Source organism: Rattus norvegicus, chromosome 19 (genome assembly GCF_036323735.1).
Source record: "Rattus norvegicus strain BN/NHsdMcwi chromosome 19, GRCr8, whole genome shotgun sequence".
NCBI classification, from domain to species: Eukaryota; Metazoa; Chordata; class Mammalia; order Rodentia; family Muridae; genus Rattus; species Rattus norvegicus.
In genome coordinates this window covers 51,191,626-51,262,767 of record NC_086037.1, presented here as the reverse complement: position 1 = coordinate 51,262,767, position 71,142 = coordinate 51,191,626, and the positions used below count along the sequence as shown (strand labels likewise).

At 46.4% G+C, this 71,142-nt stretch overlaps 2 protein-coding genes across 6 annotated transcripts; both read right to left on the bottom strand.

Annotated features, from left to right (window-relative positions):
- Positions 1 to 8,358: 8,358 nt before the first annotated feature.
- On the bottom strand, positions 8,359 to 8,998 carry LOC100360573 (ribosomal protein S12-like). The gene is made up of 2 exons (NM_001408967.1): positions 8,786 to 8,998; positions 8,359 to 8,649 (listed from the first exon to the last, which is right to left on the bottom strand). Exons 1-2 carry the CDS (start codon positions 8,914 to 8,916, stop codon positions 8,382 to 8,384), a joined length of 399 nt encoding a protein of 132 aa, NP_001395896.1. The 5' UTR covers positions 8,917 to 8,998; the 3' UTR covers positions 8,359 to 8,381.
- A 10,730-nt stretch (positions 8,999 to 19,728) lies between these two features.
- On the bottom strand, positions 19,729 to 31,020 carry Zfp90 (zinc finger protein 90). 5 transcript variants are annotated; one of them, NM_001025765.2, is made up of 5 exons: positions 30,771 to 30,874; positions 30,487 to 30,553; positions 27,034 to 27,160; positions 26,621 to 26,716; positions 19,729 to 21,546 (listed from the first exon to the last, which is right to left on the bottom strand). In NM_001025765.2, exons 2-5 carry the CDS (start codon positions 30,517 to 30,519, stop codon positions 19,901 to 19,903), a joined length of 1,902 nt encoding a protein of 633 aa, NP_001020936.1. In that variant the 5' UTR covers positions 30,520 to 30,553; positions 30,771 to 30,874; the 3' UTR covers positions 19,729 to 19,900. The 5 variants fall into 5 exon arrangements, with proteins under 5 accessions (NP_001020936.1, XP_006255628.1, XP_063134265.1 ...); XM_063278197.1 differs by lacking the exon at positions 19,729 to 21,546 and adding an exon at positions 21,559 to 26,465 and having other exon boundaries at positions 30,771 to 31,007; XM_006255566.5 differs by lacking the exon at positions 30,487 to 30,553 and having other exon boundaries at positions 30,771 to 30,969.
- Positions 31,021 to 71,142: the final 40,122 nt, after the last annotated feature.

Sequence of the window (71,142 nt, the reverse complement as noted above, 5' to 3'; positions counted from 1 at the left end):
TGTTGGGATCGAAATGTTACTCAAATACAACACTCGAAGTCAGGGTTGTGTAGGATGCCTGTGATTCCAGCACTCGAACCAGGCTGGGGGTGCAAGAACAGACCTAAAACTATTCTTGGGACAAAGAGACTGTTCACTCAGCATTAGCCACTATAGTCTGTGATTGGAAAAGAAATGTTCTAGTGGTAAAACCCGGAGTATATTACACTGACCCCAAAGGGCAATCAATGTTTTGCATCTTTTTTTCTGATAAAGTAATTGAGTAGGACTTATGTCATAGAACAATGATGTGGGCGCCAGCTTTAGCTTGGTCTAGAAGTTTCTGTGTGATCTTTCAAAATTTCCTTGATGTCTCTGAGCCACTATTTCTTCACATGGAGAACTGAGGTTACTACCAGGTATTAAATAGTATAAGATTAACGTGGGGGCTAGAGATGGCTGCTCTTCAGAGGACCTGAGTTTGGTTTTTAGTACCAAGAGTTCGAAGAATTCTATCCACCTGTAACTCCAGCTTCGGGAGGATCTTCTGGCCTCTGTGGGCACTGTACTGACATGGCATATACTCACGCTTACACATAAATAAAAATAAAATTTAAAACAATTCAAAACTGGGTCTCAATTCTGACCTTGCCACTTAACTTCCCCCAAATCCTTCAGTAAATTTTTTAGCCCCTCTGAGCAAACCAGGGACAGCCACACTCACTCATTAGTCTGCTCTGAGAGAGAATACGAGGACATGACACCTGGGAAACGGCGCAGGAGCCTGGCACTGGGTCTCTATTGCTGTTATTAACGTCATCAATCCTTACCCAGAATTGAACTATGGGGAAATTATAAACTCCCGGGGGCTGCGTGTGATTATTGAGGCTAAGAGTTTGAGCTCTTAAATACAGGAGTCTGTGGCAAGTCAAGATGAAACAACAGACAACGGAGGGGATTTGGGGAAAGGTATAAAGAAGCTACGTGACTCCAAGTTGGGTCCTCAGTTTCTCAAAGTAGGCTGACTCCTCACCTAAAGAGTTTTTAAAAATAGAAGTTCTGGGTTGGGGATTTAGCTCAGTGGTAGAGCGCTTGCCTAGGAAGCGCAAGGCCCTGGGTTCGGTCCCCAGCTCCGAGAAAAAAAAAAAACAAAACAAAACTAAAAATAGAAGTTCTGGTATGCTGGTGGTCTTAGGAATGAAGAGTAATCAGTGTACAAAGGTATGTAGGAATAAGGTGCAGATAGCTTGGGAAAGCGATTTCTTTTTGTAAAAAGAACGAATCACCATCCAAACCAACCACGCATACGGGGCAGGAAGTTTACTTGGATTTCATTCTAACTGACTCTGACTTTTTTCTTCTCCCTTTGCCTGGGGTCTGACCTCACACTCTTTTGTGACTAGTTTTAAAAGAATCGGTGTAAAGGAAATGAAGAAAATGGGGAAGGGCCAATCAGTCTAGGCCGTTAAGCTCTGGGGATTCAGAACCATCTTTGTATAAACAAAAGTATTACCTGGCAAGGGAGATCAGACATTTCAAGTTGGGAGATTAAAGTGAGAGAGATTATGGACTATTGGTCCTTGGTTGGCTAGCTACCTATGATAGAAACAAACAAACAAACAAACAAACAAACAAACAAACAAACAAACCCAATGTCTCACAGTCCAAAATGGAGCCCTGGAATCTGTTTTGTTTTATTTATTGCACGTGTATGAGTGTTTGGCTGCATGTATGTACCCTTGGAGGTCAGAAGGAGACATCAGAGACCCTGGAACTGGAGTTACAGGTGGTTGTGAGCCACCATGTGGAGGTGTCATCCTCTGCCAAGCCACAAGTGTGCCTGTTGCTGGGCCAGCGCTCCCGCCCCATTACTTCTGAGAGTCATCACAATGCTGCCATGCGTTCAGGTGTCTGTGTGCTTATCACTCCTCTTAGCTATCAACGAGTGGAACTGCTGGGACATCTGGTCTCTTGATGGTTGACCATGTGGGGAGATGCTGGGCTGCTCTCAAAGCTGCGCGGCCATCGGATGTCCGGGTCTGTGCATGGAGGTTCTTTCAGAACAGTTCTGTAAACAGAAACTCAGCAGCGATCATCCTCCCAAGCCCTTTCAGACAGGACAATGAGGGCGAAGAGGGGACATGGCTTCTCAGAAGACACCAGTCAAAATGGTGGGTCCAGGAGGCAATGGAGCAATGGGCGGAGAGAAGGAGCGTGCTGGCCAAAACTTTGTCATGTAGCTCCTGAAGATGGAAGCTTCTAGCGTTGGCAGCAGAGACATTAAAGTCACTTTTTTAAAAACATGGTGACAGCCAGAGCCAAGTTCTTACTAATTAATGATGGTCAAAGTGCTCTGAGGAGCCGGAGTGCTCTGGAAACCCCAGCCATGAATTATTCAGGGTCAAGTCTTCTCAGCTGGAGAGGAGGAAGTTGCCCAGGAAGACAGAAAAGCTAAGCCTCACTTATCCCTCCCCGAATGTACATGAACCAGCCTGACTGAGCCCAACACTCTGATCCAGAAGATGGCTAGACACGAGCTTTCATTTCTGTTTTTTTAAAAGATTTATTTATTCTATATAAGTACACTATAGCTGTCTTCAGACACACCAGAAGAGGGCATCAGATCCCATTACAGATGGTTGTGAGCCACCATGTGGTTGCTGGGATTTGAACTCAGGACCCGTGGAAGAGCAGTCAGTGCTCTTAACCGCTGAGCCATCTCTCCAGCTCTCATTTCTGTTTTAAAATCATGTTTATTTGTTTATTGAGACAGGGGCTCACTGGGCAGCTCTGGCTTTTCCTGAAACTCACTGCATCGACTTAACTGACCTTGAACTCACAGAGATCCTCCTACATCTACCTCCTGAGTTCTGGAATTAGAGATATGCACCACCACACCCAACTATTTATGTTTGACGTGTGTGTGTGTGTGTGTGTGTGTGTGTGTGTGTGTGCATGTGTGCCTGTTTACATGTGATAGTACATGTGTGCCCTTGTTTGTATGTGGTCAGAGGACAACTTGTAGGACTTGGTTCTCTCCTTCCATCACGTGGGTCCCGGGCATTAAACTCGGGTCTCTGTCTCAGCATCCAGTATCATTATGTACTGAGCCAAGAATTCATTTCTTCATGTCATAGTAAGCAGCTGCTCGGGAGAATCTGATGCCTGGGTCCTGTTACCATCCAACCTGGTGGCAGGACCTAGCTAAGCTGCTTTCAGGGGCCGTGAGGACCACCAGGGGATGGGCTGGACTCAGTTGTCGAACTGTATGATTAGCACACAGGAGCTCTGGGTTTGACTCCCCAGCACTACATCAGCGTAGCATGGCGCTCGTCTTAGAGTTTCTGTTGCTGTGGACAGACACCACGGCCATTGCAGCCATAAAGGAAAACATTTACCTGGGGCTGGCTTACAGTTTCAGAGGCTCAATCTGTTGTTGTCACGGCAGAAAACATGGCAGCATCCACGGTGCAGGAGGAGCCGAGACTTCTACATCCAGATCAGCAAGCAGCAGGAAGAGATATTGAGCCACTAGGCCTGCTTTGAGCTGCTGAGACCTCAAAGGTCACTCTCACTGGCACACTTCCTCCAAAAGCCACACCTACTTCAACAAGGCCACACCTCCTAATAGTGTCACTCCCTGAGGTCTCTGGGGACCATTTTCATTCAAACTACCACAGCGGTGCACTCTGATTCTAACACTTGGAAGGCGGGGCAGGCGGATGGGCAATTGAAGGTCCTCTTTGGACTATACAGCGAATTTGAGGCCAGCCTGGCATCCACCATACTACTCAGCACTACCATGCAAAACAGAAGCATCCACAGATAAAACCCAGACAAATAAGGCAGTTCTGTGCACCCTGAGTTGGAGCCCTGGGCCATTTTCTCGTGTTACAATATGTTATTATTCTTATGACTATCTTTAACGGCAGAAACCATTTCGACGACCGGAATGTATTAAGAACAGGTGTTGCCTCAAAATGTTAAGCTAACTGCTATTTGAGCTAGCAATGCCACTCCTAAATATACACCTGAAAGAAATGATTTATGTCTACATAGAAATTTCTACATGAAGGTGTATAGGAGCTCTATTCATGACAGATTAAAAAGTAAAAGACCTGTCCCACCAAAAGCTTGGGGTACTCTGTGGAGACGGGTGGGGAGGAGATGGGGAAAAGTGCCGTCCTCTGCCTGCTGCTTGCCTTAGCACTCCTGTGGTCATGCGCACATGGTCGTGCCAACAAGGTCAGTCAACATTCCAGCAGCCAGCACTGATTGCTCTTGGTGGACTGGTGTTTTTCAAAGGAGGGGTCATGAAGATGGGAGGACATGTTAAGCGTGGGTATGATTCAGAAATGTTGTGTACGTGCAGGAAACTGCCAAGGACTAAATACAAAGTACTTTTAGAAGTAGAAGGTCACAATACCATTAATGGATATATGCATAAATAAAGTGTGGCCTTGGGTTGGGGATTTAGCTTAGTGGTAGAGCGCTTGCCTAGCAAGCGCCAAGGCCCTGGGTTCGGTCCCCAACTCCGAAAAAAAAAAAAAAAAAGAAAAAAAAGAGTGTGGCCTAGTCATACAAGGAAATATTATTCAAAATTTTGGAAGGGTAGTGTCTCTATGTGCTACAGGATGGATGGGCCTTGAAGCCATTACACTGAGTGAAAGAACCTGCTGTATGCTGTGTGCTATGTGCTATGTACTGTGTAGTGTGTGTGCTGTGTGCACTGTGGGTGCTATGTGCTGGGTGCTGTGTGTGCTGTGGCTTTTACTTGTTGAAATGTTCAGAATAAGAAAGTCTGTTGAGGACTGGAGAGATGGCTCAGTGGTTAAGGGCACTGACTGCTCTTCCAGAGGTCCTGAGTTCAAATCCCAGCAACCATGTGATGGCTCACAACCATCTGTAATGGGATCCAACGCCCTCTTCTAGTGTGTCTGAGGAGAACCACAGTGTACTCATATAAAAAAAGAAAAAGAAAAAAGGAAGTTTGTTGAGCTAGAAAGTGGATGAGCTGAGGGGATTTAGGACCAGAGCATTTCTTCTAGGGATGGTGAAAATGTGCCAGAATTGCTCACCGTGGAGACATACAACTCCATGGACACACAGCGGCTTGTGCGTTGTGTCAGCTACATGAACTGTAAAGTCCCAGAATAAAAACAAAACAACATGCTGAGGATGGCAGCACCTGCTTTGTGGCCCAGCTTCCAGGGGGATCAGACAGAATGACCACAAGTTCAAGGTCATACATGCATATGTGTGTGGAGGTCAGAAGATAACTTTGGGGAGTGGCTTCTTTCCTTTTGCTGTGTGGGTTCTGGGGATAGAATCCAGGTCAAGTGTGGTAGTGGGTGCTTTACCTGATGAGCTATCTCACTGGCTCACAACTTTAATCCTTTGTGTACTTACTGTCTGTGGCTTTTGAAACAGGGTCTCTTGTACCTCACGCTGGCCGTGAACTGTCTATGTTGCTGAGGGTGGCCTTGAACTGTCTATGTTGCTGAGGGTGATCGATCCTCCTGCCTGTATCTTCCGAGGATCCCACAAAACTGGGATTACAGGTTTGTACCAGTATGCCTGGTATATGCAGTAGTGGGGATCAAACTCAGAGCGCTGTTCGTACGAGGAAAACACTCTACTTTCTGAGCCACCCCACCCTCCACCCCCAGCCGTGTGGTTGCTTGTGTGCTCCAAGAGCAGAGCTGAGTTCTTACAACAGAGATACCCAGCCTGCAGGACCTAAAACACTTATGGTGCAGATCCGTACAGTAGAATTTTGTTGATTCTGAACCAAACGTATGTTGACTTAGACCAACAAGCTGTACAACTGAATGAAAGAAGTAAATGTGGTACTTGTTCCCATGTAGGAATTACCTTGGGGCTAGAGAGATGGCTTAGTGGTCAAGAGCACTGGTTGCTGGTGCAGGTGCATCAGGCAGGTCATAACCGCCTGTAACTACCGTTCCAAGAGATCCCATGCCCTCTTCCGGCCTCTGTGGGAACCAAATGCACACAGTGCATACGCATATACTCAGGCGCACACACATATACATAAATAAAAGGAGGGAGGGAGGGAGGAAGGGGGAGAAAGTGAGGGAAGCAAATCTATACCAAAATTGATGCTTGAGATAAACACTGGGTTTGGTTTTGTTGTTTTTATCGAGAAGTTCAGGCTCTGAGTCTGTCACTCAGCCCACAAGCCTTTGGCACTCGAGGGCCTAGGTCTGCCAACACTAAGTAGGAACTTCTCTCTAATCGTGATTTCTATTTGAGTAGAGCAAAGGAAGCCAGCCAGCTGTAGGGGGATGCCTACAGGTCAAATGGCTTCAACAGAAATTTCCAGTTCTGGAGGCTGGGAGGCTCCAGCTCAGTAAGGCAGGTTTTATTCTCTGTATTCCCTGGTCTTTGCTCGGTACAAAGTCAGTGAGCTGTGGCATTTCTCCTGCTCCTCCTTATCCTCCTCTTGTATGTGCTTGCGTGTGTGTGTGTGTGTGTGTGTGTGTGTGTGTGTGTGTGTGTGTGTGCACGTGCACGCGCGTGCGCATGTGTATGTGGTAGTGCGTGAAGACCTGAGATGAATGTTGTGTGTCCTTAATCACTCTCCATGTTATTTTTTGAGACAGGGTCTCTTGCTCAACCTAGAGCTAACCAATTTGGCTAAGATGGCTGGCCGGCAAGCCCTAAGAGTCTCCCTGTCCTGTCAGTGCTGGGACTGCTGTGCCTGGCTTTCATATAGGCTCTACGGAGGAACTTCGAGTCCTCATGCTCCCTTGGCAAGTGTAGGAGGAATGGTGAGGCCACCTCTGCATAAACACTGGGGGTGGGGGGCGGTGCACAGCCACAAAGGTATCTCCTGCAGGACCCAATTGAGGACTGCCTGAAAGACCAAGCGTTTCTTCTGATGCAGAAAATGCAGTCCATTGGGAACTGCTGTTTAGAAGAGATTCTTTCTTGGGACCGATGGGGTGTGGGTGGAGGGTGTTAAGGGAGCTCGCAGCAGCGTTCGGAAGAGCTTGCTGCTGCTGCAGTTCTCACCTGCTCCTGGAGTCTGTGCTGGTCTGCACCACCTCACCTCCACCCCCATGGACAAGCAGGGTTATACGGCCAGAGGTCCAGGGCACAGGCAGCAGGCAAGCACTTCGCCCACCGAGCTGCCCTCTCAGCCCCTGACTTCCTCTTCTTCTAAAGGTACAGATTCACAGCCAAGGTATGGTGGTGCACACCTGTAATCCCAAAACCTGGGGAGAGAGATGGGCCAACCTGAAGTTCTAGGACAGTCCGGCTACGTGCAGCTTTATGGCAGATAAACAAAAGGCACTAATGCTCTCACGTTCCCACTCTCATGACTTCAGTCTAAGTGTTCAACCTCCCAAAGGTTCTGTTTCCCAAAAGTCACCGAATTTATTCCACCTCTGATGGGTACCTTTCGTAGGGATGCAAACATTCATTGCAGAAGATATAACTACCAGGAGACCCACCAGGAGAAATTTGTAAGCCGGCTGCTTCAGGAAGAAACTGGCCCTGACGTATGGCGATGGGACAGATTCAGAACAACCTCAGTCTAGGTTACTGGGGCAGGAGTTAGGCACTGCTGAGCATTATTACACGCCTTTAGCATTGTCAGTTCTGTGTGGAGCTTTCGTTAAGTCTCTATTGTAAACACCCTTTTAATGCTTTCTGGGAATGACTAAGCTGTCAAGAGCTGGCTCTTTGACAGGCCCTTCCCTGTGTGCCAGGCGGCCTTGGTCAGCTGTTACCCTAAGCAGCCCCTCCCTCGGTCCCCGGCTGGACTATGTGCATTGCTTTGGGGATTTGCTTTATCGGTACTCTGAGGACTCTTCTGCAGTGGCCAAGGTTTTCTATCCCCACAGCTGAACATTTCTAAGCCCTGACTCAGGAAGCAGCACTCTATGAAAGCGAACAACTCTTCTGTGTGTATGTGTGCGTGTGTGTGTGTGCGTGTGTGTGTGTGTGTGTGTGTGTGTGTGTGTGTGTGTGTGAGTGAGTGTGGTTAGCCTCCACTACATAACGACTTTGAGGACATCCTGGGCTACATAAGCTCTATCTGTAGAAAAAAGATCAATCAAACAATAATAAGGTAAGCTTTGGTGACCTTGATTGTTCTTTGGCTCATTCGGATTAGAGGGAAGAACTCCCATCCCAAACCCCACTTCCATTTCCCCGTTTCCCACCTTCACCCCTGTCCCGCGGAAGGACAGATTGCTGCAGGTCATTCCCTTCATTTGCACGAAAGGCTGTGATTGGCACAAATACAGTTCTGCGTTTGCATGAAGGGCTGCACCATGACTGGTACAGGCATCCTTGCCACTGCCTACTTGGTTATAGAACCAAACTTTTCATCTCACTTTTTTTTTTTTTAAATGAGCCAAAATTTTATTTATTCATTTCTTGCATTTGAAGTACTCCTCGATGACATCCTTGGCCTGAGATTCTTTGCCATAGTCCTTAACTACAACGCAACTGCAACCAACCACTTTCCGTGGCTTCCCCTCTCGATCGATTTTACAGAGGCCTACCCATTCCCCTAGTTTCTTGTTGTCATCAACCTTTATCAGGTTGATCTGGTGCTCGGCACAGAGCGCCTCCACCAGCTTGACATACATGGGCTCATCACAGTTGGATGCAAGCACGCAGAGATGGGCTTGGCGCCTTTTCCTATGTTTCCTGCTGGACGGATGACACTCAGAACTTTTGTGCTAACAGCATGAACTTCACGCTTTCGTCCCTTGGCTGCAGTTTTTGTTCCGGCTGCAACACCCCACAGTATTGAGACTGAGACACGTACTTGTCTAAGGCTTTGGCAGCTTCGCGTATGCCACGTGCTAGGCCATTGTGGATGAGGGCGGTCTTCAGCACCTCTTGTAGAGCAGTGTTGACGTCCATTACACCTCCAGCAGCTATGCCTTCCTCGGCCATGGCGGTGGATTACGGGTGACGCCGAATCTTGAACGCACCCGAGCTTCCGCCTCCGCGGAACTTGGCGGCGGCAGGGGAAAAAGCTTCATCTCACTTTTAAGGTCAGCTGGGAGACACCCTTCTCTGCTGCTCTCTGGACAACAAGGGTGAACAAATGGTTTCTCCTGAATGGCCTTTTCTTTCTTTTTCCTTCCTTCTTTCCTTTCCTTCCTTCCTTTTCTTTCCTTTTCCTTCTTTCCTTTTCCTTCCTCCCTCCCTTCCTTCCTTCCTCCTTCTTGAGGCAGGTTCTCTCTACATAGCTCTGACTCATCTGGAGATTATGTAGACCTGGCTGGCATTGAACTCACAGAAGTTCCCTTGCCTCCTGAGCACCAAGACTAAATTTATTTGCTCAGCTTTGATTTCTCACAGGTACAGTGGGGTGAGCAAGAGAAGACAGCAAAGCAATCGAGGCAGCAACAGCAATGGTAAGAGGAAATCCAGAGTTTCCAGGAGAGGAGCAGACACAGCCAAGATGATAAAAGACCCTGGAAAGAGAGAAGAGGTTATCAAAGGCTGAAGATGGGGGACTGCCGGCCCTGACTGCTGGAAGAGTTCCTGGAAGCTGCTAAGCCTTAAGAGTTGACAGCCCTGGGCTGGAGAAATGGCTCAGCGGTTGAGATCACTGACTGCTCTTCCAGAGGTCCTGAGTTCAATTCCCGGCAACCACATGGTGGCTCACAACCATCTGTAATGGGATCTGGTGCCCTCTTCTGGTGTGTCTGAAGATAGCTACAGTGTACTCATATAAATAAAAATTAATACAAAAAATTAAAAAAAAAAGAGTTGACAGCCCTTACAACCATAGCAGTCCTTTCACCATAGCAGGGAATACGATGTAAAGGGATATAGCTGAGGTTTGAGAGCTCCAACACTAGGTGATTGTCGCTGCTGCTGCTGGGAGTCTGAGATTACACTGGCTGCTGCTGAGTGCTGGGCTACTGGCAAAGCCCAGAGAAATAAAGCCTCTGGGGTGAGTCCCTACAGTCATAGGTCTGTGGGCCCTAAAGCTTGGAGCCATAAGCTTTTAGTTCTTAGGACATAAAGCTATAAGGTTCTGAGTCTGTCAGCCCGGCTCACAAGCCTTTGGCACTCAAGGGCCCAGGTCTATCAATACTAAGATACCTCTCTCTAACTATGATTTCTATTTGAGAAGACCAAGGGACCCTCCCTAGCACCTGACTAGATTCCTCTTAAAAAGTAATTTATGACTGGTAAGGTGGCCTACGGTGTAAAGGTGCTTGCCCCCAAGCGTAATAACCTGAGTTCATTCTCTAGGATACACACGGTAGTTGGAGAATACCTATTCCTGCAGGTTTTCTCCTGACCTCCATACCTCCACAGTAAGTATGTGTGCTGATATGAAATAAATATAAAAACTTTAAAATAAAATCATATTATCATGAAGGAACACCATCCATTTCACACAGCCATATAAAAACTCAAAGATACCCATACATACATGGCAGACGCAGTAAAGGGGGAGCTAGGGCTGCAAAGAAATGCATGCCACAGTGACCCCCCAGGTGGTCCCCAGGACCTGGGAGGCTGAAGCAAGAGGATTGCCACAAATTTTGAGGCTGCCTTGGGCTACACAGTGACTTTGAGGCCAGAGTCAGTGAATTGTCAACTGACATAATGAATTCCACCTTCCGTACCAGTCCCAAGATGGCCACACCCTAGATAAATAACAGTGACTAGTCTTAGCGCTAGTTTCTGGCCAAGAATTTTACCAGTGAGAAGGGGTGTGGGGCCCAGCAGAACCAGCCTGGGAAGAAATCAGTCAGTTATTCTCAAAAAGTGGCATGGGTTGGTGGTTTGCTCAGCCCTCTGCCAGACTGAGGAAGGTCAAGACAAAGAACTGTCAGAACTCAAACTTGTGAATGCCCCTGGGTCCTGTCGGTTGGTAGGAGAATCGAAACTCATTTCTCTAAAATAATACCTGTGACTCTAAGCCATGTCATTAAAAAAAAAAATCCCCTTTAATCCTAATAAGCTAGAGAAGTGAGTTGAACAGTGTGTGTCATTCTTTGACCTCTTTATGAAGACTCGCACTCCTGTTGTAAATTCTTATTGAATACTTCCTGTAAGTACCGGGGACCTAGCCATGAACAAAGCATGCAGAACTCCATCCTCACGAGGGATGGGAGTGGTGGGAGCAGACGTCAGAAAGTAATTTGACAAACTAGAAGTCACTGTGTTTGTTGGTGGTGGCCCGGGAAGAGGATGAGACGGAGACTCTGCTATGAAGAACAGTTTTGTGGAGGAACAGCAAGCTTTGAAAGCTCACTGGGTGGAGTTGGGTGTGGTGGCTTTTTCATATAATTTCAGTGCTTGAGAGGCTGAAGCAAGAGGATCACTTTGAGTTCAAGGCCAGCCTGGGCTACAAAGAGAGACTGTAAAAAAAAAAAAAGTGTGGAGGTGAGAATATGTATGGTGTGTTTAAAATTAGGGAGGGAAGCTAGCCCAGCTCTCGTGGCTCTTCGCAGACATTTTAAAAAGGATTTTGGGGGACAGTGAAATGGCTCAGCAGGTAAAGTGCCTGCCACCAAGCTGGACAACTAGAACACATTCCCAGAACCCACATGGTGGAAGGAGAGAACTGACTCTGACCTCCACATGTGCCTTTCCTCCCCCAAAATAATATAAGAAATATTTCAAGGACTTTAGAATTTACTCCAAGTGTCAGACAGAACTGACTCCACCATTCTTAATTCTATGACTTCAGGCAAGTTATTTAACTCCTCTGGGTCTCAGTTTATCTACCTGTGAAGTGGGGTTCATGTTAATTTATTCACCGTGATAAAATCATTCCTAATAATTGTGTGTATTCGCACCCTGTGAATGTGGGCCAGACTTGGTGGTTCACTTTAATTAATACAGTGAAGGCTGGCTTGCTCGTTTTCTTCTGATGCTGTAACCAACTGCTACAGGCATGATGGCTGAAGATAATACAGGTTGGGGATCACATGTCTAAGTGGGTCTTCCGGAGCAGCAGTGAGGGATCAGCAGGGCTCCTCCCTCCCTTCCTCCCTCCCTCCCTCCTTTTCCCTCCTTTCTCCCTCCCTTCTCCCTCCATTCCTCCCTTCCTCCCTCCCTCCCTTCCTTCCTTCCTCTCTTCATCACCCTTCCTCCCCTCCCTCCCTTCTTTCTCCCTCCATTCCTCCCTTCTTTCCTTCCTTCCTCCCTTCTTTCCTTCCTTCCTTCCTTCCTTCCTTCCTTCCTCTCTCCCTCCCTCTCTTCATCTCCCTCTTTCCCTCTCCCTCTCTCCCTCTCTCTGTCCCTCCCTCTGTCCCTCCCTCCCTTTTTCCCTTTCAAGTCTTGTACATTCTGGGCACACACTCTATTCCTGATGTCTCCAGATGTGTGACTTTGTTCCTTCTAGAAACTGCAGGGAAGAATCCGTTTCCTTGGCTTGTCCAGCTAATCTGGACTGCCTACACGACTCAGTCCACTGTCCCTTCCTCCATCTTCTCAGTGCTTTGCTCCAACTTCCCTTTGCATCATCATGGCTGTCCTTCTCATTCTCCTGCCCCACCCCTAGAAGGATCCTCATGAAGGCACTGGACTCACTTGTGCAGCCTACATCGAGCTTCCCATCTGAAAACCTTTTGCTCAGCAACACACACACACACACACACCCAACACACACACACACACACACACACACACACACACACACGCACCACAAGTTCACTTTACAAGTCGTGCCGTTAAGTCAGGCACTTCTTTGATGGGGGGGATGTGCGTGGGAAGTTCTGCCGGACACAGATAGGCCCATCCCACTTATAACCAGGCAATGAAAAGACAGCAGCTTTTCTCTTGGGTGTCTGCATGTTTCTAGCTCACCATTCTGAGGAAAGCCAGCTGCCACAGCAAGAGGCAGCTGCGTTCAGGGACCCATTTGGCTAAGAACTGAAGCTTCTCACCAACAGCCAGTCACACTGTCTGCCAACAAGCATGAATGAGTAAACCCCGAAATGTGACATGTCAGAAGGTGGCAATATTTTGTATGTTTTTTTTTCCTGTTCTGACATAGGGTCTCACTATATCAACTTGATTAACCGTGAACTCACAGAGATCCACCTGTCTCTGGCTCCTAAGTGCTAAAAGGTGAGTGCCATTATGCCTGGTAAAGGTGATAATTTTTAGGGGGAGAAATCAGTGTTGAAGGGAACAGTAGAGGTGTGCTTTGCTGAAAGACTGGTATTTGACCAAAGTCTTGAAGATGAGGGAGAAAACCATTCATTTTAAGGGGAAGAATGTTTCTGGTGTAGAAAACCAAGCGCTAAGGACCTGTGGCAGGAGTGCGCCTTGCTCTTTTTTTCCTTATCAGGGCCGAAGGAGATTTGCTGGGTGCCTGGTCTCTTCCTCTCTGGCGTGGGATGGAAAAATGGAAACTGCTGAGGGTGGTTGATCTCATGAGAGTGAAAGGAATTCCAGCATCATATATAGGAGGGAAGGAATATAAGAAGGAAAAACTCAAACCAAAACAAATAAAATCCCTGAGGATGCTAGACGAGTTCATGCAACTCGCCTCTGCGGGAGGCTCCGGAACCCTCAGTAGTGCGCTAGCGCCCCCTGGTGGTCACTGAAGCCAGGAGTGGTTGCTGTCGGTCAGCACCTCCAAAATTGTACCCTGTTCACTTGCCGTCCACATGAGTAATTACTCGTTTATTTAAGTTTTGTTTGTTTGTTTTGTTTGAGCCAAGCCCACGTAGCCCAGGCTGGCCTCAAGCTAATCATGCAGTTTAGAATGACTAAACCTCCTATTTCAACCTCTGCAGCCCTGGAATTATAGGTGTGTCCCTCCGCACTTGTCCTAACCCTGGGGACTTTAAAAAGCACTTTGATGTTCGTGGCCCAGTGCAGAGTACTTTACTGGTACTCTCATTCAATCCTCTTAATTTGCCCTATTAGGTAGGGCTGTGGCGACTCCAGTACGAAGGTGGGAGACAATAGCACAGCTAGTCAGTGTCTTAACTTCAGGCCCATCTGCTAAATGACAAATCAATGGCAAGAAGCATCTACAGGTGCCAACCAGAGCCACATGCCATGCCCCTGTGAGCCCCACATGCAGCATTAATATCCCATTCAACAGCAGAGGAAGTTGATGCACTGAGAACGTAGGAGTTTGCCTCAGATCATTCAGAGTATTTATTGAGCAAGAACTGGGAATGTTGGGCGCTGGAGAGATGGCTCAGCAGCTAAGAGTATTGGTTACACTTTCTGTGGATGGAGGTTCCGTTCAGCACCCACATGGGGGCTCACAACTACCTGCAACCCTAGAAGAGGGTGATTAGACGCCTGCTTTTAGTCTGTGCAGGCGCGGGTGCCCAAATGTTTCGCAGACGTATGTGGAGACCAAGCACCCATGTACGTAAAAAACCCGACAGTGAAAGAGAACTGGGAAAGTGCTGAGCAGCCTGGGGCTTGTCCACTTCTGTTCATAAACGCTAACTAAGTGCACACCTAGGAGCTGCTGAACCGGGTGTGCCGCTCAGTGTGAGGCTTGGAGCAGAAAAGGGAGAAAGAAACGATGCCATTAACTGCAAAAACCACGAGAACCTCATCTATTCACAAGTGAATTCCTGAAAATAAGGTCCTTAAGGAGCATGGAGTGGCTCAAAATCAGCCCTAAATGGAAGTAAATGTGAACAGTTGACCCCTTCCAGGGAAAGGAAGGAGACAGCTTAAGTGAGCACAGTTTTCATGGAGACTCAACAGTGGTAGCAAACTGTTAAGCCTCAGTTTAAGGCTCGGGTGAATACATCACTTTCAAGGAAAGTGAGGGTGCTGCCGTTCTCCTGAGATATTCAGCAAAGCTACTTGTAGCTTTGGGGAGGTGTACTGAAATCCCTACATGTGGAGAGAGACTGGCAACTCAGTCTGACTTTGAGGGGATGCCCAGGAACGGCCCTTGCTCCAGGCCTCTGGCGTAAACTGTCCAGCACATTCCTAGGTGTGGCTCGGAGTGCTTGGTGCCAGACACCACACTGGCCAGGCTGTTCCCTCCCTCTGACTCAGGTCTTTAGGAAGTCCCAGGGTTGAACCCTGCAGATCACTCTCAGAGACTCACTCTGCCCTTATGTGGGAGAAAACACAGGGAGAAGCTACTACCCAGGAGGCCCTGTGTGACTGGGGTCTTTGAGAATGAGTGCTGTACTGCGTCTGAGATTACTCAGCACTGATGGAGCTCCGTCACTCTCTCCCTCCCCCAGCATGTACCACCACACCCAGCTTTCATAGTTAACTCAGCTTTTGATTACTAATGCCTGAGATAACCAGCATCAAGGGAGAAAAGCTGATTTCTGCTCAGTTCCAGAGGTTTCAGTCGTGGCTTCTTGGTCTGTTGCTTTGGGCAGGTGCCTGTCACAGAGGAAGGCTGATGATGGCTAGGAAGACAGGATGGGCTGGGGTTCTTTGAAGGGCATATGCCCAGTGTTCTATTTCCTCCATGAAGTTCTGCCACCGAAAGTTCCAGCCATGTTATAGCAATAGTCAAACAAGATATAAGAGAAAAAGCACAGAGAAATGAACGTGAGGTCTCATTCTCTCAATAATTATCCTTACTGTTTGAACTGTAGCGTTGGAAGCGTTGTTTGGATGTGTTTGAAGAAAGAAAAAAAAATAAAAAATATCTGGGAAAACTGGGTAAGAGTCTAAGTAAACTAAATGAGGTGATAGGTCACAACAAAAACAATACCCTGTGTCTTAGTTAGGGTTTTACTGCTGTGAACAGACACCATAACCAAGGCAAGTCTTATAAGGACACCATTTAACTGGGACTGGCTTACAAGTTCAGAGGTTCAATATCATCAAGCAGCATCCAGGCAGGCATGGTGCAGGAGGAGCTGAGAGTTCTACATCTTCAGCCGAAGGAAGCCAGGAACAGACTGGGCATCCTCAGACAGCTAGAAGGAAGCTCTCCAAGCCCACCCCCACAGTGACACACTTCTCCAACAAGGCCACACCTTCTCAATAGTGCCACTCCCTGGGACGAGCATATACAACAACCATACCCCGTGACTGGAGTTTTTTAATTGATTTTTGTTGTTTGGGTTTTTCTTGTTTTTTGTTTTTATTTGTTTGGATTTTTGAGACAAGGCTTTTCTGTAGAGCCCTGGCTGTCCTGGAACTAGCTTCGTAGACCAGTCTGGCCTTGAACTCACAGAGATCTGATTGACTCTGCCTCTCAGGTGCTGGGATTAAAGGTGTGAGCCTAGTCGACACCTCTGTCTCCTGCGTGGGGTACGTGTCGGCCCGGAGATCCCCATAATAGATCTCCGTAATAAACTTTGCCTTTGCTTATTAAAAAAAAAAAAAAGATAAAGGTGTGAGCCACCATGCCCAGCCTCACAGTAGTTACTTTTAAATAATTGCTATTGTTTCACTTTGTATTTTGAGGCAGGGTCTCACTCTGGCCTAGGCTAACCTGGAAGTCATTTGTAGTCTAGGATGGCCTCTAGCTCATAGTTATTCCCTATTCAGCCTCTGGATTAGTAGGATTATAGGCCTGCACTCGGTGATAATTTTCATTATTTCTTAGTTAACATACCAAGTCTTGAGATAGGGTCTCATATAGCCTAGGCAGGCTTTGAACTTGCTACAGAGCCAAGGTTGACCTTGGACTCCCCATCTTCCAGTTTCCACCTCCCAAGGGCTGGGATTACAGGTGTTCCCAACTCCCAAATACAAAGAGTTTTGTGTTTTATTTTTAATTTTAAGTGTATGAGTGTTTTGCCTTCATGTGTCTGTGCACCACTTGTATACATGGTGTCTACAAGACAAGAAGAGGGTGTCAGATGCCATCTCCTGGAACTGGAGTTAGAGATGGCTGTGAGCCACCACCATAGCGGTGCTAGGAATAAAATCTGGGTCCTCTGGAAGATCAGCCCATAATCTCAATTGCTAAGCTATCTTTCCAGCCCAGCACAGAGGCTAGATTTGTGATTCCTGGACCAGTGATATTAGCATCACCTGGGAACTTTAAAAAAAGATTGTGTGTTGGGTTGGGGATTTAGCTCAATGGTAGAGCACTTGCCTAGCAAGCGCAAGGCCCTGGGTTCGATCCCCAGCTCCGAAAAAAAGAAAAAAGGAAAAAATAAAGATTGTGTGTCTATGTGTGTGTGTGTTAGAGAGAGAGAGAAAAAGAGAGAGACAGAGACTGGGTGTGGGCTTCAAGGTTTCAAAAGCCTGAACCAGGCCCAGTCTCCCCACCTCTCCCAGATAAGATGTAAGGTCTCAGCTATTCCAACACTGTAGCTGCTTGCCTGCCTGCTGCCATGTTTCCCAATGCTCATGAGCTAAACCCTTGAATCTGTAAGAAAGCCCCAATTAAATGCTTCCTTTTGTAAGTTGTATTGGTCATGGTATCTCTTCATAGAAATAGAATAGTAATGAAGACATTGGACAGAGGGATCTCCCAGCACCTCTATGCAGCTGTGAGGGTAAGCAAAACAGTAGAATGAAACTTAGAAAGATCTTTCATTCAGTAAATACCAATACACAGTATTGATTAATACCTTACCTGGCTGGGAACAGGGCAGTTAACCCCTTTTGTTTATTTGTTTTATGTATATGAGCACTCTGCCTTCAGACACCCCAGAAGAGGGCATCAGATCCCATTACAGATGGCCGTGAGGCACCATGTGGTTTCTGGGAGTTGAACTCAGGACGTCTGGAAGAGCAGCCAGTTCTCTTAACTGCTGAGCCATTTCTCCAGCCTCTAACCTCTCTCTCTTGATGTGCTATCCTTTTAGTTAATTTTAGTTAAAGTCTGAAAACTAAAAAAGATATACTGACTCGCAGAAAGTTATCTTTTGAAAGAACACATGCATTTCGCATAGACCTGCAAGACTGGCTATTCGTAAATGTGTGGTACATATGGCTGCTGGTATTGGGAAAGCTTCTGTCCAATGGCTGTGTGAAGGCCAGACTCTTCCACGTAATAACTGGTGCTATCTTTCTGATCTTTTGGAATTACTTTCATAAGCTTCAATTACATCCGGCTCTTCTCATGACTATAATTCATGCTATTTCATATAAATAGTCCACATAAGGGTCTCCACCAAGTCAGCAGAAAGTTCCTGCCAGGAGTCCTGTTGAATAGGAGAGCATCTGAATACAGTTACCCAGTCACTCCATTAGACAGCACCAGCATGGTCTTGGCATTACACGCTAAGCATACAGGGTTTCTTTGAATGACTACATTCTGGGAAGTGCCTATCTGCTGTAGAATGTCTTATTTATCTTGACTCGTGGGTAACAGAATTATTGGGGAACACATTACATTTCAGCTCCCATGAATATTTATTTATCCCCGTTAAAACACCCCCCCCAAAAACCCCAAGACATGAATTCTTGGGAGCTACCTCAATAAAGGTAATAAAGGTTAATAGATCTTGTCATCCAGTATGCAAAAAAGCTAATAGGAAAAGCTTCACCAATTAGCCCCACTCACAACAATCAACATCGCTTCCTGAAACTCATCAAAAGAAGGTGGAGGACTTTGGTATAATGTGTGAAAGGGATCAACGTTCACAGTTACTCCAAATTCATTTGCACTGTTGTTAAATGAGCCAAAAAAAAAAAAAAAGTTCTGGATGGGCACTTCAAAGCACTGAGGACACTTTTCTCATGGTTTGCTAACTGAAGAGCAACTGAGCTAAAATGGGTTTTGAAACGGCAGTGTATTTTCTTTGCACACGAAGAGAGGCAAAACATGCTGTTTCTGTAAATGGAGTCAGAGAGAGAGTTTATGGCTGTGGGTAATTAGGTTTATACTTCTCCACAGTAAAATTAACTTGGCACAGAGAGAGAGAGAGAGAGAGAGAGAGAGAGAGAGAGAGAGAGAGAGAGAGAGAGAGACAGAGACAGAGACAGAGACACAGAGACACACAGAGAGACACACAGAGAGACAGACAGAGAGACAGACAGAGAGGGAGGGGGAGGGAAGGAGGGAGGAAGGCAGGGAGGCAGAGAGTCAGAGAGACCTCAAAAAAGGCAGAAAGAGAAGGGAGATGGGGAAGCACCGAAGAGGAGGGCTTTGAGCAAACTCTTCATGCAGTGCCATGAGAAGCCAATGAAATGACACATGGGCCAAAAGTATAATTACAGTTGGGAACCGTGTGTGTGTGTGTGTGTGTGTGTGTGTGTGTGTGTGTGTGTGTGTGTGTGTGTGTCTGAGTGATCTGTCCCATCATTTCCAGTTTCTGCCAATGTTTTGTTTTGTAAGCTTCTACTAAGTGGCCTTACACTTGTGACAAATTTCCATATTGTTGCCTATGATGTCTTTTAGGTTCTCCACAATGTCACATGTTTGGGAATCTAAATTAAATTTTACTTTAAAGGCCTCTGAACTCCAAATTGCCCTTTCTGTAGCCATGGTATGAGGCCAATGAACCAGAAAAGCAGCTTTTCCATTCAGCCTAGCTATTATAGGTTAGAGTCTACTATTGCAGCCATCTCTACAGTTAGGTGGTTGGGCCAGTTGTTCTAATTCCCTGAGTGTTGACTTTCTGGGAAACAAACTGATTTCTACAGTTTCAAGCATCACACAAGAGTTCCAGTCAAGTGAAACTGTTGTCAGTGTTTAAAATGGGCTTTGGCCATACTATGAGGTGTCTTCCTTTCTTTTAAGGTTGTGAGCAATAGGATTTACGTATCAAGCTGTCAAAACTTAGTGATTCTACACACATATATTCAAAAGCGAGGTCACATCATTTCCAAGCAAATACATATGTAGTATGTAGTTCTACAAGAGGCCTGTAATCAGGTATGAAAGAATGGCTTTTATTAAAAAAAAAAAAGTCCGTCTAGTGGCACCGTTTTCTCCATACACAGTGTATAAACACATAATTACATTCTCAGACTTTCTCAGAAACTGGGTTGGAACCAGATTTTAGACAGTGTTTCCTACCCATCCTGTCGTTTTTTTGCTCTCCTACAGTTTATTTCGTGAATGAATTCTGTGGTGTTTAGTAAGGGCTGAGCTCCTGCTGAAGTTTTTCCCACATTCCTTACAAGCATAGGGCTTTTCTCCAGTATGAATTCTCTGATGATCATGCAGATTGGTTTTCTTTCTAAAGGCACGGCCACATTCATTACATTCATACGGTTTCTCTCCAGTATGAGTTCTTTCATGCTGAATAAGGGATGAACTTTGACTGAAGGCTTTCCCGCAGTCAATACATTCATATGGTTTCTCTCCAGTGTGGGTTCTCTCATGTTGCGTCAGTGACGAGAGTCGACTGAAGGCTTCTCCACACTCATTACATTCATAGGGTTTTTCTCCAGTATGAATTCTATGATGCTCTATAAAACTCGTACTCCTTTTAAAAGCTTTCCCGCATACGTTGCATTGATAGGGTTTCTCTCGGGGATGAGACAGGGACTGCTGACGAAGGGCCTGTTCAGAGTCATAGGAATTCTCTCCAGCATGGATCCTCTGATGCTCAGTGAAGTCTGTGATGTGACTGAAGTCTTTCCCACAGTCAATACAATGGTATGACTTTACGTCAGTGAGCACACTTTCACCTTGAGTGAGAGGAATGTTAGGCTCAAAAGCTATGCTGAAGTTGTTACTTTGGTAAGGTTTGCTTCTCTTATGAATCCTCATATGCTTATAAAGGGATGGGCTCTGACCAAACGCCCTCCCACATATGCTACATTCAAAAGGCTTCTCTCCTGTATGAGTCCTCTCATGTTGAACAAGGGAAGAACATCTACTAAAGGCTTTCCCACATTCCTTACATTGGAAGGGTTTCTCTCCGCTATGTGTGACCTCATGTTGAGTAAGGGACGTACTGTGCCTGAATGACCTCCCACAGAGGTTACACCGATAGGGTTTTTCTCCAGTATGGATTCTCTGGTGCTGAACAAGAGATGAACTGCGCTGGAAGGCTTTTCCACAGAGACTACACTGATAGGGTTTCTCCCCTGTATGTGCATTTTCATGCTGACCAAGGGATGAGCTGTGCCTGAAGGCCTTTCCACACACATTACACTCGAAGGGTTTCTCCCCAGTGTGAATTCTCTGATGCTCAGTAAGCTGTGTTCTCCACAGGAAAGTTTTCCCACAGTCAGTGCACTCATGATGTTTCCTTCCAGAAGGAACTCCTTGATCCGTACCATTGGAATAAGCATCGTCTTTATGAATTTTCTCATGTTTATTGAGTGATGATCTATGAATAAATGACTTCCTACATTTATCACACTTGTAAGGCTTCTTTTTAGCAGGGATACCACTCTGAGTAACTAATTCAGAATTGTATTCCAAATTATTTCCAAATGTCTTACATTCGCTGGGCCTTATGCTTGAAGAAACGTCCAATTGTGGAACCAAGTCTGTGCTCAAACCTGAGTCCTCACCAAACTTATTTTGCTCAGCTATTTTCTCCAGAGCGGTTATTTTCTTCTGGGAAGATGCCTCTGGCCCAAGATGTCTTCTCCAACTCTCCTGGTGCCTCTGGGTATTGACACCCCAGATATCTCCGAATGTGGCGTGCGACCAAACATTTGCACTGTGGGATACTTCAGATACGCCCTGCTGGGAACTCCACGATTTGATGTCAGGCCTGGTCTTCCAGTCTGAAAGAAATATAAAGTGCACAGGTTCCCACATCCTTGCAGTTCAAACAACATGCTACAGCAGGGGATATAAATGAGATATAAATCATGCACGGCTGTCTTTTTAAATCAGTTCCTTAGTCTGTGCAGATACCTTAAATTGCAGGAAAGAAAGAGTGAGGCACCAGAGTGTCTGTCATGTCAGACAGTGAGGAGCGCCCACGTAAGCGGGTGAGTCTGATAGGAAATGAATGCACAAAGGAGCCTAAATGTGCAAGGCACAGATGTGAACAGAACAGAACCATGTTCTACCTCGCAGGGTTCCATGCGTCCTGGCTATTTTATGGGACATAACAGAAATCTGCCTTCCTAATACATCCATTTTATCATTTCTTTAAAAAGGATTTTGTAATTCCTTTACAAAAGGAATTGGTTACTATTAGATAGCAGGTTTCTAAATACTGCAGAGAAAATCTTCAGCTAAGGGTCTTCTGAAAAGATTCTTTGACATGTCTGGAGGCCACACACTACTAAAACTGAGAAAAAGTAATGTTTCAGAAAGCAAGTTATTTTCAGTCTGTGTTTCAGTCTGTGTGAGCTCTGATTCTATAGCCACCTTCTTTCTTCTATGTATGTGTTTTTTAAATGTGTGTGATATACGTTTGTAATTTTAAAATAACATTTATTGCCAAATAAGCCTTTAATCCCAATACCTGGGAGCAGAGTTTGAGGTCAGCCTGGTCCACACAGAAGTTCCAATAAAACTGTATTTATATTCTCTCTTTCTCTCTCTCTCTCCTCTCTCTCTCTCTCTCTCTCTCTCTCTCTCTCTCTCTCCTCTCTCTCTCTCTCTCTCTCTCTCTCTCTCTCTCTCTCTCTCTCTCTCTCTGTGTGTGTGTGTGTGTGTGCATGTGCATGCACGTGTACATCCAAGCATCAGGGCATGTGTGTAGAAGTCAGACAAGAAGTTGAAGGAGTAAATTCTCTCCTACCATGTGGCCATCTGATTTGGCAACAAGTGTCTTACCCACTGAACCATCTCGCTGGCCTAGTATTTGAAACAGGGCCCTCGCTGAACCTGGGCGCTCACTGATTCAGCCACACCAGCCAGCCAAGGAGTTCCAGGAATCCATCTGCTTGTTCCTTCCCACCTCCTACCAGTGCTGGGGTTACAGATCTCTGGTGTTTCATGGGTGTTGGGGATCTAGACCCAGAGTCTCATGTTTGAAAGCAGGCACTTTACTAAAATACCTTTTTAAAGTTTCATTTTATTTTATGTGTTCTATTTTATGAGTGTTTGCCTGCAGGCATGTATGTGCACCATGTGTGTCTGGTGCCCAGTGAGGTCACAAGAGGACATCAGATACTCTATAGCTGGAATTAGAGTGGTGAGCCACCATGTGTGTGCTGGGAACTGAACCTGGGTCCTCTGCAAGAGCAAATCTCTAACTGCGAGCCCCTTCTCCCTGCACCCCCATTACCTCTCTTGATCAAGGATTTATTTCAGTCAATATATGTATCCCTAGGTCTGTTTTATACCATAGAATATTAATATTAGATAACATTAATTTTTAGGTTCCAAGACTAGTAATCTTTAGGACTGAAGAGTAGACTCTGTTTTAAAAGCGTGTGTTTCGGGCTGGAGAGATGGCTCAGTGGTTAAGAGCACTGACTGCTCTTCCCGAGGTCCTGAGTTCAAATCCCAGCAACCACATGGTGGCTCACAACCATCTGTAGTGGGATCCGGTGCCCTCTTCTGATGTGTCTGAAGACAGCGACAGTGTATTCATACATAAAATAAATAAGTCTTAAAAAAAAAAAAAGCGTGTGTTTCTTGGAAATTATTCTTTTTTTTTTTTTTTCTTTTTTCCGGAGCTGGGGACCGAACCCAGGGCCTTGCGCTTCCTGGGCAAGCGCTCAACCACTGAGCTAAATCCCCAACCCCATGTGTTTCTTTTGTAGAAGACCAGATTTGATTCCCAGCACCCACATGGAAACTCATAACCATCTGTAACTTCAGTCTCAAGAGAATCCAATGCCCTCTTCTGAGCTCTGTGGGCATAGGCATTGCATATGGTACAGGCAAGACATTTGCGTGTGTGTGTGTGTGTAAAATAAATAGATCTAAAAAAAAAAATGGTTACCTTAAAAAAAAAAAAACCAAAAACAAAAACACGCAAGGGAGACACCAGGCATGCTTGGTTATGCCTATAACCCCAGTACCCGGGAAACTGAGAATAGATCATGAGTTTGAGGCCAATCTGGATACATGTAGGGAGATGCTCTCTAAAAAAACAAAAACAAAATAAAAATACTGAGGAGTATGGGTGGGAAGGGTGAATGCATTTGTCAGACCACAGTATTAAACATGTAAGTGTACATTTTAGTGTATACAACATTTACACTAAAAAAAGAAATATTATAGGGCAGGTAATAGAACAAGTTAGTAGAAGGCTTGTTTAGCATCCCAAGGTCCTGACTTTGATCCCTGCTACCAAATTGAGTGTGATGGTGCATCCTGCATTCCTAAAACTCAGGTGGTAGAGGCAGAAGGTTCAGAAGTTCAAATCACGGAAGAAACAAGTGCAGCTGGAAAGGTGGTCCAGGGGTTAAGATCACTCATTATTGAAGAGAGAGTACAAGAGATGGATCCCGTCACTCACTCACACAATAAGCAGGGGGAGCCCCACACAATATCTGTAATTTGAGCTCCAAGGGATGCAATGCCGTCTTCTTCTACCACACACACACACACACACACACACACACACACACACACACACACACACACACAAATAAAATAGATCTTATAAACTCAAACAACAACAAAAATCAAACATGTTCCCCCAAAACCCAAAACAAACAACAAGGGCACAAACGGCAAAACTAAAAAGATAAACTGAGGGCTGGAGAGATGGCTCAGCGGTTAAGAGCACCCGACTGCTCTTCCAGAGGTTATGAGTTCAATTCCCAGCAACCACATGGTGGCTCACAACCATCTGTAAAGAGATCCGATGCCCTCTTCTGGTGTATCTGAAGACAGCTACAGTGTGTACTTATATATAATAAATAAATAAATCTTTAAAAAAAAAAAAGATCTTCAAAGTTTAAAAAAAAAAAAGATAAACTGAGGTACTAGAGAGGTGGTTTAGCAGTTAAGAACGCTGGCTGTGCTTCAGGACCTAGGTTTGGTTCTCGGCACCAACTTGGAGGCTCCCAACTGTTAATTCCAGTCCCAGGGGATCCGGAGCCTTCTTCTGGTCTCTGCGAACTGCACACACGCACATGCAAACAAAACACCCATGTCCATGAGAGCAAGTGAGCGGGGCTGGAGAGGTGGCTCAGTGGTTAAGATCATGCACTGCTCTTGCAGAGGACCCAAGCTCAGTCCCCAGCACCCACACTGGGTAGCTAACAAGCTGTTAACACTAACTCCAGAGGACCTAATGCCCTCTTCTGGCTTCGTCGGCTCTGGCATACACGAACATATACCTTGCCTATGTATAATTAAAAATCTCTTAAAAGACCCAGAATAAACATGCCCTGAGATTTAAGGAATAATTAATAGGTTAATTAATTAAAAAGTTGAACCCTGGGGGCTGGGGATTTAGCTCAGTGGTAGAGTGCTTACCTAGGAAGCGCAAGGCCCTGGGTTCGGTCCCCAGCTCCGAAAAAAAGAACCAAAAAAAAAAAAAAAAAAAGTTGAACCCTGGACTCAGGATATAGTTTGTTGATACAGCATTTAAAAAAAAATAAATAAAATGGGAAAAGCCCTAGATTTTATTTTCAGAATTTAAGGAAAACAAACCACACCAAAACACGGAGGTCTAATTCATGATATTCGTGCCTATGTTTTCAACTTCCTTGAGAATGCACTAAAAAGGTGGTTCTGACGTGGACAGATGCAGAGGTAAGCAGCTAAGCAAGTATCACACTCAAAATCTGTGATCATCTACGTGGCAGCTTTATGACAATTACTGTACAATTTCCCCAGGTTTTCCATATGTTTGACATCCTTATAATCAAATGTTGGGAGAGGAAGCAACATTTAAAGAAGTCCAATACTCAAACTCCTAAGTTTGTGACAAGAATCAATCCTAAACTCATAATGTGAGTCATACACAGTAGCACTCACTTGGAATCTCAGCACTTGAGAGCTGGGACTCTGGGGCTTCTGGGGATGGGAATGGTAATATAGTCTGGGCCATACAGCAGGACACTTGAGAGAGAAAGAGAGAGAGAGAGAGAGAGAGAGAGAGAGAGAGAGAGAGAGAGAGAGAGAGAGAGATAGAGATAGAGAGAGAGAGAGATGGGGGTGGGGTGGGGGAAGTAAAACTCCCAAGGGCAGAGAATGCTACATTTTCTTTTTCGACTTCTTCTCAGTGGGACTTTAATAAAGGGTTAGTTTTGTCTCTTTTTCCATTAGCAAAGGCCTAAAACAGACCTCTTGTCAAACAGTGTGTACTGTACAGATTTACTGGGGAGTGTATGTTTACCAAATACAATGTACTAGCTTAGTCAGAAGCCTCATCACAAACTGAGCTCTCTCTGTGAGTTGAAATGAAAACATAATCTCTGAAGGCCTTGCTTTTTCAGAATTCTGACATGCTTCTTTTTAAATAGTGACATCAGTGTTGAGTCCTTGGGACTGTGTGCTTGGAACAGTGTCCTGAGGCTTAGACCAAGGTTTGCCTTGTACCAGCCACTCTCTGTGTTCTGTCTTTACTTTCTTTTGAACCAGGTCTCACTGTGTAGCCGTGGTTGGCCTAGAACCCACAGAGAGCCATCTGCCTCTGCCTTCTGGGTACTGGCATTAAGGGATATGGTGGGGTCAACTTCTCTCTGACGACAGTATGAAGCTGGGTGCGGCAGTACATGTCTGTAACTTCGGCACTCGGCTACGTTTCCCCCTAAGACTCAGCTACAGCAGGAACACCTGACTGGAGAAGAGAGACAGGCAGTGTCACCCAGGAATGGCCCCGACTTCCTTTTCAGGTCGGACGGCTCCTATGCCTTCTGTTAGAAGTGCCTCTCCATAGCCGTGGCCCTGTCTGTCTACTCTGATAGACATGAGCAGAATTCTTAACTCATTTACCTGGACAGAAAGGCCTTTGGAGTTCTCTCTCTGATATCCATGGCTCTTCTCCTTGCTCCAGTTTGAAGATCACCTCTGGCTTGGAGACTTGATACCCTGCTCATGGGTAAACACACAAGATTTGGGTGTTTGAGCAAGTAGACAAAGGGCCCTCCTATAAGTCAGTACTAGTCCTTGATCCTCAGGAACTCTGAAGAAAAGAAAAGGTGCAACTTAAGGAGACACACTAGCAAAGCCCCCTTTCCTAGTTCTATAACATAAGGATCTTCCATGCTCAAAGCCCAGGAAAGCTGGCTCCCCAAAACATAGGCCCCAACCAAGCCTCGGGCTTCCTTCTGTCTAGGCTGCGTGCACCAAACCTTAGAAGGAAACTCAGGAGTATGTGAGTCACTGAGGGGGTGGCCCCTCCTTACCGAGCGAAACCAGGTGGCTATAGTTCTCCAGCATGACGTCCCTATATAAGCTCCTCTGGGCGGGGCCCACATGGCGCCATTCTTCCTGGGTGAAGTTCACAGCCACATCTTTGAATGTCACTGACTCCTGTGGGATCACAGTCCTGCTCAAGTAGGGGTCAACACCACAAATGCTCCTCCTCTCGAAGTGCTGGCAACAACAGACTTGGGGATCTTGTGTTTGCTGCTCCAAGGGGAAGTCTATCCCACAACCCTGCATATACTATTTCATCTCTTTCCCTTTCCCACCTCTTCTCCCGGCGTCTCATGTAGCCTGGGCTGGCCTTTGATTCAATAGGTGGTTGAAGGAGACTGAATTGCTAGTGCTTTGCCTTTACTTTCATGGGCTGGGACTGCAGGCCTATGCTGTCCTGCCCAGTTCACCTCTCTTTCACCTGCTGTCTTCCTTCCAAACCAAGCCTGTTATACAGCTGCTCATTCCCTGTTCATTCCCGATGCTTTCTTCCCTTGCTTTGTTACAAACTCAAACATGAGTGAAAGTGACAGGCGTCGCCATCCTACCCCACCCCACTTCCCGTTTTTTTTTTTTTTTTTGAGACAAAGCTTCTCTGTTGCAGCCTTAGCTGTCCTAGGACCCACTCTCTAACCAAACTCACAGAACTCCATCAGCCTCTGCCTGCCAAGTGATGACACTAAAGGCCTGTGCCACCACTGCCAATCCTTCCTATCCCCCTTTACTCCCCTGATCCAATCATTCTCAACAGTTGGTATACATCCCTAGGAGCTCCCCGTTCATGGTTTACACGCATCCTACACGCATGCCTTATGAACCGTTACACATATTGCTCTACAAATTGCTTTTATGTATTTACTAATTTTTAAAATATCTATTTATTATTCATTTATGTGTGCATCTGAGAGTACGTGTGTGTGCTATATTCATGCAGGGAGGGACCCATGCCGGTCAGGAGAGCACATCAGGTCCCCTGGAACTGTGCTACAGGCAGTTGTGAGCAATTCTGTGGGTTTTGGAAACTGAACCTGGGTCTTCTGCAAGGGCAGTAAGAGCTCCTAACTGATGAACTGTGTCTCCAGCCCCTATTCATTTACTGAGTTTTGAGACAGGTTCTCCTGTATCCCAGGCTGATCTCAAACTCACTATGTAATTGAGGTTGAACCTCCGATCTGTCTGCTTCTGCTTCCCAACAGCAGGGTTACAGGCATGCACCACAGCGTCTGGTTTCTGTGGCACTGGGTGGGAAGCATTCTATTGGTTGAGGCCATCTCCAGCTCTACAATTTGATTTTCACATTAGACAGAAACACAAGGCATACAGAAGGAAGAAAACTTTAAGAGAAGGTGATTCAGTAGCCTGGAGAGAGTAGTAGGAGATAGAGAGCTGAAATAATCTAGATCTTCCTCTTCCTCCTCCTCTTCCCCCTCTTCCTCTCCTTCCTCCTCTTCTTCCTCCTCCTCCTTTCCTCCTCCCCACCTATGTGGGCCTTTGCAAACAACACAGCCAGGCAGCAGATTGCTAATCCACAAAAGGCAAAAGAAGGCAGTTTGGCTTCCGTCACATGGACTCCTTGCCTTACTAACTTGACTCTCTTGCATCTTCTTGCTTTGGACATCCAAATGCCCTGTCTTCCTTCAGCTCTACAGAAAACACTCCTAGCCACCATACCAGAACGTGCTCAATGTTCTTTCCCAAGTGTGACTTCTCTAGTTCTCCCTAGTTGTTTTTTTTTTTTTTTTCTTTTTTTTTTTTGGAGCTGGGGACCGAACCCAGGGACTTGCGCTTGCTAGGCAAGTGCTCTACCACTGAGCTAAATCCCCAACCCTCCTAGTTTATAAAGCAATTGAAACCCAGGGTTTCATGCATTCTAGGCAGTGACTCTATGGACTGAGTTTCATTTCTGCACCCTATAAACTGATCTTTTTTTTTTTTTTCTTTTTTTCGGAGCTGGGGACCGAACCCAGGGCCTTGCGCTTGCTAGGCAAGCGCTCTACCACTGAGCTAAATCCCCAACCCCCCTATAAACTGATCTTAAAAGACATTGCTAGTATTTTTATCCAGATCAAACTTGATTATATGATACATGTAGCGACTACAATTTGTAGCTTACTGTTAATCTTAAAAGTATTTTGTTATACTATGCATCTCAGTGTGGGTATTGTGCAAACCTTTTTCCCTCACAAAGACAGACAGCCCTATAAAGGCATATTATGTTATATTCCCAAAGCCCCCCCCCCTTGTAACAATTTGCCAATCTTGTCAGATTATAGAATCAAGCTTCAATTAACTGACTGAGTTCAGTCACCACCTATGTGAGGGATAAAAGACAGAAGCCACCTTGGCAAATTGTGCTTTTTAGGTCTGTTTGGGTTCAGGGGCACCATTTTTACAAGAGTCACTGCCCTGCCAGGCTTCCTTCAACTCGGTGTGATCCTTTGTTCCTCAATTCTTTTGAGATTTTTTTTCTCTGTTTCTAACAATTATGGTCACGTGAAAGCAGGTGTCCAAGTAAGTCAGAGTCATCAGGTCCCCCCTGCACCTGGATTACAAGGTGGCTGTGAGTTTCCTGCTATGAGGATTAGGAACTGAACTAATTCTGCAAGAGCAGCATGTAAAAGTTTACAGTCTGCACTCTTAACTGGAAACCCATCTCTCCAGCCCATCCTTATTATTTTCCAGGAGGTGCTGGGAATTGAACCTAGGACCTCACACGTGCTAGGCAAGTGATCTACCACTGAGCTATATTCCTAGTTCTTACCCTTAATTCTAAAGAGGATTAGGATTATGTTTTCATCAATGTAATATGGACAACCTCATTGTTTTTATGTCCAGAAAAATGCCCCTTTTGCTACAAGAATAAAATGGGTTGACAAATCTGTCTCTTATTAATTAAGTTGAAGCCGGGACCTGGGGATGTGCACTATTAAACATCTGTCAAAGAAAAAAGAAAACGAATGGGGCGGGGGTTGGGGGAGCAAAAGCTTGGAGCTAGTTTGTCCAGATTTGGCGGTGATGGTGGTCTCAGACTCAGAGCCCAACCTTCAACGGTTTCTTTCTCTAATAGGTCTCTTCTGCCCCCTGCTGTCTCTTTAAGGCCTTTGGATGAGAAGCAGGGGCTTCTTACCTCACTTTTCTATCTTGTCACCCTATTCTCCATTCCTCACTGAAGAGTTCCAAGAACTGTACACTGCAATACAGGCTCAGTGTGGACAATCCCAAATCGGTTAATTTCTTTCACAAGATCGCATTTCCCTAGTCTCCATCCTTTCAGGAATCCCGCTCCGCCCAGGTCTGGGCACTTTGAGAGGGGATTTCTTTAGAGGAGGAGACTCAAAGCGATCCAGACTAAGAATCTCTATACCAATAATTGTTCGGTTCACACTCCCAGGGCCTCGCAGGGTGGGATGCTCCGGGCGGTGGGGGAAGGCTCGGCTCACCTGGGGCGTGGCCGTCGGAGGTCTCGGGGCCATTCCTGCCTCAGTGAGTGCTGGCTATGGTCCAGGGCTGAGGAGAGAGGACAGGATCCACTCACCGGGCTACCCCGAGGCCCCACCCCTCCAGCTCTGTAGCCACTTCGGCCGAAACGTGGGGAGGAGCCCCGCCTTCTCCTGCGGCTCTCCCCAAGGCCAAATGAAAGGCCCCACAGCTTCGGGACAGTCCCTCCGGCCACGCCCAGTCAGCCCACAGGATGGTCGGCGAGGCGGGGAGGACAGCCTCCTACCCACGGCACTCGAAATCTGGCTCCGGGGCTTCGGAATCCGCGACCTCAGGTCCGTCCCTCTAGCGCCCGCTGCAGTTTCTTGTTCTCGGCGGTGCAGCTCTGCAACAACAGGGCCGGACAATGGCCACAGCGGCGGGCGCAGAGCCACAAGTGCGACTGCGCACACTGATCCTCGCGCCTGCCCATCTGCGGGCCCAGAAACTACGATTCCCAGCTATCCTCGCGTGCCCGCCCTGCAGAGGTGCCCCGCCTCCTAGTGAGGGCTGTGGTAAGAACACAAGAAGGCTGACTGGTTGGTTAGGTTCAAAGTTTTTGTTTGGTATGTGTATGCTTTCTGGAGCTGCTAGAAATTCTCTCCACCCCTCCCCCCACTCCCTCTCTCTGTGTAACCCTAGATGTCCGAGAACTCACTCTGTAAACCAGTCTAGGCTCAAACTCAGAGATCCACCTACCTCTACCTCCCAAGTGCTGGGGTTAAAGGCCAGTGGCACCACCTCCCAGACCCTCTCCCCACTTTTTTCAAATATCTTGGTTGAGATATAATTTATAGACTACAATATCACAAAGCTGAGCTCTTATTGTAAGACACAAACCTGTAATCAATCCTCCAGCACACAAGAGGCTAAGGATCCGGAGTTCAAAGTTATCCTAAACTGTGGTTCAAGACCAGCTTGGGCTACAAGAAAGAGACCTGGGCTTACAAGCCAAAGTAAATACACAATGCATGCGTGAATGGATAAAGTGTATCATTCAATGGACTTTAGTACACGCACAGAGTTGCACAACCATCACTCTAGTCTCCTCTTTGAACATTTTTATCAGCCACAAAAGAAAACTCATGTACTTTAAAAAACTACCCCCTACTCCTATCTCTGCCTCCTCTCAATCCTGGGCAACCACTGACCTGTGTTGTCTCTGTAACAACTCTGCCTCTTCTGGGTATTTTGTAAGATCAGGCAATACGAAGCTTTATGAATGGGCTTCTTTCAGTTATCATAGTGGTTCTGAGTTCATTCACATTACAGTAAACCCTATTCCATTCTTTTTTAATGCTGAATGAAGGATTTGATTGCCTGAGCAATTCATTCATCAGTTGGTGGCATTTGAGTTGTTTATACTGTGGGATTTTATGCTTTTATCTTCAAAGCAACATATTACAGTGGATATGTGTGTACACACTTTTATGGGGGTGCTGTTTCATTGATCTGGGGTAGATGCAGAGAAGTAGAATTATAGAGATTTGGTAGCACAATGTTTAGCATTTCAAGAAACTGTGAATTTGTTTTCTGAAGTGGCTGTATCACTCCTCTCTTCTCTCTCTCTCTCTCTCTCTCTCTCTCTCTCTTACTAACAGCATATAGATTCCAACATTCCTACCCACACCTGTTACTATTCGTCATTTATTACAGCAGTATGTGGGTTTTGCTGGGATGAGGGGGCGGAGAAAGTATAAGTAACAACAAGCCCCTTTGAGACTATGTAAATATTTTCCACACTAAACAACAGTGGCAGATAAATAAAGCAGAAAACAGAAGTTTAAGAAATCCTAGCTGATTCCTAAAATAGAACTTTCAATAAGAAGTACAAACACAGGGTAAGGCTCGGAGAAAGTATAAGTAACAACAAGCCCCTTTGAGACTATGTAAATATTTTCCACACTAAACAACAGTGGCAGATAAATAAAGCAGAAAACAGAAGTTTAAGAAATCCTAGCTGATTCCTAAAATAGAACTTTCAATAAGAAGTACAAACACAGGGTAAGGCTCGGCACCAGGGACTACAGCTCGTTCCCTAGTGCTGGCAGCAACGCGGTCCACGGATAAGGGCCAGAGTACCTCCTAGGGAGTGACCTACGACGTTCAGAAGTGACCTGAGATGGAGAATGTGAACAGACCTCTGCACTCAAAAGCAAAACAAGAGTGCAATGAGGCAGAGCGGAGTCCTACCACCTCAGTAATGCACTTGGCAAGCGGAGGCAGGAGTATCAGAAGTTCAAGGGGACCAGCTCTGCTTAGTTAACCGAGACCCTGTATCAAAACCAGCCAATGAACCAACCAAAAACCTCACAAAAGCAAAACAAACAAAACAGAGGGTTCAAACAATGCAAAAATGTTTTGCCCGTATAAAATGTAAGAAAAAACAATGTAAAACGTATTTGCCCATGCCTTTCATTTCAGCAGTGGGAGTGGTGGGTGGTGGGTGGTGGGTGGTGGGTGCAGAGGCAGGCTGATCTCTGTGACTCTTTCTCCTTTGTCTCTCTCTGTCTCTCTCTCTCTTTGTGTGTGTGTGTGTGTGTGTGTGTGTGTGTGTGTGTGCATGTCTGTGAGTGTGTGTGTGCATGTCTGTGAGTGTGTGTGCATGTCTGTGAGTGTGTGTGTGTGTGTGTGTGTGTGTGTGTGTGTGTTGGGGAGAGGGAAATTAGGCAACCCTTGGGAGCTGGTTGTCTCTTTCCACCTTCCTCCGTTTGAATTCAGGTCTTCAGGTTTTCACTGCAAGTGAAAACCCCTCCAGCCATCTCTCAGGCTCTATGAAGTTATTCACACTCATTGCTTATAAGATCATGGGAGTTGGGGGTGGGGTTCAGTTTGTCCATTTCAAAGACCATTATTTATAAAACCTGAAGTTGCCATAGGAGAGGGGCCACCTAGAGCCTTCAGTAGGCAAAGAGCTGCAGTAAGGCATGCAACGGAAATCCAAGCTCAGAAGAATCTATTGACTCTCTCCTAGTTCTCTAAACTGTCCACCACAAGGACTGGGGCATGTCAGAGGTCGAGGTGTAATTAGTTCCAGGTTGCGGTTGGCTGCTCAGGTGATTGTCCCCACAGAGGCCGTTTGACCTGGGATAAGCTTGTGAGCAGTGACTCACTGGGTCACCAGGCACATTGCATGCCCCTTTCTCATGGTCTAGGTGTGGACCTGCAAAGCCAGGATCCTAGGATGCTCCTAGCTACAGGGTCCTCCAAGGGTAAGTGTGGCTCTGCCCTGGTCCCTGGGCAGCGGTTACTGTTTGGTGCCAAACGCCAAGATTTAAGAAGCTGATCGAGGAGAGCGTGTGTCCTCAGCAAGTTCAGAACTGCACACTCACAGCGCTACCAGACTTCTAACCAATCAAAACCTCTTAGAGCTGTCTCTCTGACGCCTCCGCATCTGCTTCAGACTCCTGGGTTTTGAGATGGAAAAGACAGAACATGCTAGGGACATGGAGGAAGGGCCCCAGGCCTCAGTGCCCTCCCCCACTCCCTCCTGGTGCCCTAAGAGGCAGATACTGGACACAGTGTGACCTTTTCCAAGCTAGAAACCTATTAACAACGCCAGATGCCTTACTCCACACCGCTGTAAGATAACAGGCAGGACATTAGGCCCTCTCTTGCATACTGGATCAGCAGTGGGCTCAGCCTTCTAACTGAGATATCCCCTGTAACATAGGAGAATCCAAGAAAACTAGTGAGAGGCGATGGGTCCTGGTGAACGCACCTGGGCTCTGTTACAAAAACCTGTGAACAGGAAACCTCAGTCCCTGACCGTTTTCCCCGCACTCAGCAAGACAGCAAATCAAGAGCATACTTCTGGGCGCTGCTTGGAGTCTGCATAACTTTAGCTTTCCTCGTCTGAGGCCGAATTGACAATGAGATTCCATTCTAGGTTGCTGGGGTGGAGGTGGGCACGTCCCCCACGCTTTCGCCTTCTCCCCCGTAGTTCAAACTAGCTTGAACTCATAATAACTGTCCTCAACCTCGTGGCAACACTGCTGCTTCAACTTTGAGAGCGGTGGGATTACAGGAGCCACTATACCTGGCTCCATTAAGACCGTGTCTGGACACCTGAGGCTTTAGCGTTCTTCAGGCCGCTGGCCTAGATCGCCATCTGCTGGTCACTGTGGCACATTACTGTTCTAAAGCTTCACATAAGGCGTACTTTGACAAATTTATCTTAACTTGAATTTAAGAACCGATAAAAATAGATTGGGAATATAGTCCAGTGGTAGAGCCCTTGCATCACATGCATTATATCCTAGGTTCTATCCATGGTTTGGATAGATAGATATTCTAATCTGCATTGCATGTGTAAGAAAATAGCTTCGGAGAATATAAGGAGGATATGAGACTTACCAAGCACTAAATGTCACACGTGGAATCCCAGTGATTCCTCTCCAGTGCTGTATACTCTTCCATGTGACAGGTACTCACATGACTCTGGCCTGACTACCTGCCTTCGCTTAGGGAAGACTCTCATGTCCCTCTGCACACCACCCCCAATTTTCAGAGACGTGCATGGCCGGGGCCAAGATCAATGTGCTTACTGACACAGTGCAGCCCACCGCAATGACGTTATGCTGCCGACACATTATTTCCAAAAGAGTTAAGTTTTCATTCATTGACATACATGTTTGAGACTCAGTCACTGAAAAAAAAAAGGGCAATTAATGAGGCTAAAATTCAACAGTCGAATGCTGGCCTATTGTGTGTGAGCCCTCTGGTTAATCCTGAACAGCACAAAGAAAAGGAAAGATATTTTTCTTAAAAAACTAGACCTTGGGGTTGGGGATTTAGCTCAGTGGTAGAGCGCTTGCCTAGGAAGCGCAAGGCCCTGGGTTGGTCCCCAGCTCCGAAAAAAAGAACAACAACAACAAAAAAACTAGACCTTGTTCATTCCTTCCTCCCCTCTCTCTCTCTTTCTCTTTCCTTCCTCTCCCTTTCCCTTTCCTTTTCCCTCTCCCTCTCTCCTCCCTTCCCCTCCCTCCCTCCCTCCCTCCCTCCCTCCCACCCTCTCTCTTTCACAGCTTGAGGACTACTGCTCTAAATTAGGTGCTTTTCCAGAATACTTTATCCATCTTTGGGAGAAGATCCCATAGACAGGAGAGGATCCAGGAAGTCACACATAGGAGTGTGTGTGTGTGTGTGTGTGTGTGTGTGTGTGTGTGTGTGTGTGTGGTGTGTGTAGAAGGGTAGCATTAGAGTTCGGTGTCACAGCATGGGTAGGAGGCAAGCAGGCCTATCAGTAAAGCTAACTCAGTATGGGACAGGGGATGGAGTGACAAGGCTGATGATGGAGTGGATGGAAAACACCATCTAGGAGAAGTGTAATCCACTCCAGCTCGAGCCAGGCAGAAAGACTTCCTTTGGGGAGGGGACATGATTATTTGAAGTGCCCATCTTGAAGGATGAGGCTTACATTGGGCACTGGGTGGATTGAAGGAGGTCATCTCTTCCTTCCTGAGATGCTGTCCCTCATTAGGAGTCCTGAATCTCCTCCCTGACCTCCCTCTCATCTCCTCCCATCTCTTCCTGGCTGTCTCCCAGCTCTATGATTATAACAAGCACCCAGATGTTGCACGTGGGTGCAACTGTCCCCCTTGTCTCATGAGACCCCTTCAATGTGGATTGCTCCTGACTTAGTTGTCTGGTGAACTCATTCAATCCTCCAGCTTGACGTTCAAGCCTTTCTGGTAGGTACCTTCCCACAACCCTCCCTCCAATCACAGGTCAGTCCCATGAACAACAAGTGTTAGGTCTGGATGTAGCTACCTTCTGTCAGGGATTTCTGTCTTTTCAGTGGTTTAGGAGCTCTCGTAGATGGCAGAGGACCGGCCGGTTTTTCTCAATCAAATAAATGGTTGGTTGGCTGGCTTGATAGAAGCACAACTTAAAAAGCAAACAAACCAACCAACAAATAAACAAAAACAAGGAACAAGAAACCACCCCTTTTAAGAAAAACGGCTCTCTCTCTGGCTCCCAGTTCTGTTCCAGGACATAGGCCTGAAGGGATTTAGCCATGTTATTAAAGTGAATTAACACTTACTTGAAATAACCACAGACTCCTCTGCACCCCTGAGCTTGCAGCGGCCAGATTACATCTCCTCCAGGCACAGACGTTTGACATTTTGTTGCAAAGTCATTTTCCTCTCATTTCCTTATGTTGCTAGAATATTCTATGTCTCTTCACTTCCCCTCTGTGTCCCCATTACTCACGTTAGTTAAATTTATCCCTTGCCATTTAATCATCGGAGATAGACTTGCTGGTATGCATGTTCTCTGGGCACTGCTTTCTCCTCTCGGACCATCTGTCTCCTCCTGGGCCACACTGAGAACAAAACCCAGACCCCTCCCCTTTGGGGATAGAGATACTCAGATACACTGGAGTCCTGCATTCCTTCCCAGGCTGGCTTTGACTTCGGGGTTCTCTTGCCTCCACCACACTCATGGCCTTCCCTCTCTCCAGCCTCCTCTTCTGCTTCCTAGAACTTGGTTGTTTTATTTTTAACTTTATTACATTTATTTAGTTAGTTTGTGGGTAGGTGAGGGCACGCACAAGTCATAAATGTCAGGGGATAGCTTGTAGGAATTGATTCTCTCCTTTTACAGGGTAGGTCCTGGGGATTGAATTGAGGTCACTAGGCTTGGCAGAAAGAATCTTAACCCATTGAGCCATCCGGCCTGCCTAGAACATGGATTTTTTTTTTTTTCGGAGCTGAGGACCGAACCCAGGGCCTTGCGCTTGCTAGGCAAGCGCTCTACCACTGAGCTAAATCCCCAACCCCTAGAACATGGATTTTATTTCGCCTCCAGACCAAGCAGTTTGGGTAACCTTTAGTCACACAGACAAAGGAATGTGGTAATTCTTCTCTGGATAGGTTTAGTCAGGAAGCCTTTAAAGGGACAAAGAGGAAGCAAAAGGGGGTGTTGTGAGGTGCCTGCTTGAGATACAGCCACAGCAGTCACTCTCCTTAGCTGGTTGGGACACCGTCCCTCTCACATGAGGACAGAGACCCTTACCTTTCCCAGAAACATTTGGAAAAGACCAGAAATCCACAACTTATTGAGGGTAGACTTGTCCTTGGACCTCTCCTTGTGCCACGTGGGCGCTTGGGACTGTACTTGGGACTCAGGAAACGAGTGGTGTGGAACTATCTCGTAGGATCAGTTTCTGTTTTTGGGAGCTGTGAGGACATAGTGAGCCTGGGACAAGTCGTGCCAGAGAATCTCAACATCAGAAGACAGGCGGGCGGGCCTCCGTGGTTCAGCAAGGAAGATAGCCACACTGAAATGTGGCTGCAGGCCAAGATCAAGAAGGCAGAGTTTGTTTCAAAAGGACCAGAAGTGGCTGCTGATATGAGGGAACCAACGCGGTTAGAATCTGAGCAAGAAACTTTCTGGTTGGCTATGTGATTTACACCTGTAATCCCAAGACGTGGGAGATGGAAATGTGAAGATAGGAAGTTGGATGCTTCCTGGGCTTTAAGACCTTATCTGAACAAATACATATAAATAATGGATACAGAATACACACATACGCACACATGCATGAATGCATGTACATACACACACACATGCACGTACATGCACACATGCAAACACATGCACAAAAGCACACACATGAGCAAAATCCCTGGCAGGAGAGAAAGACAGCAGCAGAAAGAAGCTGGGCCATAGCTGGGCTAGAGGTAAAGAAAAGCCATAAAGGGATTTGCCTTACATAGAATTGAGGGCCAAGGAAACAGTGGCCTTGGGCACAGTCATTTTTATTTTGCTGGTAGTGTCTTCTGTATCCCAGGCTGGTCTCAAATTCACCGTGTAGCTGAGGATGGGTTTGAACTGCTAATCCTCCTGAGTGCTGGGGACAGGAATTCACCTCTACAGGTAGCGTGTGTGATGCTGTGACTAGAGCTCAGGACTTTGTGAAGACCAGGCGAGCACTCTACCCACGGTAGATTTCTAGGACAGAGGGTGGCTCAGTGGTTAAGTCCATTGGTGATTCTTACAGAAGACCCAGGTTCAATTCCCAGCGAAGAGGCTCCCACATCTGTCCCCCCAGTCCCAGGGGAGCCTATGGAATCTGATGCCCTTCTAATGGCCTCGGAAGCATCAGGTACACACATAGCATATAGATGTACATTCAGGCAGAACATTCAGATAAATACATTTTTAAAAAAAGGACAAAGGGGACACAGATAAAGCACTTAGTAATTATGTTTTATGAGTCAATTTATAGACCTTCATACATATGGTCATATTTAATTTTTCTCTATGTAGCCCTGGCTGGCTTCTCTGTGTAGATCTCTATGTAGTTCTGTCTCAAACTCAGAGAGATCTACCTGCCTCTGCCTCCTGAGTGCTGGGATTAAAGGTGTGTGACACTATTCTAGCCATATATATATATATATATATATATATATATATATATATATATATATATATATATTGGTTCTTTTTTTCAGAGCTGGGGACCGAACCCAGGGCCTTGTGCTTCCTAGGCAAGCGCTCTACCACTGAGCTAAATCCCCAACCCCTAGCCTTATATTTTTATTTAATAAGATATACTTTATTCTTGTGTCCATTTCAAGGATATTTTTTTCAGAACAAAAATCAAATCTCCAGTCTCCATGTGTTTGTGTTTTCTTTTATCTCCCATTGTCTTGGTTGGAGGAGACATCACTCACTGCTTACTGTTCATAATACACTTATCTCCTTTAATTCTTACAAATGTCCCATGTCTGAGGATCAGAAATCAAGAATGGGGGTCAAGGGTACATAAAGATACAAGCATAATCAAGATTCATTGGGAAAGTTCATCCTAGGCTAGGCCGAGAGTTCAGCTAGCCAGGAGGGTGACCAGTAAGGTGGGGTGTGTAAGGGCTTCAGCCACCTTCCCTTAAGTCTCCATCACTGCATCCATTTTAAAATTTTTATTTTACTTATTTATCTATCTGTTGTGGTGCTGAAGACAGAATCGAGGGCGCTATATATATGGTAGGTGAGTGCTCTACCATGGACATCCATCCCCATTAAACCAGGGTTCAGCCCAATCACCCCCACCCCATGAAACCCAGGCTAGCCTTGAATGTACTATGTAGCCCAGGTTGGGCTGGAATTCAAGAGCATCCTACATCAGACTTCTAGGTGTTAGGATGACAGGACTGAACCACCACGCCTGGCTCTGCTCCTCTCTCACTTGCAACTGTGACTGAACGTATAACAAGAAGCAACTTAAGGGAGACATGGTTTATTTTAACAGCGCAAAGTTGAAGAATTGAATCCGGAGAGGTCTGCCTTGCTTCGCTGGTGAGGACTGTCTAGAGAGTGTCTATGGAGAGCTGGAGGGTACTACATGGCAAGAGGAACGCAATATACAGGTGAAGGCAGAACACACATGGCCTAATTACCTCTTAAAAGCCCCCTTGTTCCTTTCTCCTTTTTCTTGGGGGGGGTTGGAGGTCCCTACCCTTTTAATACTAATGTGAATTAGATTAAACAAAATGAGGGAAGACGCTGTGAATTCAGGCCAGCTGAGGCAAAACAGTGAGTCCCTGTCTCACCAAGAGAGAGAGAGAGAGAGAGAGAGAGAGAGAGAGAGAGAGAGAGAGAGAGAGAGAGAGACAGAGAAGAGACAGAGAAGAGACAGAGAAGAGACAGAGAAGAGACAGAGAAGAGACAGAGAGACAGATGCAGGGGTCAGGAGGAGGCAAGAAGTCCAATCTCCCAGGAATTAGACTCTCAAGGCTTGTCCCAAGTACTTTGCTTTCTTCACTGAGGCTCTACCTCCTAAATGTCCACTTGCCTCCTGGGCTGTGCAGATGGCTTCCTTCTTGTTCCCCTCAAGGATCCATCAAGGAGAGCACCTTCTAAAACAATGCCACCAACTGGGGACCAAGTGTTCAAGTGCCAGGGCCTATAAGGGGACATCCTACATTCAATCCACAACACTCTCTCAGGTGGCTCTGGGTGCAGCCTCTTGACTGGACAATTGCCTATATGCCTGAGCAGACTATGACTGAGTCTCTCACGGAGGGGCCAAGAGTAGGGGTCTCCCTAATTGATGGTGGTTCTTGAACTGATCATGTTCATGTCATGAGCATCTCAATCAACTAGAGCCTCCTGACAGAAAAAGGAAGCAAGCCTTCACCTGCAGAAGCAGGAGACAAGTGAACGGTTCCAAGTTCAAAGATGCTGCCTGTGGCTAGACACTTCCCAGGAGCCTGACAGCATTCTCGGCTGCCTTTCTCCCAGATTCTGTTGGGTGCTTACTGTGGGTTACATCCACCATCCAGAAACTCTGCTCTCAAGAGTTCTGTTTATGGGGTTGGGGATTTAGCTCAGTGGTAGAGAGCTTGCCTAGCAAGCGCAAGGCCCTGGGTTCAGTCCCCAGCTCTGAAAAAAGAAAAGAAAAGAAAAGAAAAAAAAAAAAAGAGTTCTGTTTATGCAGTAACACATCCCTGATCAAGGCAGTCTAAAACAATGGATGTTGTGAAAATTCTATAGTTCTCTAGGTGTACCAGATTATTTAAAAATATGGTCTATTTATAAATAATAAATATTCATATAGTGTGTGTATGCATGAATGTGTATGTGCGTGTGTGCATACGTGCGTGCGTATGTGTACGTGTGTAGGTGTGTACGTGTGTGTGTGTGTGTGTGTGTGTGTGTGTGTGTGTGTGTGTATGAGCTATGTAGAACTTTCAAGGGTTCATCTCTCCTCCCATCATGTAGTTTCAGGGGTCAAACTTAGGTCATGAAGGATTGTTGGATTAATGGGTAATAGGCTATTCTGAGAGCACATCTGCTAAATAAATTTGGTTTTGATCCTTGTATGCATCCTTCTTCTTGCTATGTAAAACCCTGAACCACTTCAGATGTCTACAAATTGTCTCTACTAGTAAGAGGAACCTCGGTAGATGTAGTACTTCAACTTCAAGAAGAACCTTCGAGCCTCAGAACTGAGCACAGAGCCATTATGTTTTATAAACTTACTTATTCTCAGGTGTTCCGTTATGGCAACTGAAAACAGACCAAAGTATCTGAATACTTTGCATTGCTGGAGGAAAAATGGGAGAGGCAGCTTAAAGGCAACTGTCTGGTGCAGGCTGTCCTGTACAGCGAGGGTAGAATGAAGTCCTATGGGTTTGCCCAGCTCCCCCTTATCAGTTGGGGGCTCGTGCTGTATGTTGAATGGTTCTGCACATGAGATCATACCTTTTTGCCTCTTACTAGCTTTCTGGCAGCTGCCACCTCTGCGGTGTCCGGTGGATGTTGTTTTGACTCTGAAGCATCTCTCTTTTATTTCTAGTGCAGGGTTTCCAGAAGGTGCTGAAAAGTCTGAGGCACCGGCGGGTGAACCGCCATAGGCCATACCTGCCCACATCTAATTTGATTTGACTTGTTTTCCTGGCAACAAGAACTCAGGGTCAGGAATGAAAAGCCCCAGCGGCAGAGATGATAGCTCACTGTGCTGCCCGCTGCCCGGTGTGCTGGCTCTCTCTGCCCACAGGGTTCACTGTCAGCCACGGGGAGCCAGGAAGGGAGCATATCCAGGAGCCAAGCACCGTGGGAGCTCTGCTTTGTTTATACTAAAAAAGCCCCAGAAAAAAACCTTCTCCCGAAACCGCCATCATCAGACATTTATTAAGCTTGAGTTGACTGGGGCCAGTTCTCCTGGTTGGCTAAAATTGGCTTGAAAAATAGAGTAATTTGTGGTTGTCAGATCCTAAATTAAATGATTCGAATACTACTGTGGCTGATTAAAGGGCTTTATTCAATTTCCTCTTGACCACATGTTCCTCTGTGAGGGCAGGAGAGACACTGTTTCTGGAAGAAATACAGTATTAAGAGACTGATTATCAGATCTACGGGTAATAGTCATTAAATTCGGTTCTCCCCTTTGTTCCTCAATGAAAGGTGAAACGAAACAGGGAAGAAGAAATGATTATTGTTTGTTTAGCTGTGTACAACTCTTCCGTCAAGCTGCTATGTAGAAACCACCTCAGGGCACCAGGCTGGGTAGCTAAGAGAAGTTTAAGGACCTAAAAAGGTATCTAGGCAACAGTAACAAAGGTCGGCAAATAAAATGAGTCAATGAGAGGGGAAAAACCAGGGGCTGTGTTGGATGGTCTGAGAGAGATGCCCACGCCACCCACAGCAGTTGCAGAGGGACAGTCTATGACAGCCATGATCATGTTTTTGGAGAGTGATTTATCTGGTCCCAAAGGAACCTGATGAGACCAAAAGAGTGAGGGGGCCTTTGGAGGGTGGCATACTGGGGAAGATCAGGCTCACCTTTCTGGAGCCACAGCCCATTTGACCTTTCTCTCCCCTTGTTTTTGTCTCTGGAGTAAAAGAAAGATCACACAGCTTAGGTCAGCTGTTCTCAACCTGTGGGTCGCGACTCCTTTGAGATCCAATGACTCTGTCACAGGGGTCACCTAGGACCATTGGAAAACAGGGATATTCACACTGTGATTTATAACACTAGCAAAATTACAGTTATAGAGTAGCAACAAAAATAATTTTTATGGTTGGGGTGGGAGTCACTACAACATGACGAACTGTATTAAAGGGTCGCAAGGCATTATGGAGATTGGAAACCCCTGCCTTAGATTGAGACCAAGCTGTCTTACTCACGGCCAACACACTGGGAGTGCCCTTCAAATTCTAGGCTCCTTCAAGAGCTATCAAACCAGGAAGCCCTTAGATGGCTGTGGGAAAGGAACAGGTGCAAGGGTATCCAGAATCCTACCTGGGCCAAGGCTATGTGAAGGATGAACTCATCCATTCTGGATTCTCTCGGTGTGTTAAACAAATGGTTTTAATTTCCACTTTGTTTTTTTTAATATATTGAGAGTTGCCTCAAGGAAGGGTTTAGACTCTAGTTCTCACCGCCGGATCACGTGCTGACTCTGATGCTTACTCTGTGGCCACAGACTGGTCGTATAGCCCGTGGGTGTCTCCCTTTATTATTTGTAGGCTCAGAAGGATCGACCCCTCCCTAAGAGTGTTGTGAGATTAAAAAGAGTTGTTGCCTGTGAGGGCTTGCAACAGATCCCGCCTTTGAAAACATGGGCTTGAAGTTTTATTGGGCATTTGTATTTCATGTCAAACGTTTCTGCTCTGTCCTTGCCCATTTTTATGGAGGTCATTTTTCTAGTTACCAGGCAGGAATTAATGCGAGGGCCCTCTCAAGTCAAGGTGGCTCTCTTAGTGGCTGTGGTCCTTAAAGCCTCTAGGGGGCGCCCAGGGCCCGTGCTGTCTGCGTCGTGGCAGCCTGTGGGTAGAGAATTCTGGATCCATCTGGTTCACCTGGACTGACTGGGTTCTACATCCTGTTTGGCACCTTTACCTACCTAAACATAATGAGTGAAAAAGAAGCCAGGCACAGGCTGCTAGACGTTTGTATGAGGTGTACAACCTTTTTTTAAGATGGACCTCCGCTTTCTCCCACCTTAGTCTGAGACGCTGGGTTTCCAAAAAACAAACAAACAAACAAACAAACAAACAAGAAAACGATGCTGGATCGTTTGTCAGGGTAAGCTTTTTCCTTCTTGACTTTGCTAGGCTAAAGCAAGAGTGCACGCGAAGGGGCACCTCCTCCAGCGGTCCTTTGTGGGGACATGAGGGAATGATGTGGTAAATAGAGTCTTGATTTTGTCTATTAATCAATGGCCTGTGTCTTACCATGACCCTGGGAACTGGAGTCTGATGTGAAGGGACAGCGAAAGCTGGCACCGGAACTGCCATCGGGCCAGCTAGTTGGTCGTGGGGGTGGGGTATAGCCTCAGATGGAATCCTTGTGAGGAGTGGAAGACTGGGATAGACTAAGAGGGAAACAACGGTAGCCTTGGAGTCCCAAATTAAAAATAAAGGAACCACAAAATACTGAGCTGTAGACCAGAGATTTGGTGTGGTAGGGATGTCACTGTAGTGGCCATGACTTTACCAGATCAAGTCTGGATGTGGCAGGGAGAGGAGAGGATTGTGACCAGCGTGGCTCACAGCCACACTCAAAATAAAGGTAGCTCTTTGATGGGAGAAGAGGCAAGCAAAGAACAGCATGTAAGAACCCCACCACCACCACCAGATGTGTGCACAATGTTCTAAGGCACAGAGCAATGGCCTCCAGACATAATGGGAAGGGGGGATGGAGACTGAGGAGCCACCCCCAGGAAACTGCATGGACGCTGTTCAGGCAGGTGACAGCTTCAGAGTAGGAGATGGCAGGGGACACTGAGGGTTTCTGACAGAGGGGCTTCTGTTTTCCAGGATTGGAGGGAGTTGGGCAATAAGAGATGTCAGTGGGTATGAGGACAGGATGAACAGACAAGGGCCGGAGGCTGGACGCTCCCTCTGAGTATCACATGGACCAGCAGGGAGAGGTGGCTCTCCATGGCACCCTAGTTACCAGCTTCTGTAGGGAAGGATCTATCTCCTATTCGGAATCCTGCCCCATGACAGGTCTTTAGAGCTAGTCACAACTCTGACTGCATGCCAAGGAGCCCCCTTGTGCGGAACACTTCCGGAAGCTTTGAGTGCTATAAAGACCCACTGCTTGGCGCGTGTGGGTCCCGTCAGAGGGGGCCATTTTTATCACAATAGAAGCACAAGTAGGTTTCGACAGTAATTGCTTTCCTAACCCTCAAAGAAGAATGCATTGCAAACCCACCACGATTAACTGCGGTGGTCACATTCCTTTTTTATTTAAAGCTGTTTAGAAATATTAGCAACGGACTCGGTTTCCAGGTTGTTGTGGTGTTGGGTTTTTCTGTTGTAAGTGCCTAAGGAGGGAGGAATGGAAAGATGTTTGCGTTTTCCGCTCAGCAGCCAACCGAAGCTCAAATAATAACCTCACTGTGTAACCTGGGACTTAGTATCCTCAAACATTTATAATTCCGCAGGGATAGCCCTAGAACCGCTCAGACTACTCACAGCTGGGTATTATCTGCACCCAATGTTCACAACCTTAGAACTGATTCTTAGAGTTCCAGTGCCCCTCTGTCACTTAGGCTGTGGGTACATGGGACTCGTGGCAAATGAGATAGGGTGGAGGGCTCTTGCTGGCACATCACAGCTTCTTCCCCTGCTGGATGTAAGTTCTCTTATGTTTTCCCCGGGTGTGGAGTGTGTCCAGTCCCACCAGTCCAGAGGCAGGGAGAACCAGTGTGGGTTATGAGCACACACATGGGGAACTGAGTTCAGTCCTCTAGAACTCATAGTCCACATAAAAAGCAAGTCCTCACTGGGGACATAGAACCAGGAGGATCCCTGGGACCTGCTGGCCAGGTAGTCTAGCTGAATGGTTCAGCTCTAGATTCAGTGAGACACCTGCCTCAAAAAGTAAGGTAGAAACAAAAATAGGAGGTGGGAAACAATTGAACAGACATACAAATGCTACACACAGCACCCCCCCCCACCCCAGACCACACAGACCACACACACAAACACCACACACAGACCACACCATACACACACATACACAAACACATACACACACAAACACCACACAGACCACACACATACAGAGACCACACATATATACACAGACCACACCCCCCCACAAATGCCACACACAGATCACACACCACCCACACACACACACATACACATATACACTCACACACACTGCACACAGACATATACATAGACACTCAGACCACACATAGCCCCCCAACAGACACACACATACACAGATCACACCACACACACATACACACAGAGACACACACAGACACACAGACACATACATACAGAGCACACACACATATAGAGCCCCCCTGCCCCCATACACGCATACACACAGAATGTCACCAGGTTTGTCCTATGAAGTCTCAGATGTTTCCCCAAAGGATTCAGGGGTCAGATAGTCATGTGAGGTGCTGTTCTCTTTGCCTCTACATGCCTTTAAGAAGCAAAATGCACACTTTCTGTTCTCTCTCTCTCTCTCTCTCTCTCTCTCTCTCTCTCTCTCTCTCTCTCTCCTGGTCTCTCTGGCTGTTCTCTCAGCTGTGTGCATATTTCGAGAAGAATATCAAGAATGATTTTCCCTGCATAATTACCCGCCTCCTCCCCTGCCCACCTCCACACATCTTTCAAAGCGGCAGCTTCTCTGATTTCTATAGTGGACTCCACTATGCAGTTAGCAGGCAGGTGAATTAATTAAGGGAGCCTCCAGCTATGAGAACTCTGCTCAGCTTCCCTTTCTCCAGCTCTGCTTCCTCTCTGTCCACTTAGAAATTGTCACCCCAGGCCACCTCCTACTGCCGCTGAGCTGGAGGTGCACGGTCAATTCTCTAGATAGGGCACGGCCATCTCTCTGCCTGCTGCTCTGTCCTGAGGATTCAGGTTGCCTTGGTCTCAGAGCAGAAGCCGTAAGAATTCCACTTTAGTGAGATCATTCAGCATTTTCTTCCACAAGAACTCACAGGAAAACACCCAAAAGGAGAACAAACAACAGAATGGATTGACTCATGTAATCGAAGAGTCCAGAGGGAGTAGAGGGTCCCTGCCAAGGTTCAGGCAGGACAAGCTTCAGTGCTCTGGAATTTTTCCTGGCTGCCTGCCTCTGGCAATGAGCTTCCTATTGAGCCTTGGACATGTTCAATACAGCATAGGCTTAAAGTGTTCTGGACCCAGCCTCACACTCTGGCCATCAGAAGATGCAGCAGGCCTTACCCTAGGTGTTCTTAGGATCCAGGGAAACCATCAAAAGTCCCTTCTGGTTTGGTTAGGACTGATTTGTCCCTTACCTGATCATTGTGGTGAGACCTGCTTATGATCAGTCAATCAAGGGCTTTTCCGAATGTGGGGAAGACTGGGAAGGAGGAGGGGAGGGTGGATACTCACACAATAGGCAGAAGGCTATAACGAGAGAAGCAAAAGTTGATGTCCAACTACCACAACAGTGACTGTCCATTCCTGTAGGAACCTGGATTCCCTTCTTCTCATGGTCCCAGAAGCTAAGCTCCATCTCTTTCTCTGGGCTCACCTGCCTGGTGCATTTGCCCTTAGCGTTCTGAGCATGGACAGCCACCTGTGTGTCCTCCAGTATGAGCAAAAAGAAAGAATTATGGGTGGGGATACAGGAGAGTCAAGTTGGCCACAGGTGGCTGTGGGGCTCTGGAGAATCAACAGACAGATGGTGCTGGGATCAACGGAGTCAGCTGGATGAAGGGAACTAGGACCTGGAGGGGCATACATCCTCTTCCACAGACTTCCCTTCTGAGGTCATCAGAGAAAGGAAGAGCATTTACCACTAGAACCATGGATGCTTGTCACGTCAGTGACTTTAAGGACAATTGAATGAAATTCTGGGAGCATTAATGAGACAGAATGGGTACCTCAGAGTCCACAGTTGGACAAAGCACAGCCAGTCCCCAAGCACACTTATTAGATTTATGTCACAACTGCAAGAATAAAAACAATGGCAGCCCACCACGAGAGGTGGGAGCACAGCCGGCTCGATGGCTCAGTGGATAAAGATTCTTGCTGCCAAGCCTCAGGACGGGAGTTTGAGCCCCAGGACCCACATGGGAAAGGGGAGAACTGATTCCTGCAAGTTGTCCTCTGACCTACACACGTGTGCCATGGCCCATGTGTATGAACACATACAAAGAGAAACAAAAATAAAATTAATAATAATAGAATAGAGTAAGAGATACCCCCCGCTGCCCTCTTAGCATCTCTGATAACCTCTCTGCAGCCAGAACAAACCCTGAGGTGCTTTCAGAGCTGTGAGGGACGCCAGCCAGTGTTCTTTTACAAATGATTTGTGACAAACCCATGCAAATGTGCATGCTTCCCCCTTAGATGAGAAGACTTAGAGGAAAGAGTCCCTCCCACGTTTTCCTTGTGAAGAAGCTGGCAGCTTGGACACAATGTTCTTTTTCCTTGAGGACTCCTTTTAGTAAGAGGAATATATATATATTTTTTCATCTTTACTAGAAGAAAAAAGTCTGCTGTTCTAATTTTTGAAAGCTGGTATACCATCCAGTTTTAATCAGTATGCTTAGCTCCAGGGGCAGAGACTGCTGCCACATCTGGCCAGGCTTAGCATGCTGTTCGAGCTACTTATCCAGCAATGCCTAACACTATGCTGGGGACTCAACACTGTGGCACACACACTTGCCAGATGCTTCGGAATTCTTTCACAAATTATTTGCCTCTGTCTTGGTAACCCAAGGTGATGACTGAACTGAATGCTCTATCAGTGGGCGCTCTGGCTACCCTTGAGGCCCCTTCCAGAGGAATTCTCTCATTTTAGAGAGAATGATGAGTCATGAAGATGTTCACTGACAGACAGATGTCAGGGCTTCTGGACATCACCGTCCCAGGCTAGGCATTGTGATGCTTGTTATTTCAGCACAAAGGAGGCTGAGGCAGGAGGATCACAAGTTAAAGGCCAGGTCAGGTCTATAGGAAGATATGTGTGTGTGTGTGTGTGTGTGTGTGTGTGTGTGTGTGTGGTGTGTGTGTGTGTGAGAGAGAGGGGGGAGGGAAGGAGGGAGGGGAGGAGAGAGAGAGAGAGAGAGAGAGAGAATGATCACACTGTGGAAGATTCTATTTACTCTCCCAACCAACAGGACCCTTCTTGGCATGACCTGGAGAACTTCTGTCCCCATGCTGGAACCAGCCAATATCTTAACATAGGGTAAAAGTATCCTGGCTTGGACACTGAATGCTAAATCAGGAAGAGGTTACCACCCTTTCTCTACAGCTCTGGATATAGAGACCTCTCAAACTTCTCCAGAGAGAAAGTCATCTTTTTCTTTCCAAGGTTAGTCATTCTGTTGCCTTGGTTAACCAGTCCCAAGACAGTTGGAACCTAAGGAAAGCATTCAGGGGCGCCTGCCCTGTAGTGGTGAGTATCTGAGATAACATCTGGGTTCATAAGTAATTGAGGGGTCCACATTCAAAAGTCTGGAGTGCTCTACCATGGGCATCCCTTGCTCTGTTCTGTCTGTCAATGGCTGCTGGCAGTTAGACGGAGTGTGGCAAAGGCCAGTGAAGCGCTGGGAACTACAGGACAGAGAAGTGCCACGTAGAGCATCCCCACATGCCATTCTGACTACAGCCTGCAGGTAAGGGCATGTGGCTGATGGGACCCATGGCCTCAAGAACTTTTAGACCCAAACCTTATTTTTCTAGTGATGTGTGGGTATACTGAAAATATGAATATTGAGTCTGGGTTCTATAAGAAAGGATTAAACCTAGATACCACCCATAGCCCTTCTAGGGAAAGGCTTTTATTTGGCAATGACCCTCCCCTTCTCTATGATACGTTCATGACCATGTTTGTCATAACCACATACAGACAAAAGGGTATCAACTGTCTTAGCTCCCCTCTCACATTCTGACAGGATTTGCTGAGCTATCTGGTGGTGTGGGTGCAGGAGAGCTGGTGGGCTGACCAACTCAGCTATCACTTAGGCCCAGGTACAGGGCTTTGAATTGGCACAACCCAACGTCTACCTCATCTATGAACTGCTGGAGCAGATAAAAGGCTGTTCCTGCAGATCCAAAGCTACAGAATCTCCCTGACACAAGGCAACAACAGGATGTTCGAGAGGAGTTCCAGCGAGGATCCAGTATTGGTGGTGTAGCAGAGGCCAGAGGCCAGAGGCCTCAAAAACAGACCAACGACTCGTTCCAATGAGCATGTGCAAATGAAGATCTGTGGACAAAAGAGCACACTGTGGGACACCCCACGCCACACTACAGCTTCCACAGCAAGAGGGTTTTTATGTTTTATTTTTGATTTTTTATCTTTATTTTCTCTTTGGGAGGGCACTGTGAGGGTGAAGGGCAGACATGAAGGGACAGGAGATGAGTGGTTGTGTTGCCTGATGTGAAACTCACAGAGAATCAATGAAAATTTAAAAAAGAGAAAAAAGTTTCCTGAGCTAAGTAAGTTCCTATTATAGGTAAAGTATCACCAGTGAGATGAAGCTCCCAGTTCTCCCCAGGCTGGCTGGCTGGCTAGAACACACGTGGGGTTCATTCTTCACAGTGTTTAGCAGGAGAACGAACACATGGTACCATCTACCTTCAAGACTGAAAAAAAAATCAAGCCATAGTGAAAAGAATTCTCTGCAACCCTTAAGTTGAGCTCCTGTGTTCGATGAATGGGTAAATGGAGATTTAGAGATGTCAAGGCTTTTCCCAGGAAGCTCTTAAGGCACATACGGACTGGACATGGTGGTACAAGTCTATAATTCCTGTGCTTGGGATTCTGAGGCAGGAGGATCTCAAATGGAAAATGACCTTGGGATGCATAGGAAAACCTTGTCTTTATAACAGCCAAGGTCTGGGCTGGCAGGATGGCTCAGTGGGTAAAGGCACCCACCACCAAGCCTGATGATCTAAGACATACTCCCAGGACCCGTGTGTGAAAGAGATCTGACTACCACAAGTTGTCCTCTGACATCTACATTCATGCACACAATATACACGGTAAATTAACTAAATAGATGAACAAAACAGAGAGAGAAACCCCAAAGGCTAAGACCAGGTATGGTGATACACTTCCATAACCCCAGCCCATGGAATTGGAAGGTGGAGTCCGGAGGCGCACATGCAGGCATGCGCAAAAGAAAGAAAAGCAGGGAAGTGTGACCATCTGGGCATCAATTAGCTGACACTAATGGAACTTGTGCGAGCCAACTGCACCAGCCTGAATGCTTTTCAGGTCCTTGTGGCCAACCATCCTACTTTGCTCAGGACTGAAACCCTTCCTTAAACATAAGATTTCTGGTACAAAAACTTGGAGAATCTGACAGGCAGGACCTAGCTGTTTGCTCTACATTGAACTTAGTGACACCTTATAAAGAGCTATAACAGGGACTATTCTTCAAAAATGAGACCCTGAGAAGTTAGATTTGTGAGGGCTGTATATATTTGTGAGAGAAAGTTGCTTGCCTGCTGGAGAAAGACCAGAGCCTCATAGAGGTTGACAAGATTTTGGGGTGCACAGTGAACACTGTGCTGGATTCACTTCTGTTTTACTCTAAAGACAGGAAGTGCTAAGCTGTGAGATCAGGACTGGACACACCCCCAGGGAAAGGATGGAGGAAGGGCCTGGGGAGCTGGAGTAGGTCCTGAAGGTTTTGAAATCTCCTCCCTGAAAGTGTTTGTGAAGGGGAGGATCTCCATTTAGCTGCAGCAGCTCAAGTTAGACCTGAGTAATTGCATTTGGGATGTGACCCCCCCAGGACCTTGATTTGGGGAGGCAGGAAGCAGCTCTGAGTCTTACCAACTCAGCAAGGCAACTTCCTCTTTTGTAGTTTTTGGTCAGCAATTAGCAGATGGTTTTGGGGAGTCTCAGTGGGGTTGGCTTCCCTAAAATGCACCATGTACGATAAAATTTCCTGAGTGCTGACAATCTGAAGACCAAAGCTTCATGTGGAAGAAGGAATTTTATTTATTTATTTATTTTTTTTTGGAGCTGGGGACTGAACCCAGGGCCTTGTGTTTGCTAGACAAGCGCTCTACCACTGAGCTAAATCCCCAACCCCTAGGAATTTTATTTTTACAATTGCCGTAGAAGGTGGATACCTTCTGTCAGTATTCTGCTTGACCAGGCAAACTGAGGCTTGCTTACCAACTGACTAAATTCCCTCAACTATAGCTCGCTCGCTCTCTCTCTCTCTCTCTCTCTCTCTCTCTCTCTCTCTCTCCATCTATCTATGTATGAGAACTGGCCTGGGGAAGTGAGCCTATGAGTCTATGAGTCTACAAACTCGTGGTGGCTTACCTCTCCAGTTGTTTCACACTCTGTGCCCTGGTTGAGAACTCCTGCTCTTCCTGCTGAGTCCCAAGGGAACCTCTAAGTGTCCCTCCTCCCACTTGGTACTTACCCTGTCTGTGACTCTCCTCTGGGGACACTACAGTCATCAGCAAGGTGGCAGAGACCATCATGCCTGCATCAAGAATGGAATTGTGATGGTGTAATTGTACTATAATCTCAAAAATAAAAAAGTGTTATTTTAAAGAAATGAAATGTGAAAAGGGAGAAAGGGAACGAGACCCCTCAAGCCCCAGCCTTGTGTACCATCCCTTGGAGACAAGGTTACTGGGAACACAACTACTTAGTCCCTTTGGGGAGTGGGGCCCCTCAACTATAGGAAGAGAATGATATCTTGGCCTTGGTGTATGGATTCAGCTTGACATGACTGCAGCCATCTTGAGTCATATAACACCACAATTGCCAACTAAGAATAGCCTTAGTTGTTTCCAAACAAACTATGAATGAACAAAACTATTATGACTGGAGCCTTATACCTTGACTCTGGCTTAGATTTGGTATTAGCTTAAGATAAACCAGATACATTCCAGGTAACACAAATACTTTTTGATTCAAGTTACTGGGATCTAACTGGTTCTGCTGTTGCTCAGGGCCACATGGTATTAGTAAATTCCACACTAATTAAAAATATACACATATTTTACTTTTGCATAGTAATAGAGTTTACATAATAAACAACAGTATAATGGAGTGATTTGTTAATAGTTTTTGAAATTAAAAATATTTATTTATATTAGTATTTTGTGTGCCTGGTGCCTGCAGAGATCAGCAGAGTCCCCTGGTCCCTGAGATTGTAGTTACGGGGGATTGTGAGCCACTATTTGGGAGCCAGGAACCAAACCTCGGTCCTCTGTGAAAGCAACACATACTCTTAAGTACCAAGCCAATTCTCCAGCCCCTAGATATAGTTGGCTGTTGGTTTTCCTTTTTTGTTTGTTGTTTGTTTTTGCTTGTTTTGTTTTGTTTGATTGTCTGAGACAGGGTCTCTCTGTGTAGCCTTGGTCGTCCTGGAACTCACTCTGTAGACTAGGCTAGCCTCAAACTTAGAGATTTCTCTGCCTCTGCCTCCCAAGTGCTGGGATTAGAGACCTGCAACCACCATGCTGAACCTCCTTGATATAGGTTCAAACAGAAGAAAAACAGGGAAAAATTCAGTTTACAACCTCTTCCCCAACAGACAAATTTCATCATTTTTTTTAACTTTTCCTAAGTGGGTCATTTTAACAAATGCATCCAACGATTACTGTGTCTGGTTCCTACTGCACTTATGGCCAACAGAATTTGTTTTTAAAGCTTAACTTTCATAATCGCTGTCTCAAAGGAAAATCACACATTGGACTGTTATGAAATACAAAAATAGAAATAGTTCTTGCTGCTTCTGTACCTGAAAAGTTGAATTCACATATTCACTACACACACACACACACACACACACACACACACACACACACACACACAACTATGACAGAGTTGAAACTAGAAAAAAATTCGGCTTTATTCATTATTCATGACACATGTCTTCTTACCAATATTCCTTTTTGCCTAGTGTCAACCTCTCTAGAGCTCTTTTCTAGATTTTAGACTGTATCCATACTCACATCTGTTTACATAAATACATTACACACTAGGCTGACGGTCGCACCCCCATCACACACATACATACAGAGTAATTTACTCTGTACTTCTAGAACTGATTGCCTTCTCTTCTTTGTTCCCATGGTACCTTGGAACCAGCTATATATATTAGTATATTAGGACTGGATTGTTCTGGAACACCTGGGAAAGAAGTGCTCCCAGGCCACCCTAAGCAAGCCTCTAGTGTTTCCTGTTCACTTTGCCAGGTAGAATAGATGTGGCACACACCATCTGAATAAGCATCCGATAAGCTACGTGTTCTCCTCAGTCCTGACTATGCTGTGTTCCAGACTAGCACACCTAGGGCTGCCGTGTGTAGTTGCATAGTTTGCTTACCGCACAAAAGTGCATGGCCAAGAAAGTTACCGGGGCTGTGCAAAAGGCACTGGCTGAGTTGCTCAGATCTTGAGTTTAACTTTCTGTCTTAGAACCCAACTTGGCATCAGATGAACATTTTTATCTTTGCAAGACCAAGCTTGGATGCTTGGTATCTGCCCACCTCAACCAGTCCACGCCACAATTCCTTTCCCCAATGACTGGTGCCTGGTGCCTGTCATCACCTAGATACTCAAGCTAAAATATCGGGCTTCTTTGCTTTAACCTTCATGCGTTAGGGTTTCCATCCCTGTGAACAGACACCATGGCCAAGGCAACTTTTACAAAAGACAACATTTAATTAGGGCTGGCTTACAGTTCAGAGAAGCATGGCAGCATCCAGGCAGGAATGGCACTCGAAAAGGAGCTGAGAGTTCCATATCTTGTTCTGAAGGGAGAGTTCCATATCTTGTTCTCAGCTAGGAGGAGGGTCTCAAAGCCCACCCCCACAGTGACGCACTTTCTCCAACAAGGCCACGCCCCCTAATAGCGCCATTCCCCGGGCCAAGCTTATTCAATCCACCACAGCAGGTCTGTCCATCTGGCCGATTGCTTTACCCTTTGAAGTTACTATGGCAATGAAAAACAACCATCCACGCTTAAATAGACTGTTACAGATACTGTCGGTCATGTTAGCCCCTGCATAACATTCCAAGGGCTTCCCATGTTCTTCGAACAGTGGTTCTCAACCTGTGGATTGTAGCCCCTTTCTGCGTCAAATGACCATTTCACAAGGACCACCTAAGACCATCAGAGAACATAAATATTTACATTATAATTCGTGACAGTCATAAAGTGGCAATGAAAATAATTTTGTGGTTGGAGGTCACCACAACATGAGGAACTGTGGTAGAGGGTCACAAGATCAGGAAGGTTAAGATCCGCTGTCTTAGAACAATAAATGTGTCAGCCATCTTTCTGTCACTATGACAAAATGAGTGAAATATACAACTTATTGGGAGGGAAATTTTACTTTGGTTCACAGCCTCTGTGGTTTCAGTTCCTACTCATTGGCTTCATTGCTTTTGGTTCTGTGGCAGCATGGTGGGGCATGCAATGGAGAAAATGGTTCACTACATGTTGTCAGGGAGCAAAAAGAGAGTAGGGAGGGTATCTCGGTATCTCCTTCAAGGACATTCTCTGGATGACCCAGTTTCCTTCCACAAAGTTCCCCCTCATAAATGTGTTACCTCTTCCTAATGGCACATACCTTCAACAGGTGAGCCTTTGGGGAATGTCCCAGATCCAGGTGATTATCGGTGCTGGAATATCTCAGGTCACAGATGCCTACAGAGTTTGGGCTCCACACTTTTCTCTCAAATCCTCTACAGAAGGGAGATGCCTGGAGCCATCATAAAGATGCCTTGCCTAAGAGCATCTCCTTCTAGGAGAGATGGCAGTGACAGATATGAACCTGAGGGTGACTGCAGACAGCTGCTTGAGGAGGTGAATCCCATGTCGCAGAACCACTAGGAGGATTCCCAGTAGGGAGATGAGATGAAGGTGTCTCTGAGGAAGCCATGAAAGGGCCTGATTCAGAAAGACCCAGGTGGTGTACAACCACTGTGTTGAGGGCCAGGCTGTCGGCAGCCTTGTCCATGTTTCCTTTGTAGTTGCTTTGGCCTTGAGGCTGGACCCTTGGAGTGGTTCCACAGTGGCCAAAGAGTCTGAGAACCTGGTAGCTGCTCAGTCTGAGGCTGGGTGCCTCAGCCAATTGGGCACTCAAAACCTGGAAGTTTCCTCAAGAGCTTCTGGTCTTTAGTTTGCAGTAGAAGGTGGAAAATGCTGCTTTTAGTATATGTGCTGCCGAAGCGAGCACAAAAATGCTGGTTTTAATTCCAGAGAAGGACTCAGAAACAGCAGCAGCAACAAAGTAAAATTAACTCTCAAGCAAGACAGAAGGTCAAGTGAGCTACAGATGAGTAAACGTCCTTCCGTCCAGACCCTTTTCATCTGGGACGCTACCATAGGTGCCAGCACATCTGGGGAGAGTTTTCTCCATCAATTAAGGCAACCAGGATGATTCCTTTCACTGGAGGCCCCTACTAAAGAGATTCTAATCTATAGAAAGTCAATCATAAAACCTTCCTTTCTCACTCACCCTGTCTCTTCTTGGCCCTCATCCATCTCTAGGGAGGCCATGAACATTAGCTAGAAAACAGGGAATGATCTCTAGCCAGCAAGTAGAGGGCCAACACCACCTCCTGTCTCCTTTGGAGGCTTCTCCTGGTTGTGAGGTCAAAAGGCAATATAAAAAGGAGGAAATATCTCTGTCTCTGTCTCTCTGCCCACCCCCCCAGACAAGATTGCTAGGAGAATTTTTTTCTTCTTCAAAAACCGTGTTGATGGTGGCAAAGCCATATAGCCTGTCTGAGGGTTTTCCCAATGGCTGGATTTAGATACTTTTGTGAAGTTGTGAGCTCCTGATGTGAGCTAATAAAGGGAGGAATTACTTATTTTGGCTTACAGTTTCAAAGGTATCAGGTTACTATGGCTGTGAGGGTATGGCAGGGCAAAGCAGTGAACATCCAGGCAAGAGAGGAAACAGAGAAAGGAAGATAGAAAGGGGCCAAAGGGCAAGATATTGTTAGTGACTATATTAGTCAGAGTTTTCCAGAGGAACAGAATTTATAGGTCGGTCTGTCTATCTATCTATCTATCTATCTATCTATCTATCTATCTATCTATCAATCATCATAAAGGGAATTTATTAGAATGGCTTACAGACTCCGGTCTAGGTAGTCCAACAATGACTGTCCACCAGTAGAAGGTCCAGGAATTCAGGGTTTAGTCCACAAGGCTGTGTGTCCCAACTGATCTTCAGTGTATACCAGACTCCTGAAGAAGCAGGCTCTAAGGCCAGTGAGGGCAAGAGCAAACAGGTGAAGAGAGAACAAGCTTCTTTCTTCTGTGCCCTTTATATAGGCAGCCAGCAGAAGGTGTGGCCCAGATTAAATGTGGATCTTCCTATCTCAAAAGATCTGGATTAAAAGTGAGTCTTCCCACATCAAATTATTTCATTAAGACAAAATCCCCCACAGGTGTACTGATCCGGTTCAGTTCTAGTTAATTCCAGATGTAGTCAAGTTGAGAACCAAGAAGAGCCATCTCGGCGATGACTTCCTCCAGGTAAGTTCTGCTTCTGTACATTTCCAGAACCTTCCACAATAGCACACATACCAGTATTCAAAATAGGAAAATATGGGCAATATTTCACATTCAAAACATAGCCCAGAGCCTGGGGATGGCTCAACAGGTAAAGTACTTGCTGCTAAGACCGCTGACCTGATTTTGATTACATGGCTGACACAGAGGACCACTGCAACTTGTCCTTTGATCTCTACACACACACTGTGGCCCACATGTGCTCACACATGAATGTGGACACGAAGTAAAACTGATAAAATGCAAACAAAACAACCGAACACATAAACATTGGAGAGGGAAGGTCCACAGAGGTCAAGCCCAGCTATTCTATATCCTGGATATGGGAACATTTGGTGTCAGAGGATATAAGCCACGTCCAGAGAATAAGTCACTCTGCAGCTCTTGCATGGGAGAGGCAGAGTAGTGGTTTGTAGCAGGCAGGGACAGATCAAGTTGGCCTTGGGGATTAAGGCCTGGGGACAATGAGCAGCATAGGTTGTTGTAGGCAGGGGATTCCATGGCTTGAATGTTCTGGCTAGTTCTAAAAGTGTGGGAAATGCACTGGAATAGATAGGGATCTGCAGAGATCCGAACAGGACAGAGGGGTAGAGTTGCTAATGAAAGCGTGGGATGGCATGAAGTTAGGGAAATGAAACCCAGGGGCCTGGCATATCGGTGCAAAGGCCTCTTTTGTCCCAATGAGTCACAGGAGAAGCTGAGCACCTCCTGCATGCTGAGCCTCGGGCTGGATCAGACCACTTGTCCTCCCACTGACTCACAAATGGCCTTTGAGCTGGAGATTGTCACCCCACACGGTCATGAGGAAGTTGGTTCAGAGGTTCACAGTTACTTCTCTAAATCCACAAAGCTGTGTGGCAAAGCTACCATATCTGAGGTTCCAGTCTGTCCTGGGTCAGGGCACTGGGCCACACAATCTTGGGTCTGCAGATGGACGCACTGGTCCTGGGGAAAGGGAATCGTAAGTGATCGGGTACAGCTTCCTCGGGTGCAGTGAGAGGAAACGTTAGAGCCAAGCATCCTGACAATCCTGGAAGGCATCAGACATGGGATGCAGGAAAGAGAACCCTGCTATGGGTTCAATGTAAAATGTCTTCCCTAGGCTCATGTGCTGGAGCACACGGTCCCCAGCTGGTAGCAGCATTGTTTTGGGAGATTGTGGACCCTTTAGGAGATAGGGCCTCGTACATCACTGATGGGCAGCCTGAGGGTTAATAAGCCAGTCGGACTTCTGGACCAGATGTCTGCTTTCTGTTTTGCTGAGAATGTGAGCTGAGAATTCCAAGTTGTACCCTCGGGCCACCCACTGTCAAATGCCCTGGTGGACTGATCCCGTCTTAAGTCTTGAGCACAAATGAATGCTTCCTCCCTTAAGTTTTTGTGTCAGGTGTTTGTCCCGAGCTCCTGTATCACAGTTGAGCAGAGCACTTAGCTGAGGCCTCTTTCTCAGCAGAGGAAAAGTACAGTCAGGGGATCTCTCATCCTGCATGTGCAGCTATCCTCACCCAGTGAGGCCCTTTAGTCTGCCCTTGTGATACTGCTAGTCTCCCAGGCTAGGAATCTGCTTGTGTGGTCCTTTAAGATGGGGTCACATCCTCTACCCTTGAGAGAGCAGGGTCAGGGCACTCCAAGGGCTGAGTCAGGTTTTGCTTTATACTCAGCTCGGAGGCCTCCCAGTGGTCACTGCTATAAGTTATCACTACTATTCCCACCTTACAAGATAAACAGAGGGGCAGAGGGGGTTGGTAAGTTCCCCAAGGTTCTATAATACCTGCTACTGGCCAGGCTGGGACTTGAACCCCGTGGTCTGGCCCCAGCATGGCCACTGTGCACCTCCACCCCAATTCCTCTCCTCCGCAGACCCCAGTCTGTAGCCCTCTATAGTTTCCTCATTGAAAATGGTGTCTCTGTTCGCTCTACCTGAGGACCCTGTGCTGACCAGGACTGAGTGACCTTGACCCTTAGCCGCTGAACACAACTAGGCCTGGAATTTGCTGTTTATGCCCATCTGCCTGTTTATGCCCATCTGCCCCAAGGGCAGTCAGGCCAGATCTTTGGAAACCTTTCAGGCTTGCTACCCTACAGGAAGCCGACTGAGAGATTTGAAGTTGTCCTACCAGCATCCCACCAGGCCCAGCCCACGAAGACATGAATCTCTTTGTTTTGCTCAGTTTAAAAGACGTTCAGCCATGTTTCACAATTTGAAATGCCAGGCCACCTTCCTGAAATGGATCTGCGTGACAGAAGATGTTCAGATGCAGCTGCCTGTGACCCGCTGTGGTAATATTTTGCTCTGCCTGTCCGTGGAAGGCAGGATACTTTGCGCTGCAGACACAGTTGATCTCTTGGCCTGGGCATCCCAGGCTCCCCTGCAGCCCATGGACACTGCTGAATGAAAAAGGAGATGGAGGGGCTGGGGATTTAGCTCAGTGGTAGAGCGCTTACCTAGGAAGCGCAAGGCCCTGGGTTCGGTCCCCAGCTCCGAAAAAAAGAACCAAAAAAAAAAAAAAAAAAAGAAAAAGGAGATGGGGCAGCAGTTCCTTAGGCCCTGAGGGATACCAGGATGGAGATCTTTGGCAGAGCTGGGCTTCAGCCTTTCCTGCTTTTCTGTCCAATTTATGCTGTTGCCTGGGTAACCTACCTGTCTCAGCCTCCCAAATAGTGGGATTTCTGCTGTTAAGATGCCTTTTGCCCTCTTTAGGGAAATCGTATCTCCACCCACCAGGATGCTGAACCAGCCAATGGTTCCGGTCTTAAATATGAGGCAGGTGAGGCCTACTCAAGGCACTAGAAAGCCAATATCAAAGCCAGGTCCAGGTCCAGTTGCTTCCTACTGAGGCAGTGCTGTGCCTCATGAGCAGTGCCCGTTTCTTGTTCTGGTGTCCTGGGGTACCCTAGCACACTACCTAATTAGGTGGGGGACACGAAGTATGCCTTTGCCCTGGTAGTTTTCCTTAACCACAGCACACATAATTTTCCCTTTCATTTATTTTTCCACTGATCTACATGAAGGAAACATAATAAAAGGCCTCCCAAATTACATACAAGGCATAATGGCGGAGAGGCTTAACTATAAATAGACAGCTAGCCTTCTTCAAGCTGCCCCTGGATGGTCCACGTAAACAGTTGGCACCCCCCCTTAGGCAACCCTAAGAGATCCTGGGTGATCCTGTTCCAGGCCTTACAAAGCAGCTGGGTGGTGGAGGGTCCAGGAGACATAAGTGTACCACACAGGAGTGAATCTCGGTAACGCTCTACTGCAGACGGACCCCTGAAGCAGGGGTTGGAGGCAGGCTGTGAACTGTGATCACTTGGGCATCTGCAAGATGTCTGCCCCAACCCCCAACAATTGAGACATATTCTAAGACATAAGTGATGGATGTTCAGAGAGCTTCTGAAGCAACCAGTTCAGTACTGCCAATGACTACCCTTGGGTATTTACTGTATGGCCAAAGCTATACAGATCATGTCTCCCATGAGCCCATTTCATCCTCACGGATATCTTCTGCAGTATTATGCTTGCCCTTAAATTACAAATGGTACACAGAGAGGTTAAACAACTTGTCTAACATCACACAAATGGATCCAGGAACCAGTCTTCTACACTGTTCCTCCAGGAGAGGCAGGGAAAAGAACTGTCCCAGCCATAAGGGAGAAGTCTGGTAGGCTGTCATCACGCTGAGGCCTCAGGAGCTTGACAGGAAAGAGATAATTGGAGGCTGACTATATTTGAGGATGACAGGGACCCATGAGGAACAGGTGATGGTCAGGATTCTCAGATCTACCCAGAAGGAGTGACAAATTGTATCCATCAGGTGGCAACATGCCTGAGGGAAGTGTGGAGAACTGGGAATAGTGCCCAAAGAGAGGCACTAGGTGAGGAAGACTACTGTGTCTTTTTTTTTTCTTTTCTTTTTTTCGGAGTTGGGGACCTAACCCAGGGCCTTGCGCCTGCTAGGCAAGCGCTCTACCACTGAGCTAAATCCCCAACCCCGACTACTGTGTCTTACATGTGCACTTGGCGTCCATGGATGAATCGCTTAGAGAAGTGCACATATCAAATTGCCTGAGGCTGGGAGTTTATAAAGGAAAGATATTTATTTTACATAGTTCTGAAGTTCAAGAGAGAGGTGCTGGGTATCTGATAAAGGCATCCTGGTGGAAGAAAAGCACATATGCAGAGAGTGAAGGGAGGTCCTGGTTCCCTTCATTACAACCTAGACTCATAAGATCTGGCCCACTCCTGTTGCTGCAATTAATCTATTCTCTTGAGAAAGACATTCATCCATTCATATGGGTGGGGCCCCATGACCTAATTACCTCTTTGGTAATTCGTTACACTGAGGATCTGAGCCTCAACATGAACCTGGGCTGGGACAAATTTCAACTGTGGTGGTGGCCCAGGAACAACAGGCATTGGGAACTGTGGTTGAGGTAATATCCCAGAATAGAATTTCTTAAGCACATGGGCCTCTAGAACCCATAAGTTAAAAGATCTCCAGAGTCACCTGAGGGTACCCCCAGGGCTGCAGATCCTAACCCCACCCCTGCGTTTCCATCTCTTGCCTTTCTGGCCAGGGAATTATCCAGTGGTCACAATGGCTTTACGGCCACAGTATTGGAAGTGTTTGGGCATGGAGGGTTTCTTTATGGAACCTAGACGACTCAGAATAAAGAGGAGTCCCTACGTGGTATGGTGGTCCATATTTATAATCCCATCACTTGAGAGGCCGAGGCAGGAGGATTGCAAGTTTGAGGCCAGCCTGGGCTACATAGTAAGTTCCAGGACAGTCTGAACTATGTAGAAAGACTCTGTCTTGGAGCCTAGCACAACTGACCTCTGAGAGACTCTACCCAGCAGTTGACAGAAATAGATGCAGAGACCCACAGCTAATCATTGGATGGAGCTGTGGAAGAGTTGGGGGGAAGGATTGAGGGATTAGGAAGGGGTAGGGACTCCACAAGAAAAACAACTGAGTCAACTAACCTGAACCCTTGAGGGCTCCCAGAGACTGAATCACCAGCCAAAGAGCATACATGGGCTGGACTTAGGCCCACCAGCTATATGTAGCAGATGTGAAGCTTGATCTTCATGAAGGTCCCCCCAAAACTGGAACTGGGGCTGTCCCTGACTCTGTTGCTTGCTTATGGATCCCATTTTCCCTAATTGAGTTGCCTTGTCTGGCCTCAGTGGAAGAGGAGGTACCTAGTTCTGCAGTGACTTGATGTGCCAGGGATGGTTGGTACCCTGGGAGGGGGTCTCCCCCTTATCAGAGAAGAGAAAGGGAGTGGGACTATAGGAGTGGGTAGGGGGTAGGGTGGCTGTGATCGAGATGTAAAACAAACAAACAAACAAACAAATGGAAAACAAAGACTGTCTCAATCTCCCCACCCCAATAGATATATTTTAAAAAAGTAAAAGCAAACAAGGAGAGTTGCATGTAGCCACTGCATGATGCGCTTGAGCTGGTGGACTGAGGAGTGATATGGTTGGAGGACCCCTTCCCTGGGAGGGCAATCCAGATTAAAGGAAGAAAGAGGCTATCCTGCATATTTTATGGAGAACCTAGGGTCTTTGGCACTTGATTTGAGCAGGAAGGAGCCAGTTGCTTAGTCCACATGAGGGCAAAATCAGATGGCACCACTTCCCAGGCGGGGCTGGTCCCACAGGATACAGCCGAATTGGCCCATAGTGACACATCTAATGTAGGAACCAGGCACCTTTAGTGTCTTTAGGCCTGGAGGACAGTCACTGAGACTTCTGCAGGAGGTGTACCTTCTACAACTCAAAGTGGAAATCTCTTCACAAAGGGCTATCAGAAGTCAGGCTGTGTCTGGTATTTAGGATGGCCACCCCGGTCCAAAATATTCAGACCTTAAGAGTGGCCTGGAGAACAAGACATGGCACCAGAGAGACAGCTTCCGTGGAGGCCTGGACCTGCCCCTGAAGGGAGCTAAGCTCCCATGCAGAGTGCTGAGCTGATGAGGCCAGCACTGGGCACATTCATACAGCCTCACTTTCACGGGCATCAAGGGCATTGCAGATATTAATTAAGGCTCGAAATATGAGGAATACAGAGCTGATTCTCATTAACCTCTTTCTGCAGATGCCTGACTCTACTCCCCTGCCACAGTCCTGTGGATGCACGCCGGGCGGGGGCGGGGGTTCCAGCCAGGGACTAGAATCCAGCTCACAGAGTTTCCTTCCCTATGCTATGAAGTGGGAAGGCTTTAGGAGTTCTTAGTTACTGTGTGAATTCCTGATGGAGTTGATTTGAACTGACAGACCACATGCTTCTTAGGGTGACAGAAAAGGGTTCTCTCCCACTCCCCCTCCATCTCCCTCTTCCCCACCCTCTCTTGAAACCCGTCTGGCACACACCATACACTTTACCCATGAAAGTTTATTCATTGGCTTTCAGTGGAGTCACAGCTGTGCATCCATTACCACAGTCAATTCTAAGAAGAAACACTGTATCCATTAGCTACTTTCCTTGCATCCTCCCCAGCTCTAAGCAGATAATTTGCTTTCTTTCTCTATATATTCGCCTATCCTGTGCTGTTGTTACTTTAAAGTAATGTATAGCTGGGTATACCTTTAATCCCAGAACTCTGGAGGCAGAGGCGGGAAGGGTTCTTTTTGTTTGAGGCTAGCCAGTTTGTAGAACATTCTAGGACAGCCAGGGTTACCCAGGGAAACACTGTCCAGGGGGAGGGGAAAAAGAACTAAAGTATAACATAACACTGTACCAAGTACAAGAGGATTATGAGTTCAAGGCTAGTCCAGGCAAGTTCCAGGCTAACCTAGGATACCTAGTAGGAACCCATCTGAATTAACAAAGTAATCCACATCTAGTGAGCTGGTTCAGTTGCAAAAGCACTTGCCATGCAAGCTCAATGACCTGGGTTCAATCTCTGGCGCCCACACTGGAAGGAGAAACTGACCCCCAAAAGTTGACCTCTGACCCCTTACACAGGTGATACAGCACACATAGATACAGCACACATAAAACACGTGTGTGTGCATGTGCGTGTGTGAGAGCACACACACACAATAATAGTAATAAACTAAATAAAAATGTAGGAGGTAAATTACTGTGTGTAACCATCATTACCAATGGTCTCTGGAACATTTTTTTTAAACCACCCACAACTCTGTCCTCATTTGAGCACTAGCCAGTGCCTGGTAATTAGTCTCTGGGCGTGTGACTATCCTTTTATCACAGAGTTCTATCATAGGATTATACAGTATTTGTCCTTTTTGTGCCTGTTGTGTCTGGCTTATTTCACATAGCATGTTCTCCGGGTTTTTTGTTTGTTTGTTTGTTTGTTTGTTTTGTTGTTGTTTTGCTTCTAAATTATAAAACATCAACCCCAAGTTTAAAAAAAAAACAATGTGAAACACACATCCCTTGATTTAGCCCATTTATCTCAGGTTTGGCAAGTTTGGATGGTCTAGTTGTGTGTGTGTGTGTGTGTGTGTGTGTGTGTGTGTGTGTGTGTGTGTGCCTAAGTGCAAATGTGTGCATGAGATAGAGGGAGACAGATAGATAGGTAGATAGATAGGTAGGTAGGTAGGTAGATAGATAGATAGATAGATAGATAGATAGATAGATAGATAGATAGATGGATGGGTAGATAGATGGATGGGTAGATAGATAGATAGATGGATGGATGGGTAGATAGATAGATAGATAGATAGATAGATAGATAGATAGATAGATAGATAGATAGATAGATAGATGGGTAGATAGATGGATGGATGGGTAGATAAATAGATAGATAGATGGATAGATAGATAGATAGATAGATAGATAGATAGATAGATAGATAGATAGATAGAGTACTAACATACCTCTTTGGTTAGCATGCATTTTTCTTGTTCAGAATTTTAACAAAATTTCAAATCAATAACATGTATAGTATATATTATGTTCAATGCATGTATATTGTTATGTATGTATTTTATATAAAACTGCAATATATATCTAAATTTGTATCTATAATAAATGATAGTATTTTGTGGGTTGTCATTGTTTTGTTCTTTTGCTTTGCTTTGTTTTTAGACAAGATCTTATGTAGCTCTGGCTTGACTTAAAATCTTTGTGTGGCTCAGGATGTCCTTGAACTCCTGATCCAATGCCTCCACCTGCCAAGTGTTGGGAGAACAGGCATGCACCAGCACACCTGCCTTACCTGGTGCTAGAAATTAAACCCAGGGTTTTCTGTCTGACAGACAGTCATTCAACTAACTGAGCTACATCGCTACCTCTATTTTGTGTTTTTTTTTTTTTTTTTTGGTTCTTTTTTTCGGAGCTGGGGACCGAACCCAGGGCCTTGCGCTTCCTAGGTAAGCGCTCTACCACTGAGCTAAATCCCCAGCCCCTCTATTTTGTGTTTTATAAACACTTAAAATCGGGGTGATGCACATGCCTGTAATTCTAGCACTTGGGATTGGAAGTAAGAAGATCGGAAGTTCAAGGCCAGCCATGGCAACGTAGTGACTCGGTCAGCCTGAGCTATATAAAAACTTGTTCAATCAAAATAAGGGAGCAAGATGACTCAATGGGTAAAGGCACTTACCACACAAGCATGGTAACTCAGGTGGAAGAAGAGATCCAACTCTACAAAGTCACCCTTTGACCTCTACACACATGCCTTGAAACACCTCTCTCTCTCTCTCTCTCTCTCTCTCTCTCTCACACACACACACACACACACACACACACACACACACACATGCACGCACGCACACAAAGTGAAGCTAATAAGAAAGAAGCCCCCATTCTTTTTGTCATTATTTTTGTTTTTCAATATAGGGTTTCTCTGTGTAACCCTGGCTGTTCTGTAGATAGGCTGGCCTCAAGTAGCATGATCGAAGAGGGAAAACAAACTTTGAAAAATAAACTATATGCATATTGTTGGGCTCTGGCACTGCCAGCACAATGATCACAGCTCCTACCAGAAACCCAAGTAGCTTGGGACTTTGATACTGGAGGAACCACTACGTCCTCGCTTCAATGTCTTGAATGCCTGGATGGACCTGTTCCACATCTCCATCCCCGCTTGGCAGGGTTAGGTTTTGTTCCTTTTAACTGTGCTACTCGGAGTGTGCTTGTAGCCCAGTGGTTTTAGTGTGCATTTCTCTAAGGACTAGTAAGGCAAATCCTAAGTGTCTTTATCTACAGGCTTTTTAGCATGCTGGGAGCACCCAGAACACCATAAGGCCTGTAAGGGAGCAGATGGCAGGCTCCGGGATATGCCAGGAGCCTCGTTTTGTTGGAAGTGAATGGTGTTTGCTGTACCTCTATGGTCACCCTCTCACCTGGGTTGTGGTGGCCAACAGGGCAGTGATAAAGTGAGACTTGACTGCTGTTGCTGAGACTTTCCTGGGCATGGATGGGTTGTCCACTGTGACACAGCAAACCATAGGATGGAGTATCAAGTTCTTCAGCTTCCCAAGCTCCACCTTTTAGAAAAGAAGTGTTGGGGGCTGGGGATTTAGCTCAGTGGTTAGAGCGCTTACCTAGGAAGCGCAAGGCCCTGGGTTCCGTCCCCAGCTCCGAAAAAAAGAACCAAAAAAAAAAAAAAAGAAAAGAAAAGAAGTGTTGGCCATTGAATGGGTGGGGCTCTCAAGCTGCAGGAGGTTGGCCTCTGCGCCTAGAATGGCATTTATTTATTTATTTATTTATTTATTTATTTATTTATTTATTTATTATTTCTTAAGAGACATGGTGGTTTCATTATGCAGCTCTAGCTGGCCTTGAATTCACATCCTCCTCCCAAGTCCCAAAGGTGTGGGCCACAGCGTTGAGCTATAATGTTTTATTGTTTGTTTGTTTGTTTTTTAGTGACTCCTCAGACTTTGTCACCTGGATCCTGTTGTTAAGAGTCTCAAGAGGGTGGGGGAGGGCTGGTGAGTTTTCTTAGTGGGTAAAAACTCTTGCTACCAAGCCTAACAACCTGAGTCCCATCCCCGAGACCCACATGGTGGAAAACTGAATCCCACAAGTTGAATGTTATTTAAAAACCTCAAGGGAAGGTACAAATAATACTTCCTTACTTTCTTGTCTCTACCATTGGCCAGAACCTTGCCTGATATCCCAGTGAAGTCTCATTTGACTCAATCTTGGAGACCTCTAAGAAAGACAATGTCAACTTATTCAACCTGTTTATTAGCCCCACTCAGAAATCTGGGAACCTCAAGCGGGCTGAGAGAATATCTCTCTGGTAGCTTGTTCCTTCTGTTGCTCAGCTGGCCAGCAGCCAGGACGTCTCTCTGATTACAGGGTTCAGGTTGGGTAGACTCAAAGAGAAGCCTAGAGGAAATCTGCAGGTATGGCTTGTGTCTTGGGGCAAGACAGTGACAGGAATAAGGAATGGAGAAATTGATGTCAAGGTTAAGATGAGGAAGCCAGTTTGCAGAGGAAGACTGGAAGCCCTTCTTTACCTGGGCTTCCTCCAATGAACAGAGCATACTCAGAAAAAAGGGTCCTCCAAATATGAACAGGAGAGGTGTGGAGTACGAAGACTTCTTGGACTCCTTCCTCAGAACACTAGTTCATTTCCAGTCTTGGGAGTGGCTTTCCCATACTGATAGGCTATTTCTGTTATGTTCAATTCCAACTTAAATGGAGTGACTTTTTCTCCAATTCTCCCATTCCTGGCAGCTGCCAAGACTTACAGTTTGCCTGCTCTGTTGTTGTTTTTTTTTGCAAAGTCTAGATACAACTGTCCTCAAGCTTCCTTGCGATTCCATTTAAAACCTATTTTATTAATGAGATTAAAGCCTCCAGAGGGGAACCTCAGTTTCCCTAGTGACAAGACTACCCTACCCGGATCCATGCACTAACATCTGCCACGCCAGGAGGTGTCAAGGTATCAGGCCTGGGAGAATGTTCTATATTAATATACCAAGAACCCAGCCTCCCTCCCCTACCTGGAGCTTCCACATTCCTTCTTTTCCAGAGGAACACCACCCCTGAACCCCAGCAAAATCACCATGACAGGGCTACAAGAGATGTGCATTACTCCTCTGCCTCACCTCCATTCCTTAGGAGGAATTTGTTCACTGGGTCCAGAGGTGCCCAGCCTGGATATCTGGCCTGAGCTCAAATACCTCCTTGATAGACTTTCTTCCTGTGGTTTCGCAGGCTGGCACTACCATCCAGTACCCAGCTCAGGGCTTTACTATTAAAGGACCAGGGGAATGACCTGGCTGAGAATGACAGCACAAGCCTAGCCCTGAACGAACTCTGTGCCAGGCACTGCCCAGTTCTTCCCAAACCTTATCTTCTGCACTGAGTCAGATCTAGCTGGGCTCTAGCCTTAGACTCTTAACAGCTCTTCTGAGCCTGGCGGGAGCATGGCCAACAGGAAGTCCTCATTTACTCAGCAGGCCTGACCCAGGCAGTCTCTCTTTTAGACACTCCATAACCAAGGTCAGGTGGGGCTTTTGCTAGTGGCACCTCAGGACAGGGAACATGCCAAGGTAGTGGCAGTGACTGAGCCAATGACCCCCAGGAAGCTTCCAGAAAGCCGAAGTGTGGATGTTCTGGGAGGCCCTGGGGCTCAGGCCGGCAAGGTTGACCAAGTCTGGCGGACTTCGGTGGCCTGTCTTCCCTCTCTGGGTCTCTGCTTCATCACATATCAAATGGTGGATAAAGTGGGTGACTCTAAGTGCTTTTCCAGTTCTGGACATTGACTCCGAAAACACAGGGACTTCAAGATTCATGGCAGGTCCTGGGTAGCAGGCCATTGATCCAGTGATTATTTCCTATCAACCAAAGCAAATTCTCCCACTGGCCTGACTTAGACCTCGGGTGGGGAGCTACTCACTGCGGACACTCAGCATCATCTGACTGACAAGGAAAACAGGAAGAACAGCTTCAATCCATCTCAACCTGCTTTGACCATGTCAAACCCATTTCTTCGACATCCATGACCCAGAGAAAAGGGACACAAACATAGCTGGCAGGTCTCTCAATCAGGGTCCAGCATCAGCTCAACTGGGTGAAAATACTGTTTTGTGGTCTCCCTAGCTGGGTGGCACAGAGGTGGAAACAGGCTGCCTGCTCTCACCCTGCATCTATAAGGATTCTTCATCCACAAGCCATCCCGGCACCGCTGCCTGCTGTCCCTCCCTTCTCTGCTGCTTGGTCCTGCACACTGTATGGAAGGTGAACTCTGAGGATGGCAGGTATCAGTCCTCTGAGTTCATCTGTGGGTGGTCAAAATGTCAAGACATACTGGACGGGTCTTCTGCTCATCGTGTACGGTCAAACAACAACAACAACACCAACAACACAAGAGTCCCTCGTTCCAAAAGCTTGGTGCTAATCTCAGCTTTCAACTTCCAGCAAGTATTAAGATGTCTAACTCCACCACCCTCCATTCCAGGCTCTAATTTTCCTTCCATGACGCCCCAGTCTTGAAGAAGGGCTAGCCAAGGGAAACTGAGTTCTTTCCTTCCTACAGGTTCAAAGATAGGGTCCTTGGGAATTCATCAACTGCCTGAGGAGTTGGGGGGCAAGAAGAGATTTTTGTGCTTTTGTGTCACAGGTGACTGAGCTGCTGGGAGCCATTTCAGGCTAATTGTTGTCGAATGTGTGTCAGTGGCTTCCTGCTAGCCCCAAGAGGACACCTGTGTCCCCTACCGTCATCTCCACAAAGAATGGCTGCTCAGACGGCAGGTGATGGATGAGTGGGGGAGGTGGGTAGATCTGTGCCTTGGCCCAACTGTCACGGCTGAGTGATCATTGAAGACTTCTCTGCTGAGCCCTAACCACCACCCTCCATCTCTCCAACCATGTCCCATCTGTTTATTGTTTACACAGTCCATGTTTGCTGGTGACTGATGACAACAGTTTGAGTAGAGCCAAGAGACTGGAGGCAGCCCTGGGCTCATGCCAACTGCCCTGCTGGGCTTTGAATTAACCCACCACTGCGCCATTCAGATTCTCCCTTAACTCTTCCTGGGATGGTCTGTGCCTGAGACCTTGTCTCCTCCATGTTGGCTTTAAGGGATCTTTTTAACCCCAAACCATATTTAATTATTCTGCTGTGGGGAAGCTGTTCATGTTCCCCATGATGAATGTTGTTTAAATTACTTAGCAGAGCCTTCCTGAGTCATCTCTGGATATGATAAGGATTATTGCTATATAAATGGATGGATGGATAAATGAAGAAATTAACATACCTCGAACTCCAGTGGAGCTTATGCCCTGTAGATTATATTATCTCTTAACATCAGGAATTCCAAGTCTTAACCAGAGGACTTGACCAGAGGAAAAGGCCAGGCCCCAGTAGTGGCTATGCAGTGACTGTGGTCCTGGATATTGTCTAATCGTTCTTTCCTTCAGGGGATGGGTCTAAATCAACATCCTTTCACCTAGGAAAGTCCTCAGGGTTCTGGACTCCTAAATTGTGTTTTCTTTCTGGGGGGGTTCTAGCTGGGGACCACCTCTCCGGAGTCTGAGATCAGTCTTACATCCCTTGGGGGCCCTGACACCAGCTCAGATATGTGCTCGTGAGAAAACTAGTTTCTATGGTATTTTTCCTATAATTTATGAGACTTGTCACAGCCAGAGGAATTATCTCAAGTACTCCATTCGTTGTGTTCTCTGGCCCTGCTCGA

Bases quoted from the DNA above. Each gene is read 5' to 3' on its own strand.
- LOC100360573 (NM_001408967.1), bottom strand. From the start codon at position 8,916: ATGGCCGAGGAAGGCATAGCTGCTGGAGGTGTAATGGACGTCAACACT. The intron at 8,650-8,785 runs GTACGTGTCTCA...ACATAGGAAAAG, and splicing joins GCTGCCAAAGCCTTAGACAA to GCGCCAAGCCCATCTCTGCG.
- Zfp90 (XM_063278195.1), bottom strand. From the start codon at position 27,292: ATGCAGGGTTGTGGGATAGACTTCCCCTTGGAGCAGCAAACACAAGAT. The intron at 26,717-27,033 runs GTAAGGAGGGGC...ACCCATGAGCAG, and splicing joins TAGCCACCTGGTTTCGCTCG to GGTATCAAGTCTCCAAGCCA. The intron at 21,547-26,620 runs GTAAATGAGTTA...TATTTCTTTCAG, and splicing joins CCAAAGGCCTTTCTGTCCAG to ACTGGAAGACCAGGCCTGAC.